Below are 57,378 nucleotides of genomic sequence, written 5' to 3'. Positions count from 1 at the left end.
TGATGACCATGGACCCACCATCCCAGTCCTGGGCTGTCAATTCTAAACTTACGTGAGAGAGAAATAAACCTCTATTTGCTTATGTCACCACGTTTGGGGGGTTTTGTTATAGGTATCAGAACATAAATCTAGTTTATTGTTTTTCTATTTCTTCTGGATTTTTAGGAATTCTTTATATGATCTGGGTACTGTTCAATATGGATTTTATTTGAGGGAAATACCTTTTTCCCATTTATGGGAGAAAGGTATTTCGCCCTTTCATTCTTTCTGATGTTTTTCATGTATATTAGAAATTATCTGTAATACAGTTAAATTTATTTACCTGGAAAAGGACTTTTCCTTGGCTTACTCATGGCACTAAGTTAAAAGATAGGTATTTCCAAGTTTACTGTACAAAAAACCAACATAGTTAAAAGTGGATCTCTGTCGTTCTGATTCCTTTCCTGCATTTGTCAGCATCGTTTTTCACATTAAAGATTAGGAGATGTATATTCAATGCATGGTTTGGTCTGCAGATACCCTCATATTGCTCTAAGGAAGGGATTGCTAATCTTTTTTACAGTAAAACGCCAGACAGTCAGTATTGTAGGACTTGGCGAGCCATATGCTCTCTGTCACACCACTGAACTTTGCCCTTGGAGCATGAAAGCAGTCATAAACAATATGTAAGGAATAGATATGGCTTTATTCTTGGCACAGAAATATGAATTTCATGTAATTTTGCATCACAGAAAAAAATCTTTTTTTCAGTCATTTAAAAGTCTAGGGACTTCCCTGGTGGCACAGTGGTTAAAAATCCGCCTGCCAATGCAGGGGACACAGGTTTGATCCCTGGTCAGGGAAGATCCTACATACCGGGTAGCAGTTAAGCCTGGGCTCCAAAACTACCGAGCGTGCGCTCTAGAGCGCATGTGTCACAACTCCTGAGCCCACGTGCCATAACTACTGAAGCCCATGCACCTAGAGCCCGTGCTCTGCAGCAAGAGAAGCCACAGCAGTGAGAAGCCCGCGTACTGCAACGAAGAGTAGCCCCCGTTCGCTGCAACTAGAGGAAAGCCCATGCACAGCAAAGAAGACCCAATGGCAGCCAAAAAAAGTCTAAAAAGCTGTACTTAGCTTATGGGCTGTATGGAAGCAGGTGGTGAGCCGGGTAGTAGTTTGTTGGCCCGTCTCCAAGGTGTTGTGGTGGAATCTGTAGGACAAACTGCACCTGCCGATAGCTGCTGCCCTACCGATCTATCACGAAAGCAGTTTCTGAGCTTATTCTATGCCTTAGAGAAGTGCATAATGATAAGAACCAGGAGGTGAAGAAAAAGGCAAGTGGCAAAGGTTGTGCAAAATGACATGTTTATGACAGGCTATCCCCTGTCTAAATGGGTGCATTGTGAGGTAAGGAGCTGGTGAACTGCCATTGTGTGGCAAGCATGCTTGCTCCGCAGGCCAGTGGAAGATACCACCTGGATCCCTGTCTTTGGGACAAAGGGTGTGTGTAAAAATATCCATTATTATTGGTATCAGATGCTCTGAGAAATAGGCATTTATTTGGCTTTCAACCATTCAGTCCCCTTGTTAGACGGTGTTTCTGAGTCCTGAGTGGTAGGTCCAATACCTTGGAATCTGAACCCTGAACCTTGATCCCTGAACCTGCAAGTGAGGGTTCTCTAGAGCTAATACACAGCCAGGGCCCCAGTCCTCGGGGTTGGAAGAAAGAACTGTGCCCGTGTGTTTATCAGGCAGGACCTCTCTTTGGGCCGACGGATGGAGACCTCATGCCGGTGACCCAAGACGTGCAAAAATCATGTTCTCACACAATACCTCGCTCCCCACCCCCCGGCTCTGCAGGCTGCGGCGTCCTGCAGTGTGGCTAAAGGCCAGGGCGTTCGCACACCGCATGAGTTAGAGCAACCCGCTTCGAACTGTCCAGCCGTCGAGACTTCCCTCTGGGGAGCGTCACCAGACGTCCCCCGAGAAGAATCGGGTCTTAGAAGCAGGTGCATCAGGCTCTTGGGGAAGTCTGGGCCCTTTTCGCGCCAATTAGAAAGTGACGATCGGCGGAGCCACCCCGGTGACCTGGTGGCCAGTGCGGGCCTGTCCCACCTGCCCCGACACCTCGCCCCTCCCCCTCGCCCCTCGCCCCTCCCCCTCTCCCGGAGCCCTCCCCGAGGCCCCGCCCCCCCGCGGTCGGCAGCTCTGGGGGCGGGGCCCCGGGACCAGGGGCGGCCCGGCCTGACCTCGACCTCCGCCGCGGGCCCGACCGGCGAGTCCCACCGGGCCGGCGCAGGCCCGGGCCCGCGAGCCCCTCCCTCCACCTGTCCCCGACCGGGCGCCCGCTTCGGGCTGCGCTCGCTCGCAGCGGCGGGGCCCGCAGGCGGCCATGGCGGCGGGCGCCTGGGCCAGGCCGGCGCCGCGCTGGCTGAAGGCGCTGGCCGAGCCGCTGAGCGCGGCGCAGCTGCGGCGGCTGGAGGAACACCGCTACAGCGCCGCGGGCGTCTCGTTGCTTGAGCCGCCGCTGCAGCTCTACTGGACCTGGCTGCTCCAGTGGATCCCGCTGTGGATGGCTCCCAACTCCATCACCCTCCTGGGCCTCGCCATCAACCTGCTTACCACGCTCCTGCTCATCTCTTACTGCCCCACGGTCACCGAGGAGGTAGGGCCAGCCGCCCGCCCGCGGACCCCCAACTGCTCTCCCCCGGAGCCCCGCGTCCCCGGCCCGAGCCGAGCTCGCCCCGCCCCCGGTGCGCCTCTGGAGTCGCCCGGAGAGCCCCCCGCGCGGCCGAACCTCTCGGGGCCGCGGAGGGGCTAACCCCGCCTCTGCCCCAGCGCCGCAGTCGCCCCGAGCGTTTCCCGGCCCGCCCGGAGGCTGTCACGCCGCTACCCTGTCCCATGTCCACCCCGAGCCTCCCCCGGACGGCGGAGGAGCTGTCAAGGTCACTGTCCAGTCCCGTGTCCACCCCCACTCTCCTTCGGGCGGCGGACGGGAGGTCTCGGCCACTGGGAGCGGGGGGCGCCTGCCTGCCTGGCCGCCGCCCCATCCCGCGCCAAGCTGGGGGGTGGACAAGCAGTCGGTTCCTTTGCGCACTGGGCACTGAACACCCACAGCTCCGTCCCGCCTGGCTCCGGGGATTGTGGTTGGGTTGGCCAAGCCCGAGATGCCCATTGAACACTTTTATACTCAGCCGTCCGTTTCTCAAAGGTTGGCGCTGGTGATCCTGTAATTACTGGTAGCACTGATCAGAGATAAGTTACTTTTAAGAGGTTACTTCCTCGTTGCTTCGTTGACTTTCTCGTGGAAAACAAAAGTATTAGCAAGGTATTAATCCTTATCTTCACGACCCAGGGATCGTAAAAGCCATCGGATTTTATTAGCAATAAATATTTGACCTATGTCCAAAATAAGACGAGTAAATAATGTGGGCTTTCTATACTTAGTAATCAGGAACATCCCTTGGGCTGAGTGTGATGGGGGACAGGAGGCAGAGGGAGCTACTCCCATATATAGCTTTTTAGAGTACATGGGATAAATATTACATTGCACGTTTTGTGACATTGCTTTCTTTTCCCTCAAATAGAGAACTCCGTTTATAATCATATTTTAGGATAGGTCCTGTGGAGAACTAATTCGAGATGAGGTTGGATAGCAGGAATACAGTGGAAATGTTTCATGCCCTCCATACATGGATCCATTTTTTAAAGTATTTGATGAAACCTACATTTTAAACGTATTGAATATCTTGCTGATTGATGGATATGTTATTATATATGGTTTTTCAGCAGACGTTCCCGTTGTTAATTCATTTACATATTGTTTTAAAAAAAGTAAGTTGCAGCCTGTTTGCAGAATTCCCCAGAGGCAGTGCGCCAGAATGAAAAGTGCACTGGGTTAGAAGTGAAGGCTTGGTTCTAATGTGGCTCTGCCACAGCATGGAGTGACATGAGTCTTGCTTTCCCTGTGTAAAATAGAAATAATACCTGCCAAACCAATTTCACAAGAATGCAGTGAGGACTAAATGATATATTACATGCAGATAAATGTAGAAAATTAGAATTTGTTCAGCATGTTAAAAATATTACTGGTATTAAAAATGTCCTGAAAACCTATAATAAAATTTAGTTTTTACTGGGCCTAGATTTGTCTAACAGCATTTGGATATTTCTGATATTTGCCAGTTAAATTGTGAACTTTTCAATGTTATTATTAACTTAAGAACCATTTGTTGAGCTCTTCCAAAAAGCAGGCCATACCAAGAAGTCCAAGAGAATCTGTTTAGGGATGTCGGGGTGAGGGTGGGGGGCTGATGGAAAAGGTAAAATTATGATTAAATTAATTTTTAGGCTATGCTTCATTTAAAAAAAAAAGGTGGCAGGTGGAAAGAATCTGAGGCACTTTTCAAAAAAAAAAAATACATCGCAATGATCCAAAAGTGGGAAGTAAGGGTTGAAATAAAATGAAACGGAGTTTCTGAAATGTAATTAGATCCTGCACTGCTTCCAGGTGGCTGAAGCAGTGAGGGGAAACACCATTACAGGATTCACATTGCCTGTCTGATAAAATCCCAGCAATAGCACAAAAGAAGCATAGCAGTTCAGGCTATTTTGCTTTCAGGCCGCAGAGCTAGTAAATGACAGGACCTGGTAGGGTTCAGACCCAAGTTGGTCTGACTACAAAGCCGGATTCTTTTTACCACATACCACCACCATCTCATCTGCAGTTCTTGCCTTTCTGTGTGATGTGTAGGAAAAATACCTTGGGTTCTATGTAATGCTTATTAGGTATGTAACGTACGTTCACATCCATTATTGCGTTTGTGTCTTATATCAACTCAAGGAGGCTGGCAAGTTTTTTCCCTTCCTAGAATGGCCATCCCACCATTTTAGTATTTCTTCTATCCATCCATCCTGAAGTAATAGTAGCATACATTTTTATTAAGAGGAGATTGAGGCCTGGAGGGTTAAGTGACTTTAACTTGGCCTGAAACTTGTTTTCTGATTCTTAGACTTAAGAATTCTTAGTGCTTTTTCAGACTTGACAAATTGCTTCCAGAAAAGGTCAGGGAAAACCCATATGGTTTTTGGACTCTGATGCTTGGATTTATCTACCCATTGAGGACGTAATGCTGACTACATATCTATATTAATAATAACATTTGATCTATTTTTTAACTGTGTTGATATTTCTAGGACATGACGGGATGAAGGGAAATTAATAGGAAAAAAGTTAAATGATTTATATTAAACTTCTACAGTGGCGTTCTGAACTGTATTTCACACCACCATTTCGTTAAGGAACTTTCCACTCCAGCCAAATTGAACTACTTCTTTTCTTTTCTTTTTTTTTATGACTGTGTTGGGTCTTCCTTGCTGCGTGCGGGCTTTCTCTAGTTGTGGTGAGCCGGGGCTACTCTTCGTTGCGATGCACCGGCTTCTCATTGCGGTGGCTTCTCTTGTTGCAGAGCACCGGCTCTAGGCGCGCAGGCTTCAGTAGTTGTGGCTCGCGGGCTCTAGAGCGCAGGCTCAGTACTTATGGTGCGCAGACTTAGTTGCTCCGCGGCATGTGGGATCTTCCCCGACCAGGGCTCGAACCCATGTCCCCTGCATTGGCAGGCGAATTCTTAACCACTGCGCTCATGGAAGCCCTGAACTACTTCTTATGGCAAAGATTTCTCTCCTTCTTTTCCCTCTCTTTTCTCCTTCCTCTTCCTTTTTCCTGTCCAACTTCATCTCTCAGTGTCCAGTCCTAATGCTACATCCTTAGGAAATTTTTTTTCTTCTTTGGAGTCAAATCAACCACTTAATCCTATAAACTCCCATAATAATGACAATGATTACTAACATTTACCAGGTTTTACTTATGTACCAGGCATTAACTTAAGCTGCTTTTGTCTATTATCTCATTTAATCTTCTCAACAACTTTAGGTATCGTTATTATCCCCATATCATAGATGAGGAAACTGAAGGGAAATAAATTAACCTCTTTAAGCTGATACCAGGATTCCAAGCCAGAAAGCTATACTTCCACCGCAGGTCTTTGTAGCTCTCTTGTGGAACGTCTCCATTTTGTTTTGGTTATGTGTGTGATGTGATTTTGGTTATGTATGTCCTTACTGAGCAAGACAGTCTACCATATTTTAAGTTCAGACAGCAATTGCCCATTTGCACGTTCTCCGCAGCATAGTGCCTTGCGTAAAGCAGGTGCTTGGTAAATATTTGCTAAATTATTGCCTGCATGCATGAAATAACAAATTGTAATCTTGGGAGATGATGTTTTCCCACCGTTATTCAGTTTTACCTGGTCTTAGATTAAATACTTAATCAATTTGGACCGGGGGAATTTTAACACAAGTAAGCAAAAGTTGGGGCAAACAGAAAACAAGAACTGAATTGCATGCCCCTCACCTTGATGAAGCAGTTCTGTCTGAATGCTGCTCTGTATATAGTCCTTGGCCCCCATTCCTTGGCTCCTTAATCCTAAACTAGAATCACAGACTCTGACTGCTTGAAGGACCTGAGAGCCTCTTTAATACAATTCCTACATTTGAAGAGGAGAAAACTTGGTGATTCGAATCTGGTTCTTCTGGCTTCAGCTTAGTAGCATTCTCTACCACAGAACACTCATATGCTTGTTTCTGGCTGGAATAAACTGTGGCTCCATTCCCTTTTCAGCTTATTTGAGTAAATATTTTTGCTCTGCCCTCTTTTTTTTCTTTTAACATCTTTATTACAGTATAATTGCTTTACATGGTTGTGTTAGTTTCTTCTGTATAACAAAGTGAATCAGCTGTACGTATACTTATATCCCCATATCCCCTCCCTCTTGTGTCTCCCTCCCACCCTCCCTATCCCACCCCTCTAGGTGGTCACAAAGCAATGGCCTGATCTCCCTGTGCTATGTGGCTGCTTCCCACTAGCTATCTGTTTTACATTTGGTAGTGTATATATGTCCATGCCACTCTCTCACTTCATCCCAGCTTACACTTGCCCCTCCCCATGTCCTTAAGTCCATTCTCTACGTCTGCATCTTTTTTTTTTTTTTTTTTTCCCCCTGTGGTACACGGGCCTCTCACTGTTGTGGCCTCTCCCGTTGCGGAGCACAGGCTCCGGATGCGCAGGCTCAGCAGCCATGGCTCACGGGCCCAGCCGCTCCGCGGCATGTGGGATCTTCCCGGACCGGGGCACAAACCCGTGTCCCCTGCATCAGCAGGAGGACTCTCAACCACTGCGCCACCAGGGAAGCCCCTCTACGTCTGCATCCTTATTCCTGTCCTGCCCCTAGGTTCTTCGGAAAGATTTTTTTTTTAAGATTCCATATATATGTGTTAGCATATGGTATTTGTTTTTCTCCTTCTGACTTACTTCACTCTGTATGACAGACTCTAGGTCCATCCACCTCACTACAAATAACTCAACTTCGTTTCTTTTTATGGCTGAATAATATTCCATTGTATATATGTGCCACATCTTCTTTATCCATTCATCTGTTGATGGACACTTAGGTTGCTTCCATGTCCTGGCTATTGTAAATAGAGCTGCATGAACATTGTGGTACATGACACTTTTTGAATTATGGTTTTCTCAGGGTACATGCCCAGTACTGGGATTGCTGGGTCATATAGTAGTTCTGTTTTTAGTTTTTTAAGGAACCTCCATACTGTTTTCCGTAGTGGCTGTATCAATTTACATTCCCACCAACAGTGCAAGAGGGTTCCCTTTTCTCTACACCCTCTCCAACATTTATTGTTTGTAGATTTTTTGATGATGGCCATTCTGACTGGTATGAAGTGATACCTCATTGTAGTTTTGATTTGCATCTCTGTAATGATTAGTGATGTTGAGCATCCTTTCATGTGTTTATTGGCAATCTGCATATCTTCCTTGGGGAAATGTCTGTTTAGGTCTTCTGCCCATTTTTGGATTGGGTTGTTTGTGTTTTTTGATATTGAGCTACGTGAGCTGCTTGTATATTTTGGAGATTAATCCTTTGTCAGTTGCTTCATTTGCAAATATTTTCTCCCATTCTGAGGATTGTGTTTTGGTCTTGTTTATGGTTTCCTTTGCTGTGCAAAAGCTTTTAAGTTTCATTAGGTCCCATTTGTTTATTTTTGTTTTTATTTCCATTTCTGTAGGAGGTGGGTCAAAAAAGATCTGGCTGTGATTTATGTCATAGAGTGTTCTGCTTATGTTTTCCTCTAAGAGTTTTATAGTGTCTGGCCTTACCTTTAGGTCTTTAATCCATTTTGAGTTTATTTTTGTGTATGGTGTTAGGGAGTGTTCTAATTTCATTCTTTTACATGTAGCTCTCCAGTTTTCCCAGTACCACTTATTGAAGAGGCTTCTTTTCTCCATTGTATATTCTTGCCTCCTTTATCAAAGAAAGCGTGACCATATGTGTGTGGGTTTATTTCCGGGCTTTCTATCCTGTTCCATTGATCTATATTTCTTTTTTTGTGCCAGTACCATACTGTCTGATTACTGTAGCTTTGTAGTATAGTCTGAACTCAGGGAGCCTGATTCCTCCAACTCCATTTTTCTTTCTCAAGATTGCTTTGGCTATTCAGGGTCTTTTGTGTTTCCATACAAATTGCGAAATTTTTTGTTCTAGTTGTGAAAAATGCCAGTGGTAGTTGAATTGACTCTGTAGATTGCTTTCAGTACTATAGTCATTTTCACAATGTTGATTCTTCCAATCCAAGAACATGGTATATCTCTCCATCTGTTTGTATCATCTTTAATTTCTTTCATCAGTGTCTTATAGTTTTCTGCATACAGGTCTTTTGTCTCCTTATGTAGGTTTATTCCTAGGTATTTTATTCTTTTTGTTGCAGTGGTAAATGGGAGTGTTTCCTTAATTTCTCTTTCAGATTTTTCATCGTTAGTGTATAGGAATGCAAGAGGTATCTGTGCATTAATTTTGTGTCCTGCTACTTTACCAAATTCATTGATTAGCTCTAGTAGTTTTCTGGTAGCATCTTTAGGATTCTCTGTGTATAGTATCATGTCATCCGCAAACAGTGACAGTTTTACTTCTTCTTTTCCAGTTTGGATTCCTTTTATTTCTTTTTCTTCTCTGATTGCTGTGGCTAAAACTTCCAAAACTATGTTGAATAATAGTGGTGAGATTGGGCAACCTTTTCTTGTTCCTGATCTTAGTGGAAATGGTTTCAGTTTTTCACCATTGAGAACGATGTTGGCTGTGGGTTTGTCGTATATGGCCTTTATTATGTTGAGGTAAGTTCCCTCTATGCCTACTTTCTGGAGAATTTTTATCATAAATGGGTGTTGAATTTTGTCTAAAGCTTTTTCTGCATCTATTGAGATTATCATCTGGTTTTTATCCTTCAGTTGGTTAATATGGTGTATCACATTGATTGATTTGCGTGTATTGAAGAATCCTTGCATTCCTGGGATAAACCCCACTTGATCATGGTGTATGATCCTTTGAATGTGCTGTTGGATTCCGTTTGCTAGTATTTTGTTGAGGATTTTTGCATCTATGTTCATCAGTGATATTGGCCTGTAGTTTTCTTTTTTTGTGACATCTTTGTCTGGTTTTGGTATCAGGGTGATGGTAGCCTCGTAGAATGAGTTTGGGAGTGTTTCTCCCTCTGCTATATTTTGGAAGAGTTTGAGAAGGACAGGTGTTAGCTCTTCTCTAAATGTTTGATAGAATTTGCCTGTGAAGCCATCTGGTCCTGGGCTTTTGTTTGTTGGAAGATTTTTAATCACAGTTTCAATTTCAGTGCTTGTGATTGGTCTGTTTATTTATTTATTTATTCATTTGCGGTACGCGGGCCTCTCACTGCTGCAGCCTCTCTCGTTGCGGAGCACAGGCTCCGGACGCGCAGGCTCAGTGGCCATGGCTCACGGGCCCAGCCGCTCTGCGGCATGTGGGATCCTCACGGACCGGGGCACGAACCCGCATCGCCTGCATCGGCAGGCGGACTCTCAACCACTGCACCACCAGGGAAGCCCTGGTCTGTTTATATTTTCTATTTCTTCTTGGTTCATTCTCGGAAGGTTGTGCTTTCCTAAGAATTGGTCCATTTCTTCCAGGTTGTCTATTTTATTGGCATATAGTTGCTTGTAGTCATCTCTCATGATCCTTTGTATTTCTGCAGTATCAATTGTTACTTCTTTTTCATTTCTAATTCTGTTGATTTGAGTCTTCTCCCTTTTTTTCTTGATGAGTCTGGCTAATGGTTTATCAATTTTGTTTATCTTCTCAAAGAACCAGCTTGTAGTTTTATTGATCTTTGCTATTGTTTCCTTCATTTCTTTTTCATTTATTTCTCCTCTGATCTTTATGATTTCTCTCCTTCTGCTAACTTGGGGTGTTTTTGTTCTTCTTTCTCTAATTGTTGCTCTGCCCTCTTGATCTATATATATTAATCCATGTCAGTGTCTGTTAAGAGAGTGTTTGTAGCAGATAGGTGCCCAGCCTAGGGTGGGTCAAAGGGCATTGAATAATTTCTTTCCTTCATGATGATAGAAAGTTGAATCGAAAAGCAAGTGTATCTATGGAAATCAGAATGACCTTAAGAAATGGTTTATTCCCTGTCTAAATAATTCAGATTTGGTTGGATTTTGGACTATAAAGTAAAGAGTTATTTGTTGGGGGACAAAAATAACAGGGTATTTAACTAGGTTATTGGGGGCAATAACCTAGTCAAATTCTTTTATTCTTTTATAGGTTTGGTTTCTTTGAAATCTAGAATATTTCCTCTTTTTTAAAAATCACCTATCTCTCTCTATTTTTTTTTAACCAGTTCAGTAACTTAACAAGCATCGCTTATTAAGGCAGGACTCTTGTAAGAGAGTGGCCTCTCTTACTAAAGCAAAATAACTTGCAGGAGGTGAACGTTCTAGAAGCAGGGCACAGAGTAGAGTGAGGCAAGCAGGCATGTGCACGACCCTGAGAGTAGTAAATGCCGCATTAAGTTCTGCAGCCACGGTGCCTTGCTTGCCTCACCCTAAATCCAGCCCTCTCTAGAAGGAGCTTCTGCAGGTAATATAGAAGTAGCTTTGCTTTGAGGATCGTCCCTTTGATTCCTGTGGCTTTCCTATACTTGAGTCCCAAGAAACAAGCTGTTTCTCCTTTAGAATTCTGGTTCAAGTGTGGATAAAACATGGCATTGTGGTGTATAGAAGGAGCTTTAAATCCCACTCCTGGTTGGTTTGACCTGGGCGAGGGTCCGACCACTTGGTTTCTGTGAAGTTAAAGAGCAGAACAGATGTGAAAGCACCCAGTACAGTTGATGATGATAGATCTGCCCAGGGGATTCTCTTCATTCCCCTCTCCCTGCCTGTTTCCCTTGGCCCAGTGAGAGGCTGGCATTTTCAACAAGGATTCTAATAAGTACTAAAAGAGGTTTTTAAAAAGAATACAACTATTCACAGGAAATTTACAAAGAAAGAAGAATGCCTTTCAAAGTAAAGATTTCTAATGTCCTGAGAAAGCCCCTCCGGCCCTGAGGTGCTGGTTGCCTGGTGTTCATGCCCCCCCCCCCCCCCCCCCCCCCGCCCCCAGCTTGTAACCCGCCTTATTTCCTGAAGGTGGGTGTGCTCCTCTCAAATGCTGGCCTGCACCCGAGCTGAAGCCAAAGCTCGTGGTGAGGCAGTAAGCGGCTAGGGTCTTCCTGCTGGGCAGGACTGAGAATGACCCTACCCTTTGTGACCACCAAGCCTTTGGAGCCTACCCAGCCTCGGTTCCAAGGGGAACCGTCCTTCTGTAAACAAGGAAGTGCCCCTGGCCACAGGTTCAGCTGTGTCACAGGCACATAATACGAGTTAGAGCCGTGTCAGATTAGCAGCCTATTAAAATTGAACGAGTTTAGCTTAAAAATCACTAGAATCACTCGACTGGGTACAAAGTCCACCTCTAACGCCATACCAGCGTTACATTTTTTCACATATGCCTGACCTGTCTTCTGATTTTCTTTCTTCCTACCTCTTATAAATGCAGTTTCTATTTTTTATGGCGAGAGAAGTCAATTGATGTTTGGATAATTGAAATCTCCCTGTTACAAGGTGACCCAGTCGTTACTGATTATGTAATACCTTTTGCATCTGTATCAACTTATATCCAAAGCTATTTAAAGCAAAGAGACACTTTTTAAGGATGAAAATTCATATAAATAGGCATTGTATAGTTTCAGTATTTCCTAAATTTTAATTGAGGAAGATTTTTGCTTTTGTGTATTACCTATGCTATTTTTTATTTACTGTTTTTCTTTACAGCAACTTTAAATCTACTCCTTTTTAAAGACTTACACTCGAAGCCTTAATATCTACAATCATAAATTTGATAGCTATGCTAGATAATTTTTAAATTAATATTTTCCAAAATACATTAAAGACATAAGTATTAAAATGAAAATTTATCTGTGAATCACCTAAAATTATCTTATATAGTATCAGAAATAATAACTAAAATATACTGAGCTCCTCCCATATGCCAGGCACTTTTCTAAGCCCTTGACATGTAATAATTCATTTAATTCTCACAGTGAGATAGGAACAGTGATTATTCCCATTTTTCATAAAGGGAAACTAAGGCACTGAGAGGTTAAGTGGCTCATCCAGCTAACTCAAGGATCAGGTGCAGAGTCTATACCCCTAACCACTTTGCAAGAAAAACCCAAGACATGTATTATTCCTTTTGGAAACCATTTTACCTGATAGGTTACCAGGTAACCTGTTAACCTGATCAGTTGATTTTAATCATCTAGTTATTTAGCTCTCATGGTATAAACAGATTTTAAAAACAGAGAACATACCTCCTGCTCTTGAGAGGATTCTAGTTCCATATTAAAGATGGGGCCTTAGAGACTACCTAGTCTAGCATCTTCATTTACAGAAAACCTAAGAATGTATTCCCCAAAATCCAGTATTCTAAGTTCTGAGCTGTAAGTAAAATTTGTCCAGTGAGCAGAAATGTCTTCACTGGGACTTCCCGGGTGGCACAGTGCTTAAGTACCCACCTGCCAATGCAGGAGACACAGGTTTGAACCCTGGTCCAGGAAGATCCCACATGCCATGGAGCAGCTAAGCCCGTGAGCCACAACTACTGAGGCTGCGCTCTAGAGCCCGCAAGCCACAACTACTGAAGCCTGGGTGCCTAGAGCCCGTGCTCCGCAACGAGAAGCCACCGTAGTGAGAAGCCCGCACACCGCAACAAAGAGTAGCCCCGCTCGCCGCAACTAGAGAAAGCCCACGCACAGCAACGAAGACCCAACACAGCCAAAAGAATATAGATAAATTCATTAATAATAAAAAAAAGAAATGTGTTCATTGATCACATTCTAAATCTTTTCGTCCTTTTCCTGATGTGTGTGCTCATTCAAACACGTATAAAAAGGGGTATAATACCCAGGATAAATAATTGATCTATATATGAGTGTTCTCTCTGATCCAGAGTTACTTTGAACAAGAATAATTGCCATACGGTCTGGTTCAAATCTCTGGTTTCTCTAATCCTTTATTTCAAGTAACTGGAAAAAGTAAAATATCCCAAATACTTAGTTGTATGCAGTTCTTTTTCAGTGATGTAACTGAAAAGCAATTTAAATGTATTAGTGTTTTTTTTTTAATGACTAGGGCTTATGATTGATTCTTAGTAATTATTTTGTTTTCTAGAATAAACTTATATAATAATCTTTCACACAGTCATGTAAGATTCATCATTAGTGAGTTATTACTTAAATTGTGATATAGCCACATAATTGAGTACCATGCAGTCATGTAAAAGAATGATGTAGATCTTTATGCTTGACCTGGAAAGGTTTCTGTGATGTAGTATAAAATTCCGATCTTAAAGGATACAGTAGATATTATAAAAATTATATAATTAAGAACTTTAAATATTAAGAATCTAATATGATCTGGAGAAGTTCCACTTTTTATATAGTCTCCTTCTGCAGAAGTATTCTGATATATTGCTTAAGACTTTGTAATCCACACCTGATTTTCCCATGCTTACATTTAAAATTTTTTAAAATAAGTTAACATGAAAACTAGAATTGAGTTGGGGTGGCCCTGTAGATCCTGCTTCCACCCAGAGTGTCTGCTGTAGTGACACCCACATTAAGTAGACTCCTGGAAGGAAGGGGCATGCTGCTCCCGGTAAGTGGATCTCCCAGCTGGGGCCTGTTTTGCAGAGATAACAGGTGAGAAAAGAAGTTGAAAATTTGCAGACTGTTTCATAGCTCCCAGGTGGGAATGGAGGTGATGACAACAGAGTAAAGAGAAGATAGGTCCAGCTCCTGTGGCCTTGGGAAGACTGGAAAGGTAGCGAACGAGCAGCTGGCGGACTGGTATGCCTTTCTGGGCTTAAGAGGAAAGAAGTCTCTCTCAGCTGCAGCGCTTTCCCACCTGTCTGGTTCACTGCACCTGGAATTGTATTGTGGGGGCAGGAAAGTGCTTCTCAGCAGGTTTGAAAGAATAGGTAAGAATCCAGGTGGGAAGCTGCATCCAGCCTGTGTAGCCTGCAGCACGACCGATCTGATAGATCTACCATAGGGCCAGTCAGAAAACCTGGGTTTGCTGCCTAGACCCAGTCTAGCTGCTCTTCTCAATGGAACTTTATCACCCCTCCCTAAATTTCTCTTTTATCTGTAATGCAAAGAACATGATAATGCCTTGTCCGCCTGGTCTCTGTGGATTGCTGTATCAAATACAATAATGCATTTTTAAAATATATTATTTATTTATTTATTTTTGGCTGCGTTGTGTCTTCGTTGCTGTGCGCAGGCTTTCTCTAGTTGTGATGAGCGGGGCTACTCTTCTTTGGGGTGCGTGGGCCTCTCATTGCGGTGGCTTCTCTTGTTGCGGAGCACGAGCTCTAGGTGCATGGGCTTCAGTAGTTGTGGTGCATGGGCTCAGTAGTTGTGGTTCGTGGGCTCTAGAGCGCAAGCTCAGTAGCTGTGGCACGCGGGCTTAGTGGCTCTGCAGCATGTGGGATCTTCCCGGACCAGGGCTCGAACCCGTGTCCCCTGCATTGGCAGGCAGATGCTTAACTACTGTGCCACCAGGGAAGCCTTTCATAAGTCTTTTAAAGCAATTAATAGTGTAGTCATTAATACTGGGCATGTAATATTAACAAATGATGAAATGTTTATTGAAGTTCAAAGTAAACTTCTACTTAGATTGAAGAATGAGGTAGCACGTTGATTGGTATTTGCAGAATTACCACATAGACCATACATACATTGATATTTTAAAAACTATATTTGCCACTAAAAATATGCAAAACACAATTTAATGACAATAGCTAACTTTTTTTTTTTTGGCCACTGTGTGCAGCTTACAGGATCTCAGTTCCCCAACTAGGGATTGAACCCGGGCCACAGCAGTGCAAGCCCAAAATCCTAACCACTAGGCCACCAGGGAACTCCCTACAACAGCTAACCTCATTGAGCACTTACTGTGTGCCAGGCTCTGTGTAAAGAGCCATCTAAGAATACTTTTCATCAGATACAACTGCAAGTATTATTCACATCTTACAAATGAGATAACCAAAGTTTAGAGAGTTTACATGACTTTCCCAGGGTCACTTGGCTATTAAATAACAGAGCCAAGAACGCAAACACAGATCTAACTTTAAAACCCTAGTCAACAATTTTGCTGTACTTCCTCTCTGAGACATAGAATTCTGGGTTGACCATTGCTATCATCACACAGGTCCCTGAGGAAGTGGAGTACATTTATAAAGTGCTGAAAGAAAAGAATGGTCATTTTTAAATCTTTATTCTTTCTCTTGTTTAAATTGCATCATTTCTATTGATCTACCTTCAAGTTTACTCTTTCCTCTGCCATTATTATCTATGCTTCTGTATGTAATGTGTCTTTTTCCTCTGGCTTCTTTAATAATTTTCTCTTTATCACAGGTCTTCAGTGATTTGATTATGATGTGCCTTGGTGGGTTTTTTAAAAAAAAAAAACAAAAACTTATTCTGCTTGGGGTTTGTTGAGCTTCTTGGATATGTAAGTTTATAGATTTTTATCAAATTTGGAAATTTCCAGCCATCATTTTTTCTTTTATGTTTCATGTCCAACCCTCTTTCTTCTCTCCTTCTGAGATTTCAATTACATATATGTTAGACTACTGTAGTCTCACAGGTCACTGATGCCCAGTTCAATTATTTTTAGTCTTTTTATTTCTGTGCATGATTTTGGGTAGTTTCTGTCGGTACTCTGCAAGTTCACTGATCTTTTCTTCTGCACTGTCTAATACGCTGTTAATCTCATCTAGTATATTTTACATTGAAATATTGTACTCTCCATTTCTAGAGGTTACACTGTAGTCTTTCATGTTTTCCTCCACCTTCTTGAACACATGAGGCATATTTATAAGAACTTTTAATGTCCTCATCTGCAGATTTCATTATCTCTGTCATTCCTGGGTCTGGTTCTATCGATTGATTTTACTCCTAGTTGTGGAGCATATTTCCCTGCTTCTTTGAATGACTAGTAATTTTTATTGGATGCCAAACATTGTGAATTTTACATTTTGGGGTACTAGGTTTGGTGGGGTATTCCTTTAAGATGTTGTACTTTGTGTTGGCTTTAGTTAAGTTACCTGGAATCAGTCAGATCCTTTTGAGGCTAGAGTTTACATCTGTTAGGGCCTTTGGTCTAGGGCTAATTAATGCCCACTGCTAAGGCAATACACTTCTGAGAACTCTACCCATGGTCTTACATGCTGTGCCTGGTGGGAACATAAACCATTCCCAGCTTTGTGTGGGCTTCAAGAATTGTTTGTCCAGTGGTTCTTTCCCTGGCCTTGGTTAGTAGTTTTGTCTCATTAGGCACAGGTCACTTCTCAGCCAAAGACTCTAGATCTCCACAGTTTGTGCCTCTCTCCTCTCCAGTGCTCTGCCACACAGATTCTAGCTGCCTTGACCTTCCTGACCTCTGCTGCGTTTCTTCTCAGCACAGCAGGATTGCTGGCCTCTGTTCCGGTTCCCCACTCCTGTACTGTGGCCTGGAGACTGCCTATAGGCACTAAGCTGGAGCAGTCACAGGGCTCAGGTCATTTGTTTCCCTTCTGTCAGGGATCACAGTGCTGCACTGCCTGCAGTGTCTGAAAATGGTTGTTTTATTTATTTTATTGCTTTTCTAGTTATACAAGATGGGAGAGTAAATCCAGCCCCTGATACTCCATCATGAAAGGAAGCTGGGGTCTGTGGTTTGTCTTTAAGATCTTCTTTCATAGCAGAGACTTAACTGAATAATTTCAAATCCGTGCCATATATGAATAGTGTTATATTAAAAGAGCTGTGGACTAAGAATCAAAATCAGGGTCCTAATCCTTGCTTGGTCATTTAACTTTCGGCCTCTCACAGTACGGACTTTTGTGACACGCTACCCAGATGACCTAGAGCAATTCACTTCTCAATTTAATTCTCATCTGTAGAAGGAAGGTTATAAATGTTCCTTGTTACACACTGAGGTGATATAAAGTGCGAACATAAGAAAATGTGTCACTTGGCTTGGGTTGAGCTATTTTCAAACAGAAGCTAGCTTATTGTCACTCACCAGTCTTCACTGTTTACATTTCTTTTTAGGCGCCGTACTGGACATACCTTTTATGTGCATTAGGGCTCTTTATCTACCAGTCACTGGATGCTATTGATGGGAAACAAGCCAGAAGAACAAATTCTTGTTCTCCTTTAGGGGAACTTTTTGACCATGGTTGTGACTCTCTTTCCACAGGTAAGGTTTTAGTGGAGGTATTTTTCCTATAGTTGTTTTTTTTTTTGTTTGTTTGTCTTTTAGTGATGGCTTAAAAACTGAGCTGTTTGGTTTGTTTTGGTTTACAGTTGGAAGCAGTTTTGCACAGTGTATTTTGAAAGTCTGTTCAGGAATTTATTTTGTTTAGTGTGCCTTATTTTCATGCCAAGATTATGCACCTTAAAATTCTGTATTTCTAAACAGTCAATGGCAATTATTTAATTAATTATTTTAAATTGTTAATGGTTCTTGTTTCTTTCAGTTTTTATGGCAGTTGGAGCTTCAATTGCTGTTCGCTTAGGAACGTATCCTGACTGGTTGTTTTTCTGCTCTTTTGTTGGGATGTTCATGTTTTATTGTGCTCACTGGCAGACTTATGTTTCAGGCGTGTTGAGGTTTGGAAAGTAAGTATGTATTTTAAGTTGTACATTTAAAAATATAATCAAATTCATTTTCACTATCTGTCATACTTCATTTATCCATAGTAAGGGGGACAAAGTGTCAATCAGGAATTCAAGTTACCTTTTAACGTATTGAAGCATCCATAAATGCTACACCTTAATTTTAATCTTTCAGGTATTCTTCATGTTATAGTTACATATTTGATGATAATTGTATTTTTTTCCCTCTTCTCCAACTTACTAACCCAAGTTTACATTAGACAGGAGAAAGAGAAAAATAAGGGACCTGAATAATATAGAAAAAGGATATGCAGTACTTTAAAAAGTAGCATTTACAGCAAAGGAAAGAATAAACAAGACAAAAAGACAACCCTCAGAACGGAAGAAAATATTTGCAAATGAAGCAACTGACAAAGGATTAATCTCCAAAATATACAAGCAGCTTATGCAGCTCAATATCAGAAAAACAAACAACCCAATCCAAAAATGGGCAGAAGACCTAAATAGACATTTTTCCAAAGAAGACATACAGATGGCGAAGAAGCACATGAAAGGATGCTCAACATCACTAATCCTTAGAGAAATGCAAATCAACACTACAATGAGATATCATCTCACACCGGTCAGAATGGCCATCATCCAAAAATCTAAAAACAATAAATTCTGGAGAGGGTGTGGAGAAAAGGGAACCCTCTTGCACTATTGGTGGAAATGTAAATTGATACAACCACTGTGGAGAACAGTATGGAGGTTCCTTAAAAAACTATGAATAGAACTACCATATGACCCAGCAATCCCACTACTGGGCATATGCCCTGAGAAAACCATAATTCAAAGAGTCATGTACCACAATGTTCATTGCAGCTCTATTTACAATAGTCTGGAGATGGAAGCAACCTAAGTGTCCATTGACAGATGAATGGATAAAGAAGATGTGGCACATATATACAATGGAATATTACTCAGCCATATAAAGATACGAAATTGAGTTATTTGTAGTGAGGTGGATGGACCTAGAATCTGCTGTACAGAGTGAAGTAAGTCAGAAAGAGAAAAACAAATACCATATGCTAACACATATATATGGAATCTAAAAAAAGAAAAAATGGTACTGGCGAACCTAGGGCCAGGACAGGAATAAAGACACAGATATAGGGAATGGACTTAAGGACACAGGGAGGGGGAAGGGTAAGCGGGGATGAAGTGAGAGAGCGGCATTGACATATATACACTACCAAATGTAAAACAGATAGCTAGTGGGAAGCAGTTGCATAGCACAGGGAGATCAGCTCTGTGCTTTGTGACCACCTAGAGGGGTGGGATAGGGAGGGTGGGAGGGAGACGCAAGAGGGAGGGGATATGGGGATATAAGTATACGTACAACTGATTCACTTTGTTATACAGCAAAAACTAACACAACATTGTAAAGCAATTATACTCCAATAAAGATGTTAAAAAGTAAAAAAAAGCATTTGGCTTATGTGATAAAATAATGAGACATGGAATCTAAAGGTCCTTTTTGGTCAAATTTTTGTGTGTCCAGAAAGGGTAACCCCTTTACAGCAGTCACCAACAACAGTAATCATGAGACTCTCAGCTGTGGTAGACAGTTGATGAGATGATGTAATAACATTGTAACATTTGCCCCGATGCCTCATTCTTAGACACCAGGAAATAGTGCACAAGGCAGGAACTCTGTTCTCTATCCCTCTTTCCATCAGCTCCCTTTCTGCCTGGTCCTTTAATAGCTGTCTGCCATTGGCTCATTCTCTGCTTTGGCTTCCCCGTCTACTGATTCTTTTTAGCCACACTTTATTGCTGCATGGGAAAAACAGTAGCTCTGAAAAAAATCTCTGATAATGATAAATGAAAGAAGCTCAAAACTACGGATCGTTATCAGAGTGAAGGCCTTTGGCAATTTTCCACATTGACTCTAAATTAGGGAATAGTCACAGCTATCACCTCTTGAGCACTTGCATGGCTCTGGCATTGTACTCAGTGCTTTACATGCCTTATCTCATTTATTCCTCACATTAATCCTGTAAGGGTTTTACCGCCACTGTACCAATGAGGCAGAGAGGTTCTGTAACTTCCTTATACTGCTAAAAAGTGTAGAGCCAGGGTTAAAACTCAAGTCTCCAAACCCCACACTCTTAACGACTGCTGCTCAGTACTGTGGGATTATCAATGTATTAGGTACTGTGGAAGGATATAAAATGCATTTTTAAAAAATCCGTTTTAGGAACTATATAGTATACTGTGTTAAAGGGATAGGATAATACTTCTGTGACACTGTTAATACAGTCCATAACCATGTGAAAAATGACCTGCTTTAGGTTTCCATAGCACTGAAGAAATCCTAAGTAAGGAGAAGCTGGCTGTAGGCTGAATTCGTTTAGGAAAGCTTTTATGGAAAATGTTGAGTCTTCAGCTGATTCTTTACCTACTGGTCAAGAACCCAAGGATCAAATTCCCAGGCTAGGGAATTCCCTGGCGGTCCAGTGGTTAGAACTTGGCGCTTTCACTACTGGGGCCTGTGTTCAATCCCTGGTCAGAGACCTAAGATCCTGCAAGCCGAGCAGCCAAAAAACAAAAAAGCCAGGCTAAAAATTCAAGGCAAGAATGTAAAATTAAGAATCTGTACCTATGTATAGATTAAAATAGGCTAAAACAGAAACATAGCTTTGCAAAGTCTAATGCATTTTAGTTAATATGGTGAACTTGCTATGGTAAACTGGAGTCATATAACAATGCAATGTTCTGGTTAATTGTTATTTAATGACAAATGCAATGTTCTGGTTAATTGTTGTTGTTATTTAATGACTTAGACTTTACCTTTCTGGCTTATAACTTCATTAAAAATCTTTCTGAAATGAATCAGTTCACATTCCTGGCCCAGTTGTATATTTTATACTCATTTGCTATCGACTGAGAGCCTAATGTGTGCCTAGAACTGCACATACAAAGATGAGTCACTTGCCGATGGAATATGCCAGACAGATTGGGGTAAAAGCATTCTAGGCAGGAGCATGAGGAAAGGAAGTACTCAGAACATTAGGGGAATGGCTGTTATGGTTGAGCACCATGCATGTCAGGGACTGGAGGAGATCCTGCAGTGCCTAGGGGTCAACCATGTAAAATACTTACTCTGTATGGCACAGATCCTAATCTGTGTATTTTTTCACTTTACCAAAGTAAAGATGCCATTGAGCATTGAGTAGGATACATTGGTTCCAGCTTAACACTATAAGAAGGATCTGTATGTAGGACATCAACCAAGCCTCTGGAAATGCTTACAAACTCAGTCAGTATCAATTGTTGACTAGGACGTATTTCCTGAAAATCTGTCAATTTTTGAGAGGTTTAATTTTTATGGTGTTTATGTTATTAGAATACAGATAAATGATACAGATATATGAAACCAGGCTAAACAATCTCAGAATCTACTGTGGAAATTTGTTTTATGAATGTATTCTTGGTTTAAGCCTACTTAACGTGGTTTCCCTTGTTCTGAAAGACTGAAGAAAGATATGCCAAATGAGAGCTTAATTGGACTAAAAAACTTACTACATTTTGCTGTTTAATTTTTTTCCAATTTTCAAAGACCGTTAAGTTATTTATTACTATTGCTCCTGTTTTAAGTTTACTAGTGAAAAGCATAGGCTCTAGAATCAGATTGGGTAGAATCAAATTCTGTCTCCAAGACACCAGTTGTTTGACCGCAAATAAATTATTTAACCTCATTTTCTTCATTTGTAAAATGAGAATAATCATAATTGTGTTAAAAGGTTATTGTAAAGATTAAATAATAATGTATATAAAGGACTTAGTACAGAATCTGGAGGACAGAAGTACTCAGTAATAAGGTTAGCATTATCATGACATATCCTTTAATTCAATTTCTTTTGTATGTTTACTTTGAGTGACATTAAAAAGTAACTCTTACTAAAAGAAAATCAGATGTCATGTATTAATCAGTAAGTTACTGATAAGGAACTAATTTCATAAGGAAATAAGCATACAGAAGAAACTGAGTTAAAATAAATTTGAGGATGGAAGGTCAATATAATTTGAGTGATTTTAGTGAACACTGATATAATATTTTTACAATGAATTTTAATAAATATTTTTGCAGTATTCATACAAATATTTATTAAGCATCTGGTATATGCCAGGCCTTGTTCTAGGGTAACATGAGTAAACAAAATATGAGTAAACAAAACAGACAAAAATCTCTGCCCCCCTTGGAGTTTATGTTCTAATATGGGAGACAGACAATAAAGCAAGCTAAACAAGTAAATACTGCACATAACACATTAGCTAGTGAGTGGTAAGTGCTCTGTGTCATGAACTGTAAAGAGTCTGGGATTTTACCCTTACAAGCTTCTGAGCGAGCCGGTTAATGTTTCATGAATGCTGAGAGAAGACACAAAACTCCTGGGTCAGAGGCAGAGGACAACTTTATAACTCAGGGCAAAAGCAGCAGCCTAAGGTTCAGGTTCATGCCGGGTTCCCTTGCTCCACTCCCGAGCCCCATGGGGTCATGCGGTGTGACTGGATGAATGCCTGCACATGTGGTGGGTGGCATTATGGGAGAGGAACACTGAGGGATCTGTTGCTTTTATAGTAAGTGGAAGCAAGCCTGCTCTTTGCGGGGAGATGTAACCTCATCCTTCAAGGTTGCTCACTGCATACACAGCCCTGAGAAATGGCCCGGGTAAAGCGTGCTCAGGATCTTGGATTCCTTGCACACCCCACAGGAACGTGCAGGGATGCTCAGGGTTCATGGCAGAGTGCCTCTCCTAATTGTATGAAGAAAATTTAAACAGAGAAGGAAGAGAGTTACTAAATACTATTCTGTTTTTCTTATGAACATTAAAATACTGTTTTATACTGTTTCATAGAACAGAAAAAGAAATACTATTCTATTTTACTTGCAGATATTTTGTTATATGTTTTATCTCCTGAAAATATGTAGATTTTATTACAAATATGAATTTGTTATCTTGAATAAGATAATTTAAACGACAAAACATTAATAACTATCTCAAACTATAATTTTCAACTTTTAATTAAGGATTTTTTAAAGTTAATCAGTGATATATTAGTTTTTTCCTTAGTATAGTTAGTGAAATAATTTACAGGATAACAGTTAAAATCTGTCCCTATATTAATGCTTGCCATGTGAGATAAGGCATATCTTATTTATAGCATATTTGCTCCCATGTATCAAGGGTCTGCTTCCATGCAATTCAATACAGCAAACAATCCTTAAAGTTTAATTAAAAAATCTAAACCAAGTCCAATGTTGACTTGTATTATGTGGTACTTTGTTATTTACATGTGAATATTTAGACTCGGTGTTAATTTTCTCTTCTTTCAAAATCCTTAGAATTTCCATATGGTATTATGTCCATTTTTCCACATATTTGTGGTAAAGAACTAATTTCTACCCTGCCCGCCCCCCAAATCCATCATGGAGAGATAACATGCAATTAAAAAATTAAAAAACAGACTTACAAAATGCAGTCCCCAATATTTCATTCAATTCAAGAGATACAAAATTACTCTATCAAACTATGATGAAAGTTTCTAAATGCTTACTCTCAATTTCTATACTTATTGCGGACTGTAACAAACCCTAGACCACACTTTGAAGAGCACTGTTGTAGATTGTTCTCTATAATAGTTTGAGAATGTACCTGCACCATATCCCCAGTATCCATCTTTCTTGGATTTTTTATGTCTTTGGATTTACTTTTTAAAATCTTGGACCCCCTAATGAGTTCTCTACGTTTGTAAATTGTTATACAGATTATTCTTTTATTTGTCTAATACATCTTTCAAGCTTCAACTGGCTCTTCATATTTCAGATATTTAAGGATTTTGTTAGTGATTCCACCCTTTTTACCATATCCTTTCAGCTTTCTTTTTTCCAGACTCAAGAATTGTCATTTAACATACATGCATGAACACCAACATTCTTCATTGTAAAGAAAAAAATTACTGAGAAAAAATAAACAATAAAAAATTTCCCCAAAAAATTGTCATTTATTTAGTTTATCCTTAAAAGGCAGAGAGGAAGAATGAAGCTTTCAGTTTAATTTAAAATCTGTGGTGTGAATGATGCGTATGTGAAACCAAGGTTCCTAGCTCAATCCCTGTATGTGTCATTTAGTTCAGAGAAAGTTTGTTCTATAATTTCTGTCAGCTTTTCTAGTTGCTTCTGGTCACTAATCATATCCTGGAAAAATTATGGATCAACTTAATGTAATTCTGCCACTGTTACTGGAAAAAGAGTGCACAATTCTAATAATAAATCATAGGTGTAGTAGCAAGAATGTTGGCTCTGGAGTCTTTTTCCTGTAGTAATATCCCCTGTTTCAATACAGGCATGAAAAAATCATTTCAATTTCCCCTTCCCAAAAAACAGGCACAATTTATAGTTCATAAGACTCATAACTGATCTTAATAAATGTTATTACTTTTCCTCCTTTTTCTCCACAAAATGCCGTACATTGTATTATTACATTTACCTTTTTCAACTAACTTGACTATTTCTCCATGCAGCCTGGAGGCCTTGGTTTGCCCAGCACTGATCTTACAAATACTGGATGTTATTATTTTCCTTTTATTTATGCGTTAATGTTCCATTCACCTTCTCCTTCTAAATGCCCCCAAAAATAACTCAGTTGAGAAGTCTTTTCTTCTATATCTGGATCTGTTCCTTACATTTCTTATATTTGCAGAACAATAAGTATTCCTCTAGCATCTAAAAACTCCAGGGCATCCAAATGGAGATGCAAAGTAGGTAGACATAAAAATTTGGAGCTTGGAAAAAAAAGATGTGGATTAGGAGAAATGGATTTAGAGGTCATTAGCATATAGATGGTAGTCTTAGGTATACATGTAATACTCAGAGAATCTAAAAAGAGAAAAGAGGAATTCTGGAAACAGTAGCATTTAAGATGTGGAGGAAGGAGCCTGGGAAGAGCTTCCAGCAAGCTAGGAGAATCACGAGAGAACATGGCAATAAAAACATAGCAAAGCATTTCAAGAAAAAGGGAGTGATCAGCATTTTAAATATTGAGAGGAGTTATGCAAGATAGTAACTGAAATGTATCCCTTGCATTCAACAAATTGAAAGTCACTGTTTACCTTAAACAGTTTTAATAGAATGGGGCCAAAAACTGGACTATAATGGATTAAGCAGCAAATATGAAGAGAGGAGGAAATTACAAATGTGGACTACTTCTCAGCCTGTTTTTGGAGCAAAGGAGAGAGGAGTTGATAGCTGCAGGGGATGCAGATTAGAGACTGATGTTGGTTTAGTGGGTTTTTGAAAGAAGTTTGTTTATATATAGGGGGAAAATGTCTGTGGAAACCAAAAAACTATAATAACTATTAGTAACATAATGAGAAAAACTGTTGTAATTTTCCCTACTTTTTAAATGAAATTGACTTGAGAGTGTTTAAGAATTTGCCTTAAATCATCTGGTTGTTTTTATATTATCATAATTTTTCCTGATTATAAGAGTAATACATGATTGTTATTAAAAAATTCAAACTTTGCAGAAGTATGTAAAGTAGAAGATAAAAGCCTTCTGTAATCTCAGTGATAACTGTTATTAGCAATTTTATATATGATATACAAGTTTTTTACCTATATGTAAGTGCATTGTTCTGTAGGCTTTTTCACTTAATTGATAATTCAGTGATGAAACTAAAGGTAAAAATAAACCAAGCCTATAGAGATTTTTACATCTTTTGATTTTAATATAAGGTTAATTAAGCTTCATATTTAGGAATTTGATTTACAAACATCTGTTCTTTATCTTTCCTCTTTAGAGTGGATGTAACTGAAATTCAGGTAGCTTTAGTGATCATCTTTGTGTTGTCTACATTTGGAGGAGCAACAATGTGGGACTATACGGTAAATCTGAGGATTTAAATTTATATTTAAGTACTTTAAAAATATTTAGGAAAAATATTGCATTGTTAATTTTCTTCAGAAATCCTTGGAGTTGTATTTAATAGTCATTCCATTTCTTAACCTTTTTTCTTCATTTTATAATTTTACTATTCTATATACCTTATTACAGCATGAATATACTACCCTATGCATGAATGTACTACCACATAAAAGAAAACGACCCCATTTCCCTAATATAAAATTAAACAGACTAGGTGAACTACCTTTTCAGGCCAAAACTTATCTCATAAAATAGATACATAAAACGTAAATTCAGTAAAATATTTTATGTTTGAAACTTGTCCCTCAATATTAGGAAAGAAAAGTTGCTAATTTGCATTTTTTATAACCTACTATAGTGAAGTTTCCCACGCTAAGGAGTGTTTTTATTTTCTGCGTGGTTGGAGACCTCAGTATTTTGATAAAAGCTGATTCTCAGAGGCCACTGTTATAAATTCATGCTTTGTATAGGCAGAAAATTTATGAAGAAACTATTCTGTCTCTACAACCTAAGTTTACAGTATTGGCTGACTAAAACTTCATGCCCAGAGAGTTAAGAAGAGTAATAAGGATAATATCAATAGTCAACAACTAATACTTACTCAACATTTACTGTGTTCCTAAATATTTTACTATCACTGTTTTCATCTGACCCTCAGAACAACCCTGTGAAATAGATACTGTCATTTTTGTGTTTTATAAATAAGTCTTAGAATGATTAAGTAATTTGTCCAATGACACATAACTAGTAAGTAAGTACTGGAGCTGATTCCAGACTCTGTTTTTAATCACTAAGCTATATAACCCTGGTAAAAATAGTAAGAGATACAAAACTAAACATACTCTTACCATAGGATTCAGCAACTATGCTTCTTGGTATTTACCCAAATAAGTTAAAAATTATGTCTCTGCAGGGAATTCCCTGGCAGTCCAGCGGTTAGGACTCTGTGCTTTCACTGCCGTGGGCCCAGGTTCAATCCCTGGTCAGGGAACTAAAATCCCACAAGCTGCATGGCACAGCCAAAAAAAAAATTATGTCTTTGCAAAAACCTGAATACAGGTATTTATAGCAGCTTTATTCATAATTGCCAGAACTTGGAAGCAAGTCCTTCAGTAGATGTCCTCCAGTGGGTGAATGGATAAACTATGGTACATCCAGGCAATGGAATTGTATTCAGTGTTAAAAAGAAAGAGCTGTCAAGCCATGAAAAGACACGGAGGAAACGTAAATGCATGTTATTTAGTGAAAGAAGCCACTCTGCAAAGGCTCCATTTTGTATGATTCCAATCATACGATATTCTGGAAAAGGCAAAATGATGGAGACCGTGAAAAGACCTGCTATTGCCAGAAGTTATGGGTTTAAGGAGGGATAAATGGACAAAGTCCAGGGGATTTTTAGGGCAGTGAAACTATTCTGTGTGATGCTATAATGGTGGATACCTGTCCACCTGTCATTATGCATTTGTCATTTATGCATTATGCATTGTCATAGAATGTACAACACCAAGAGTGAACCCTAATATATACTATGGACGTTAGGTGATAATGACGTGTCAGTGTAGGTTCATGGATTGTAACACATGGATTGTATCACTCTGGTTGGTGGAGGATGTTGATAAGTGGGGAAGCATGTGTGTATGAGTGCAGGGAGTATATGGGAACTCTGTGTACTTCCCGTACAGTTTTGCTGTGAACCTAAAATTGCTTTAAAAATTAAGTCTGTTTTTCAAAAATTGTAAGAGATTTCCCTGTGGCATTTAGTTTCAGAATTGCCAATCACAGTTCATATCACTAGGCTCAGAAATAGACTTTGAGCATATTTTTAAGTAGAGGAACATTCCCTGAGATATTCATATTCCTTCTTATCATGTAAGAATAAATAATAGAATCAAGGATACATAGGCCTCTAAAATATGCTAGAGGGATGTGATGTGTCTTTCATGGTACCTGTTCAGCCAGTACCCATTAGAAGGGAATGTGGACTTAGAGGCAGTTAGGCAACTCTGGTCATTGTCAGATGTGGTGTTTTAAATTTGGAATTCTGATTTGGTTATACTGGGGAAGAATTTAATCTTAAAATCATTTCATTCAGTGTTTTGCCAATACCATAGGAAGAAAGCATACCTACTTATTCTCATCAATAAGAATACTTAATTTAGATATAGATCTTCTAATTTTAATTGCTGATCTGTAGTTTCCACAAATTTTGGTGCAGTATTTCAAAGTATATTTTCAATACACAATAGCCTACAGCTTTTGGCAATTCATTGTTACTGTCTTTTAAATCCTTTGCTGCCTTTGGAAGTTTTCTTGAACAGCAATTGACCAACAGGTAAATATATATTGCTAGAGATTTAATCCTGGATATTAACTACACAAAACTTTTGCATGCATACACGTTTGTCACATTCATGATGCAGACCATGGTGTCTGACTGTCCTGTGATGCTGCCTTTTAAACGTACTAAAGTCAAGTGAACTATCCTTTTTCATGTTTCTTTAAGTCAGATGAAGGCTTGTGAGATGAAATACTTCATCCCACTTATTTAAATAGACTTAGCTGGATTTTTCACTTTAAGAGATAAAACCATTAAAAGAAAAGTTACCACTTCAGGTTACATTCCAGAAGTTAAGGTTTGATTATAAGAAAAAGAATAGCTTATTGTACAGGGCTGTATCATAATGTTTCTTTACTTTTTAATAGGAAAAGAAATTCTATTTTCTTAATGATGTGTTTCTTTCCTCTACCCCTAAAGATACCTGTTCTAGAAATAAAATTGAAGATCTTACCAGTTCTTGGAGTAGTAGGTGGAGCAATATTTTCCTGTTCAAATTATTTCCATGTTATCCTCCATGGTGGTGTTGGCAAGAATGGATCCACTATAGCAGTAAGACATTAATTTCATCATCATTCAGTATTAATTTTATGATCAATTTTCTTTTCACCCAGCTACAGAGATACTAAAAATATGACAAAGTTCAAGAATAGGGAAGGAAACTAAATATCTTAAAAGTCTTTTTAGGCACATAACACAAAAGCATTTTTAAAACAGTTTAGACTGATGTTAAAGAATTTTTCCTCTTTCTACAGCCTTTCTCAGAGTAGACTTTTGTGACATTCGATTTAATCATCTGCTGTTTCATTACTGTACATAATCAAGAGTTGCCATTTGTCTTCTTGCTCGTTGTGCCTGGCCCTGATATAGGAGAGGAGGAGGAGTAGGGAATGAGTTCCTGGTTGAATATCAGGAAAGCTGCCAAAGGTCATGGTTTCACATATGGGGCAATTTATTAGTCATGATGTAAATTTTATTGAAATTTCACTGAAATGTATTTTTAAAACTATCCTAATATTTTAAAAGGTAAAAATTTTAACCTCAGTTCTGGAGTCGGTACAACTTGTATTTGTGTTCTTTACACTTTGCTCATCTATAATTCTTTTGTATTTATTCATATTTGTTTTTTAAAACTTCTTCAATACTTTTACACAGGAAAGAGGCAGAAAGGAATTCTGCCCGGTTTTTAACAAATATAACATAATATCCATGTGTTTAAAAAAACATATTGTCATCTTCAAGGTAGTTGATCACAAGAAGATAAGTACTTATTCCAGTGATGCCATCTTTTGTCAAAACATTCTTGGAATGCCTTTAAGCTATAGTTCATTCTCTCTATAATTTCTTCAGTGCTGTAGTTCAAAATTTCTATCTTTTAAGGGTGGGTTTGATTTTGAGAAAAATCAAAGTCATGTGAAGCTAGGTCTAATAAATAAGAGGAGTAAAAACATGAAATATAGCATTTTTAGTTTTAAAAAAGACTCATTCTCTTAAATGACTTATAAATTGGCTCTTAAGGCTATTTCAAAGGAATCCACATAATTCATAAATTATCAATCTTTATGAATATATGTTATATACATAATTCAAAGGCAAAGTATAAAACTCACTTAGATACATAAGTTCTGATATATTTGGAAATTTTAATTTGTTGTGTTTTGAGGTGTCTTGTCAGTTAACCTCAGAATTGCTTTAGAAATGTTAAAGTATTCTGCATAAGATGCTTAAGAATACTTTTTGCTTGACCATGGTCGATAAAATAGAATACTTGCAGGAACAGGAGCTCCACTAGGGATGATGAGATCTAGTGATGATCAGTGTCCACTTTAGAATATTTTACTAAGACATAATTCATTAAATGTCTGAAGGAAGACAAGAAATCAAACACTATGTCTGTGTTTGAAATCAACCAAGGAGTGGTTGATTTCAAACTCGTAACTGGTGGTTTTCCAACTTCTTTAGCAGCAGATTTCCTTGAATAAAATTTACAGAATCAAAGTACGGGTAAAAGCACTGTTTTAATAATCTAAATATTTATAACATAACTATATAGTATAGTGTTTTATTAAGATACGATTTTGTAATATTTATAATATTATTCATGTAATTTTATAGTAAGTTCTAATTTATAACATATAGACTTAATAAACAAGAATAAGCCTGCTTTAATGGATACATTTAAATTGGTGGTTATATATTTAGTAAGCCTTAAAATCAAATTTATTTCAATATTTTGTTTAGGATAAGCAGTGCTGAGAGCATCCTGATTTGCATAGATAAAAATGTAATGGGTCGGGTTGTACAATGTTACGTAAGAGGGCATTTGTAGTCTAAATGCAAAAGGCAGGGGCAGGGGTGGGATACTGGTATAGAGAGAGACCAGGGCAGATTTAAACTCCTCCTAATCAGTGATTAAGATTGTGAAAAAGTGGCAGGTTAAGCTTTATTTCAATATCTGCACAAAAATATGTTAACTTGGCAATTGGAGTGTTGATGGCCTTCAGCATGGTAAAATTTGGTATGGAATAAATCATGTTATTTTTTTAGTGGTTATTAGTTTAAAATGTGTGTTCATATAAAATTGGAACCAAACATCTAAGCACTGTATTACCTCTGTGTAACCCTAGGTTTCTGTGGAAGTTTGAAAAGCATGGCTAAGGTCTGTATACTCCTTTAGGCCATACATTATCATACTCTTCTCTAGGTCTCTAGTTCCTAACACAAAATAGATGCTTAGAAAATATTTGCATTGTAATAAATGCATTTTTAAAATTTGGTGCTGATTTTCTGCTTTATCCATTAGGGTACCAGTGTCTTGTCACCTGGACTCCACATAGGAATAATTATTTTACTGGCAATAATGATCTATAAAAAGTCAGCAACTAATTTGTTTGAAAAGCATCCTTGTCTTTATACCCTAATGTTTGGATGTGTCTTTGCTAAAATCTCACAGAAATTGGTGGTAAGAAATTCTTTTAATTTATGATTCATGGTATAAATACGTACTTGTTCCTCAAACACAAAGCTGGAAACTATTTCATACAATGGGTAGGTTTTTTATGGTGTTATCATCACAATAAATAGTTAGCTCTTTGTGCTCCAAGTAATACTGTAAATGAATGTTAGATTCAGAGACAGACTCCTTAGTATAGTAAGTTCTTTTAATTATTTGTTTAGCAATGATTATCAATTATAACTTTCTGATATCAAGGAATTTAAATATTAGAAACTTTAATAAGCTACCCAGTCATGAATTTGAGAAATTTTAGATTCAGTATTCCCATATCAAATGTGAGATTAAATAAATGGTCTCTTTATCCTTATTTGTCTTAATAGTAAATTAAAGTTCTAGGTAATTCTATCCTGAAACTAAAAGCTGAAACATTTAAAATTTAATGGTGAAATTATTTTGTTTACTTTTTTATAGATAGCTCACATGACCAAAAGTGAACTGTATCTTCAAGACACTGTCTTTCTTGGCCCAGGTCTTTTATTTTTAGACCAGTACTTTAATAATTTTGTAGACGAATATGTTGTTCTATGGATAGCAATGGTAAGTGCTTTTTTGGTAAGATTTTTATTTATTTTTAACAAATATCAGATAATACTATGCTTAAATGAGTCATTTCAGTGAGATATCAGGTAGCCTTACTTTCTAATCTATACAGTAACTGTTTCTGAACATTTAAAATTACTTCTTTAAAGCTTGCTTTATATTGTGTTTGAAAACGGCCCACATATCTGGAGATCAGGGTTCCAACAACCTAAATCCTTAAAAACACAACTGTGTACCTTAAAAGAATAGTACCAAAAAAACAGTACTAAGATGTCAAAAATCACTTCAACTCTCTGGCAAAGGACTACAGACATGTATTAGTGTCTGACTTACTTAATCCAGCTTGTTAGAATTATTATGAGCTTATAGCAGATAACAGGTAAATTAAATGTAGTTGGTGTTAGCAGAGGTGGGCACTATTGTATCAAGAACTGTCAGCTAATACTGAGGAAACAAAACAAAACAGAACAGACAGTACTACCCAGTACAAGGTTCTGGGACCATTTTATGCTAGAAGTAAGCAATGCTACGTATCTGTATGGCCCTTGAGGATAGTGCAAAATTTATATTAATAATGATGCCTCTTATCAAGCAAATTAAATTCTCATTAATTGCATCCTGCTTAGAAAGTGATTTGGATAATACATATATTAATTTCTGTTCAAAATGATTATAAAATAGAATTATGGTGCATAAGAGAGAAGCTTTAGCCATCTGAGGAAAAGAAAATCATTGTTGGTAACATTTTAATCACACAAGTGGATAAAGGAGGCATTACTAAATTTTTTATTTTACTAAGACATTATCTTTATGGTTGGTCTTCAATTAATGGTAGTTCTGGACAATCTTGCTACCTCCAGACCTCACTGGACTTCACCAAATTGTTAGTGATATACAAAAACTAATATTAAAGTGAGCTAAAAGAAACACTGAACCTTTTGATAATTTAAATGATCTCACACTATTTGTTAGATAGAGGTATTAAAACAAAGCCTGTCTGTTCTGTGCATGGACCCCTGGGGTACATCTGATCATCCTTTATACTAGGTTCTATATAGTATTATACTTTTTTTTAGAGTAAGTTAATAACTTAATATCCATTCAGAAGTCTTCCATTCTTCTAATAGTGGTGAGATGTAAATCTTAGTCCTTGAAAGTTTCTCAGGCAATATTCTAAAAAATATCTGAAAATCAGAATAATTTCTTTTAATTTGGTATCCACTATAAATATTATTAGGGCTCCAAAACAATCTAAATGTAAGAAATAGGTGGTGATTTTTCAAAATATCTGAAAATTCAATGTAGGGTTTCTTTTAGCGAACGTTAAAAATTTGAGCACCTCATTTGTAATGAGTGAGTTGGCCTGGTTTTACATTAGTGGTGGAGATTATGGTGAGAAAGTCAAATTCAATTTTTCTTTAAAACACTTTGTGGACCACAATTAAAAACAAACAAAAAGCCACTATGTATACCAAAATAAGCGTCTTGTGCCCTTTGGCATCCTTAGGGAAAAGGTTCTTGCTTCAGAGAGAAAAGAGTCAGACAGAGTTTTTCAAGTAAATGATAAGGAGATTTTTTTCCCCCCATTGATGAGAATTCCCTCTCCACCCGCAGAGCTGTGAGGCTCCTTTTTCTAAAAGGAAGCATTTCCCCCCAGCCTCTGGGAAAGTTCTTAAATAGTGTGCCTCCCTGCTTAATTTTGTAAAGAACACAATTTTGTATATGCCTTCCCTCAACTATGATGTCTCTTCCAGGCCTTTACTTTCTTACAGCTACTCTCAAAGGAATAAGAAAAGTATATGGTGAAGTGATTTCATTGTAATGACTGATAGATAGCCCCTTCTAGTAGAAAATTTGAGGCTTTGTTGCACAGTAGAAAATTGAAAGGATATGGAGTCAGAAGACTTGAGTTCTGTTGTTTTCCAGCTTTTGTAATTTATACCTTTTACCACTCTGAGCCTCAGTTTCTGTAACTGTGAAATACCCTGCATATTCTAGAGGACTACAGTGAGGTCCAAATATGAACTATAAAATGTAATATTTTTGGTTAAGGTTTGAAGAATTTTTGGTTAAGGTTTGAGTTTAGGGGGTGAGGGGACAGAAAAATAGCTGCTGCTTTAGAAAAGATAGACCATAATCCATTTTATATTTTCTTTTTTGCTTCTAAAGGTCATTTCTTCATTTGATATGATGAGGTACTTTAGTGCTTTGTGCCTGCAAATTTCAAGACACCTTCATCTAAGTATCTTCAAGACTTCATGTCATCAAGCACCTGAACAGGTTCACGAGCATATTGACTAATAGCCCAAGGAAAAGAGGAGAAGCAGTTAGGGGAACCTAGGAGTGAAGGGAATCCCCTTTTTCAGGAGGCTAGTATACTATCAAATAAGGTTATATTTTAATATAAACATTAAGTCCTGTAGATTCCATTATGTCTGTTTCAGTGGCAAAGCCCTCGTTGTGTAGCAACATTTTTTATCAAGGTATTATCAGAGTAATACAATCTGTAAATTAATTAGAAACAAAACCAAAGAAAGAAATTTCAATTTTCTGAGTATAAAAAAGTGAACCACTATAGTTCTAAAGAGCAATCTCTTTGTCTCAGAAATCCTTATCAGACAATTGGGGTTTTCTCTGCCAAAGGATTACATAAAAATTCAGGACTTAAAGGATTTTAGCCATCTTGAGGGTGATGCTTACTTCACTAAAAATTGACAAGTGCGTTCATAATATTACATAAGTGCATGAATTGTAATAGTGTAATTATTGAGTCAAATGATGTTATAGGTATTTTTTATTAGCCATTTTCAAAAACGGTACATTAATTACTATTGTATAAAACAAAATACTTGCTTTAGTATACCAACTTCTGTAATTTGTAGTCAGTAAGAGGAATTTATCTTACCAGTTCAGAAAAACAAATGAATCTTTACAGTGAGGGCAACTTGTTCCTTGATATTCTGAGTTTAAACTTCACTGTCACAAAAAAAGGAGACATTAAACATTTCCCTTTGTGAAAAACAAAACAATAGCTAAAGCACAATTGACATGTAAGAAAATTAGTAATTTATGAAAACATAGCAAAATTATCTTCCCTTTAGAATATCAGCTAAAGCTACTTCAAGTACACTTTTACTCATTTGAGGTAAAATGGGGATAAAATAAGTATCTGTTATTCAACAACTAACTACATTATGTACTGATTCTCATCTTTCCACTCTCACTTAAAAGTGTTTACCTTGCTCATTATGAATAGAACTATCACATGGGTCTTTGGTGATCCAAATCCTCGGACTCCCATCTTACCTGTTTGTAATTTTATCCAACAGTTCTGTAGACCATAAGCCATATGGTGAAATATTTTTTTTAAAAAAAGGAGTAATGAACATGTACTATATCTTAATATGCAAGAAAAAGGCATATTGAAAAAGAGTGAAAGTTGATATTCCTTAAAAGGAAAAAATAGGGACTTCCCTGGTGGTCTAGTGGCTACAACTACATGCTCCCAATGTGGGGGGCCCGAGTTCGATCCCTGGTCAGGGAACTAGATCCCACATACCACAACTGAGACCTGGTGCAGACAAATATTTTTTTTAAAATAGGAAAAAATATATACTTATGTGAATTAAGTACACAGAAAATACTCTGGAGGACTTATTTTGCCTCTGAAACAACTGGTAAATTCAATAAGGACCTTCTTAATTTGAATAGTACTTAAAACTTAAATTTTATAATACTTAAAATTTACATTCCAGCATGTACTTTGGCTTAAAAGGCTTTACAAAATGCAAAAATTTAGGAAGTAAACTGTCCCCTTAATGTCAGATATTTGTTAATGGTGGAGGACTAATTTCTTCCTACATAAGTTAGCACAGTTAGAAAAAGAGAATCAGTATGGATTCATTTTTAAAAACTTGGAAAACCTAAAACTAAGATAAGTGTGGGTTATGCAGCAAAAATTAGAATTTAAAATATGGAAAAACAGGACAAAGTCACTCCTTTCTCCGTCTATTGGGCATATTTTCTGTTTTTGAATGATTCAGTGAAAGTAGTTTCAGCAAAAAATAGTAAGTTTAACTCAAATATTTCAAACAAATGCTGAAACAATTTAATATTTATTAAATCAAGAGTTTCATATGTTTTTCTATGTTAAAAAATGCACATTTTAAAATACAGGATATAGGAATTAACTGTTCAAATTTGGAAATGAATGTAAAAACATCCATATATTTACTGAATATTAAAACTGAAAAATAAGACATTCTGTGTAATTTATAGTTAAAGACAGATGTGAAATACTTAAACCATAAGTAATTAGGTATGTTAATGATATGCTCTTAATCATTACTAAGGGCATGTGTCATTTAATTGTGGACTGAGCCAAATTAAATGGCATTTTGATGTTGTGGAAATGACATTCACAAATCCATGTCTTAAAATGGATTATTTATATATCTTGTTCGGTTGTGTTGATGGTTTTTAGCAGTTTAATTTATTCCAGAACGGAAACTTAAGTTGCGTTTAATAAATTTTGTAAGTCAATAGAATGTATTTTCTTTTGAAATCTTATTTTCATTAGAATTGGTAGTGTAACTTAATGAATATGCATGAAAGGGTGTACATATAAAACAGATTTTGTGGGTTTTTTTCCTTAAGAACAAAATTAATTAACCATCTATACCTGTGCTTTCTACCTTTTGGAAGTGATACAAATACACTGAAGCCAAAACTTGAAATTAAATCATATTTATTGCTAAGAGTTAATTGACAAATGTTAGAAAAAATCACTATTAGTATTAAAGAGCTGAAAGCACAGTGGTACATATAATTTAGGAATTGCTGCTACTCACATAACTTCATTATTTTATTTGGAGGTGAAGAAGAAGGGTCTTGCACTTAAGCTAATGATTAATATGATGTAATATTTTAAACCAGAATTTTCAACCACTCTAAAAACTTACATGCCTCTTAGCTAATGTTATAATTGTATCATATTACTTAGGTTCAAGTTATTCCTTCAAAGAGTCATCAGAATAACATGGACTGAAGAGACTTTCGAACATTTGCCATCTCTTGCTGCTGCTGTCAAATGAAAGGAGATATTAAACATTTGTTTAATTTTTAGATAAGTGTTATATATATTTCAGCAAATAAAATATTTCAATGCTTACAATAATCCTTATTTTTTCAATTTTAAATATAATAACTTACCGTTTCAATCATAATTTTTTTTTGCAACATAGCCATTTCTTTTCTAAGTTCATTTTGTGCACCAGTAAGTAGATAATCGTGATTCTTCTCCAAGTCCTCCATACTCTAAAACACAAAAGGCTAGTTCAGTTACAAACCACCACTTTTCATCTCAGGTTCAAAACTTATACAATTAATTTTCAAAAGCAGGAACTTTTTAATATTCAACAATGCACATTATTTATCTCAAATAAAAATATTCTAATACATGAAAACCAAAATATCCACTGAAGGAATAGAAAATGTCAGACATAAATCAAATATTATTAAAGGAGGTACAATAGTAGTGTACCTTCTCACTGGAAGAAACAAACAAAAATAACACAAAATTTTATAAAAGGAATAGAAGCAAAACTTCCTGTAGCTATATAGTAGAAAATGGGGACTTAATTCCAATTTAGTTGGCAAAAGAATAAGACTGAAAGGAAGGTTAGGAAAAGGGGTTAAAAGTGTTCTAGGGCAAGAGCATAAACAAAAGCATGAAAGTGCAAAGTGAGTGAGTTCAGAGAAAGCCATTATGTGGAGGGGGTGGAAGTAATGGATGAATGTAGTAATTGGAGCATTAAAAAAAGAATCATATTTTTGGGGGGTGAATCTTGAATACCTAAGAATTTAGAATGAGAAGCTACTGACAGTTTTTCAGGAGGGAAAAGGTAATGTTGTAGAAAGAAAATATGGCAGACCCACGAAGGATGGGTTGGAAAACAGAAATCAGTTAAGAGTTTTCATAGTATAAGCAAAGAATAATGAGGTTCTGAACTAGGGCAGTAGCAGTGAATGTGAAGAATAAGAGAGATGGAGGAGTCAAATATAGTACTAAAGTTCTACACCAAGTGGTAATACTTAGTGATAGCATTTAGTACTTAAATTAAATCGAAAACAATGCATTCAAAATGGAAAACTGTTAAGAATTTAAAATGTATAAGCAAAATGTTCTTCCCTTAAACTGAGAAAAAATTTATCTTCTACTTCCACAAATGAATTATATTTTATAAGAATGTATTATGTTACCAAATACAACAAACCTTTATGAACTGCTCATATAATTGTTTAATTGTTTTCAGTCTCTGGTTCTGAACAATTCTAGACTGTTGAAAAACTTTCTGTTGCTGTCGAAACATATTCTACAAATGTAAAAGAAAAAATTATGAAATAACAATTTGGGTAAAATTTAGCAAAAATTAATTCTACATTACACTTAAAAGGAATAGTTTTTAACTCAATATTTTTAAGATTTTAGCATTTACTATGACTGAGTTTAGATAATTTGTGTTCACCTCTTATATACAATAATATAATAACCCTACCGGTCATTGAGTAGGAAATCTCAACAGTACTCAAAACATATTTTAATTCTTGGTGCTTTCAATGTCAACACAGATGATCCTTACAATATTGCTGGTCTTTCAGTTTCTTGGCCTGTTTTCCACCAATGATTTTTGTTCTTCACCCTACTTTAGCCATCCACTTACATAAGCATACCCTAGATTTTGTCATTACCAAAAACTATAACCTCTGCATAGTATTAATAATAGCAAACTTGATATTAACAATATGTTACGGAGCAAAGACCAACAGCTTTTATGAGTATGGTATGTGCCTGTACTTCTGCATTCAGCAGAACCAAACTCATAGCCAGCAATGGGCAATGGAACCTGGCTAAGGTCCATGGATGTACTGCAAGGCCGGCCTCTCCCTTCCTACTTGACACTTGGTAATAGTAGATTAATTATAAAGCTATAAAGCTAAGCATAATACTAACAGTTAGTTTTTCTTCTTGTTCATCAGCTTTCTGCACATCTATATCCCACTGCTGGAACAAAGTCAGAAACTGCTGAGAATATTCTTGGTTAAGCTTCTGCCTGTAAAACATAATGAATATTGTCATATTTCACATCAATATGGAAAGACTTTCAAGACAAAACTGATTTGACTAATTATACTATAATAAAAAAGAAAATAATATCAGATTTTCAGATGTGAAGCCAAGAAGTAAAGTTATGATTTATGATGATTCAGAAGTATTTATTTTCCTAACCAACTAACAGAAAAACCCTCTCATGTACTTTAAGCTCTTGAAAACTAAGGGAGTTTTATTGTACATATACATTTTCCAGAAAAGTCCATTTTATCTCCAAGCAATTTATTTTTCATTTTCTCCTACTGAATATAGGTTGTGATATGATAAATAGATTCACTGAAGTTATTATATTTATCATATAAGATTTCCAAATAGAAATATTTCACTTAATTTTTCCTCATTTTGGTACAATGATTTTGTACAAAAGAATAGTTAATTCAGCTAAAATATACAAATTATTTATAATACATAAGGTTCATCTTTTTCTACACTGTTAAACAGTTAACTATCATAAGACTAATGGTTTATATGACATTTACTTTTTATTCAGCTAGTGTATTTTTAGAATGAATATAAATTACCTTTATTGTTTAAAAAAACCCTCAAACATTATTTAAAAGGGGAAAAAGGACATCTTTATTGATTTCTAGGAAATATATCTCAAGTCTGTGAAGGAATGAAGTTATAGGACTAAAGGACTTAGGAGAAAATCAAGCCAAATATACTTTTTTACTAGAGATCCCAATAAGTAGAAGATGATAGTACTTCTCATTTTGCACCGATGAATACTAAGAAATGATGCAAATGTTGTGGCAGTGAAAAAAACAACATCCTTACCTTTGCTCTTGTTGGGTTTTCCAAACGTTTTCAATTTTCTGGTTACTGGTTTTGAGAGAAGCCTTGGTATACATTTCTAGTCTTTTTCTCTTGGCAAGAAGAGCCTTGTTAATATCAGCTATATTGAAAATAAATACTCATTAAATTTAATGTGGAAGAAAGTTACTTTGTTCCCACGTATTCAAATAAACATGGATAAAGCTGGTTCAAGAGTTTTGAAAAGATCTTTAAAAATACACAAAATATCAAAAAGCAAGATTATTTCCTTGCTTTTTTTCTGAGAAAACTTTTAGTTATTGGTATCCCAATTCTGATTTTCCTAACTAGAGATAATTTTTTAATTTAGAGGTGATTAAAAAGAGCTAATAATTGAAAGAAAGGGTCTGAAAGACAGACTTTAATTTCTTCATAAGAAAACACTAATAAAGGCTAAATTTAGAACTCATTATATGAAACACAAAACTATTTTAAAAGAGTCTAAAAAGAATAAAAAGTTAAAGAAAATACTTTTTTAAAATATAGTCAGTTGATACTTTAAAAAATATTTTTACTAAAAGAGACAAAGACCAACCAAGCATAGGAAAATCTTATTTTAAGTAAATATCTAAATAAATTCATTCAAGAATCCTTTTAGGGCTTCCCTGGTGGCGCAGTGGTTGGGAGTCCGCCTGCCGGTGCAGGGGACACGGGTTCGAGCCCTGGTCTGGGGGGATCCCACATGCCGTGGAGCACCTGGGCCAGTGCACCACAACTCCTGAGCCTGCTCTCTGGAGCCCGCGAGCCACAGCTGCTAAGCCCATGCGCCTGGAGCCCGTGCTCCGCGGCGGGAGAGGCCACCGCAATGAGAAGCCCGCGTGCTGCAAGGAGGACCCAACACAGCCAAAAAGAAAAGAGAAAGAAAAAAGAACCCTTTTAAATACATTTTTATGGGACATTTTACCAATAATATAAGTACTGCGTTTCATAAACTTTTTAATACTTCAGGTAATCCTTTGCTAGGCACGTGCATATGGATCTACCATCAATAGTTACTTTTCAGTAATCATGATGAGGTGACCTACACTATTACATAAATGTTTTGTATTTCCAATATCCATCTATAATAATAAATTTATAAGACAGATTATAAAACAAGCATTTTGTTACTACCAAATAGGGCAAAGCTTTCAAAAAAGACTTGATTATATGAATAACACTAGAGAGGAGCCAAATATTGACTCTTTTGTAAGAATACTATCCCCTAACACAGTTAATGTAACTGATATTTGACATACAATTTAAAGTTTATGAACTTTTTATCTGATCTCTTGCTTACTAGCAAGGTGGTCTTTAATTCTCAACTACATAGTTTAATAATGTAAAAATAAAGTTATTTTAAAGGCTTTAATTTACACTGCCCTTCCTAAAGAACACAGGAATGCCATAGAAAATAACTAAATTGAGAAAATGAAAAACTGACATATACAGATATGTGCGTGTGTTTGTATCACTTAGTCCGTGAAAGTCCAAACAGAGGGATAGACACTTTTCCCATCCATTTTTGCTCTAAAATTTCATAGTCCATTAAACTCACACACCTATAAAGTAACAGGACCATTCTTAGCTCACTATCGTTAGCACCATCTCTTTTCACGTCAACAACTGGAAATAGTAAGGAAATCTATGAAGCCGAACCACATATACTTCTGCAAAATCTTACATATGAGAACAAAGCATTAAATAACAGTCTTATATTCCACTGATTATTACTTACTATTATACAAATTATATGGTTTAAAACAATTTTGAATACAAATATCTCCTAAAACATACCTCCAAATCTTTCCAGCATATTCTGTACTTCACCCCTGTGAAAAAAAATACATCAAAAAACTTTTAATTAAGGATCCATAAAATATCATTCTTGTTTTGGAAGAAATATCACCTGCCCAGTATTTTACATGCAATACTCATTGGACAACCAAATAGACTTTTCTTAAAGTCTAAGAGGTGAAAACTGTTTAAGCATATTACCCCACGTCTTCAACTTTTCCTGCAGAAGTCCTTTTCTTCCCATGTTTATCAAGTACTGGAGTCTTCCCTGAATTGACAATAAAAAAAGAAAAAGTTGAAATTAAGTATGCTATTTTGGTAATTTTTAAATGGAGTAATATCTTAATTTCGAGGTTTTTTGAGGCTTTGTGCCAAGACAAGTTTTTAAAACAGACATATAAATGCACTACTTTCTCTGCAGGTTAGATGGAATTAAATCAGGATCCAAGACCATTTTATGGGAACAATTTTGCAAGTCTTCCTGTGTTAACGTCATAATAATCTATGTACTGTTTATCAGACATCAGGCGAAAGATGCTATAGGAGCTTCACTAAGTCCAAAGAAGAAACATGAAGTACATGAAAATAAATGCGGGACATGGTCACTGCCCAACATTAGCTACACGGTACCTTCGATGACATCCTCTGAACCAATCAGATGTTTTTTATCTGCTTTCTCAAAGTCACAGGCTCTTATAACCTGATCCTCCATGAATGTCCTCCCAGATTTCCCGGTATGTTTTCTTCCAGAGGGCACCATTTTTCGATGTTTTCTGATTAAAAAAAAAAAAAAAAAAAATCAAACCTGCTGAATCCAAAGACACCATTTAAATAAACTGGCAAATTTCAAAATGAGAGATATCAAATAAAGATGATTTTAGTTGAATACCACTTTAGGAGTCTCTTCATTTATTCTGTTGGACCAAAAGTTAACAGAAGAAGATAATGACTGCGCCGCCCCTGAGGCCGGCGGTGGTTCGCCTCTGAGGACTGGGAGGGCGGCGGAATCCTAGCCCGGCCAGGTTCTGGCTAAATCGGGGCAAATCTAGATCCAGCTGATTTCAGTCACAATGTGAAAATCGTAATTACTGACAGGATGGATCACGAGCCCGCCCCAAAGAAGTTGCCAGCAACAGAAATACAACATAAAACGTTCTGCGTCCTGGGCCGCAGAAAATAACGTCCCGTAAGATTTCCACGACCCAGGCCTCGAGGACCAGTGAAGGGGAGACCTGGCTTCATCTAAATGGTTTCTGCGGGGTGTGGGCCCGCTGACGAGGGCCCACCCACCTCGCCTGCTGTCAACCTGTCCACCCGCCCAGCGTCGCGTCCAGTCCCGAGGCAGCGCAGCTAGCGCCTTTCCACCCACTCACGGCCCTGCCCGCAGGGAGCTGTACTGCCTTCAAATTCCTGTCAGGGGCCCCAGGGAGACCCAGCGGGTAAGATTTACCTCACAGGTCAAGAATAACCCCTGGCTCACATTCCCGCGCGGGACAAACGCTCCCCTCCTCACACCTGGAAAACACCCCAATGGCCGACGACCACAGTTATACGCCTCAGTACAGGAGTCCCCGCCGCTCCCGCCTCGCCTGCCGCAACCCCTCAGTCTTCACCTCTTCACAGCCTCGAAGCTATTCCGAAGCAGGTCAGAATTCTCGCGGAAGAAAAGCCAGCCTCGCCTCGTCCGGGAGCGTCTCTGATTGGCTGGCAGGAGGGCACATGCGTGCAGCGACCCTGGGGGCTCCGCTCCCTCGGATGCCACGCCCAACGAGAGTGCTGACCCAGAGCACCTTGCGGGCGGCATCTATGGCTAGTACACCGGAAACGAGGCGGTTTCCAGTTTCTTTTTGTAATTTAAGTTTAAAATTTTCACAATATTTTAATAATAATGTTGCAAAAGAATATAAAGAACACACAACTTAATTTGTGAAGTACAGTTTTACCAGAGCCTATTGCATCTCCTCAGGGAGTCCTTTCCCTCCCATCCCCTCATTCTCTACTCAGAGATTTTTTTAAAAAATTATCTTGAATTTTGTGTTAATCATTGGATCCTCCCATTTTCTAAGTTTTGTTACCGCATGTATGTGCCCTGAAACAACTCTGCTTAGTTCTGTTTGTGTTTGGGTAGTATAGAAAGTTGTACCATATTCTATGTACTATTCTGTCATTCGCTTTTTAAACTTAACATTATGTCACTAAGAGAATCTAGATTACATGTAGCCATAGTTCTTTCATTTTCAATGCTGCAAAATATCCCATTGTGCCTCTATTCCACCATTTATTCATTTATTTTCTTGTCTGTGGACATGTGGGTTATTTTCAGATTACAGCCTGTATAAACAATGATCCTATGAATAGTCTAATCTCCTGCATATATGCTAAAGTTTTTACAGAGTATCTGGGTGTGAAGTTTCTCAGTCATAGGCTAGATGATGTAAAAGCCAAATTGGTTTCAAATTTATACTCCCACCAACAGTGAGTTCCCATTGTTCAATGCACTCATCATCACTTGGTATAGTCAGATTTCTTAATTTTGCCATTCTAGTGGGTGTAAAATGATATTTCTTTAGGGTCTGCTTTTGTATTTCTCCAATCACTCATAAGATTAAGCTCTTGTTATGTTTATTGGCCATTTGCATTTCCTTTTCCTTAAAATATCTATTTGGGTTTCTGGCTCATTTTTCAATTGGGTTGTAGCTCTTTATATATGGGAGTGGTGTTAATATTTATGACTGCTTTCTGTATCTTTTTAAATGAATTTATTTTTATCCTGAAGTCATAAAAATACAGAAGTTTTAAGGTTTTATTTTTAAGCCTTTGTTCATCTAGAATTTATTTTTGTGCCTGGTGACCGGTAGGGTCCAATTACTCCCCCCCCCCCACCGCCCCTCACTGTGGAAACCAGTTTATTGAATAGTGCATGCTTTCCCTTTAACAGCTACGTCATCTGTCATGTTTCTGTATGTTCTTGAGTCTGCTTCCCTAGCCTGTTCCACTGGTCAGTTTGCCTATTCCTGTGCCAAAGTCAGTTTTCATCATTCCAGCTTTATTAAAGGTTTGGCATCTAAGAGGGCAAGTCACACCTTATTTTTTCTTCAGGAGTATCCTGTGTATTCTTGAACTTTTGCTTTTCTAGTGAACTTTAGAATCACTTTTCCAAGTTCCAGGAAAAAAAACAAAACAACCTACTGGATTTTAATTGGAATGGCAATAAATCTATACATCAATTTGGAGAGAACTAAGTCTTCCGATTCTTGAACGTAGCATATTTTCCATTTATTTAGAACTTCTTTAATATAATTCAATAAAGTTAATTTTTTTCTCTGTGTAGAGTTTGCACTTTTATTAGATTTATTTATAAGTAACTTATATTTTGTCTCTATTTTTTTCAAATTGTTATATAATTTTGTTCTAATTGATATATAAATATCCAATTGATTTCTGATATGGGTCTTATTTCTTTTTAAATCCACATTTTAAAAGTTTATTTATCTGCTTATACACAACATTGTTCCAGAAAGGGTTTAAGGTGGCTTAAAAGACTCCATAAAATACACCAAGGAATTAGTAATAGAAGAATCAGGAATGAGATGTATGCAAAATGCTTATATAATCCTACTCATTTACTCTGGGTGGACCACAAATTTGGCTCTAAGTTTTCAGCAGGCAGTCAGAAAAGGAAACTTAGTTACATCATTTACAGTGTTCATAAAGCAAAACCAAACCAGTTGCCCAAGCGAAGCACTGTTATTCCTAATATTAAGACCAGAAAGAAATTTCTCTTGAGAGGCTTCATAAAGAGGTCAGTGTATGATGTAATTAATAATCAGTGTTCTCAGTAGCAACCTAATGGGAGACACAAAGATGAATTTCACAGGGCTCTTTCTTCAATACAGGCAGATGGCATCACATCAACTTGAAAATCAGGAAAAGCAATTTTATCATGAGTTTGGGGGTTGATGGGGGGAACACAATATGATATGGTCAAGGTACTCAGCTCTTTGCTCTGCTCAACAAAACCAAAGATACATTTTGGAACAACAGAGTTGAATCCAGTACCCAGAATGTCTCCGGAGAAGTCCTGAAACCCTTAAAATTCTATGCAACATTGTCTGAATAGGTGCTTTTAGTCTTCTTGCCAGAGAAAACAGTTTATCAGATACACTGCACTCAGCGTACCCAGGTGATACACATAAATTAGGAACCATTTCTTTAGAAAATCTAGAGAATTAGACTACAAATCATTCATGCTATTCAGATACTTATGTTTTCTTCTTATAGCCTAGCTTATTTTTCCTATGCAAAAAGAACTTTTTTATTTCCATGTGGTGCCACGGCTTGGGTGAAGGTTTCAGGGTGGTTAAAAAAGGTTGCCTCCTGGCTGGAGGAAGGGGCTCGGGCAGAGATCTCGAGGCGGGGGAAGGCAGGGGGGTCTCGCAGAGGCCGCCGGGCTCTGGAGGTTCCTAGTTGCGCTGACAGGAGAGCCTTTCGAAGAGATACTCGCCCAGTTCGGCCTGGGGGCCCGGCCAGACTGCGCAGGTCTGTCAGGTGCACGCCCATCTTCTTGAGGAGCTTCTTGATGAGCTCCTCCTGCAGGAAGTGGCTCTCTAGGAGCTCGCAGAGCTGGGCGCCTGCGCTCGCAGAACCCAGGGCCTGCAGATCCAAGAGCGCCCGGTCCAGGCTCCTCTCCAGGGCCGTGGCGGCCTCCGTGGCGCCCACGCTGGCGCCCCACTCCTCCGGGGACAGCGCTGGGCGCCCTTGCGCTTCTCCATAGACAGCTCCCGGAAGAAGCGGCCCACGCCCCACGCCTTCGAAGTAGAGGCTCAGAGAGAGGTAAGTGGACGAGGCCCGAGGTGCAGGTTGATCAGGCGGCTGACGGCGGCCTCCACCTCGGTGGAAGGACTCTGCTGGATGGGGGGTCACGGTGAGTCAGCAGTGAGGAGGACTTCCCCGTAAAGTGTGTTGTGAGGATGGACCCGGAAGCAGGGACCTGGGTCTTCTTCTCTCCAGCAACTTGCTAAACACTTTTATTACTTCCAATAATTTGTAGACTCTGGAATCTTATAATAATATCATCTGTAAATAATGACATTCTCGTGTCTTTGTAGTTCGTAGGCTTTTTTTCATTTTCTGCCTGCACTGATTAGGATTTTTAGTACGAAGATGAATAAAAGCATGGATACTAGACATTTTTCCTAATTTTAAGGGCATGTTTCTAAAGTTTCTATTAACAGTGATGATATTGAAACCGTGGGTTAAATCCGTTTCACCTGCCGTCACTAATCAAGGTCGTTTTAAGATTTGCCTGACCTCCAAGCTGCCCTTAGCCTAGACAATAAGGTGTTTGCCCAAGTTGTTTTCCAGGAGCTTGGAGTCAGCTGCTATAGTTTGAGCTGAGCTGGGTAAGTCTGGATAGGACCACCCACCCTTCAGCTGGGCATTCCAGAGTGTCTGCTTGGTGATCTTTTGACATCAAAGGGCTAAAAACTCTACCCTCAGAACATGCAGAGGCCTGGAGCCTAGTTAAACCTGCTCAGGATGTCAGTTACCACACCTTTTTCCAATCACCTTTCCCCACTCTCCCCATACCTTGGACCGCCCTGCTTCTTTATTCTTTATCCCATAAATACCCTGAGCCCCTTGCCTTGGGAGGCAGAGCTCAGATTGGTTCTCCTGTCTCCTCTCTTGGCTGTCTTCTGAATAAATACCCTCTTTGCTGTAAACCTCGGCATCTCAGTGTTTCATCTTGCTGGGCGTCAGGCGAGACAAACCTGGTTCGGTAACATATACCATGTGTGTGATTTTGGTAGTTGCCCTTTTTGAAAGCTTAGCTTCTATTTTTAGTTTTCTAAGAGTTTTTTGTTTGCTTATTTGTTTTATTTTTTTTAATCATGAATAAGTGTTGCATTTTATTAAATTCTTTTCTGTATCTATTGAAACGATCTTTTAAATTTGTTAATGTAGTGAAAAAAATGTATATCATCTCCTAATGTTAAACCAAATCTACATTCCTGTGACAAACTCAAGTTGATCACGATGTACTAACTTTTTAAGCACATTGCTGTGTTTGGGTTGTCCAGCTTTTTGTGTCCATTTTCATGACTGAGATTGGCTTGTAATTTTCCCTTAGCCTACTGTCCTTATCTGGTTTGTAATCAAGGCTATGCACAGGGCTTGCTCCCTCTTCAAGTCTTTGCTCAAATGTCACTGTTCATCTCAATGAGGCCTTCTGTGCCTCCATTTTTAGATATTGTAATTGTAAACTCAGCACCTTTATTTCTCTTCTTTCCCTAGTCTCCTTCCCCAGCTACCTTTTTCCTACCACTTACTGCTTTCTGTTGTATGTAATTTGATCATTTACTTAACCCCAAATGTTTGAAATTCTTTTGTGAAACTATCTGAACCTAGTGACGTCATTGAAGTAGATCCTTGAAAGTTTTCTTTTTTATCTTTATTTTTTTAACATCTTTATTGGAGTATAATTGCTTTACAATGGTGTGTTAGTTTCTGCTTTATAACAAAGTCAATCAGCTATACATATACATATATCCCCATATCTCCTCCCTCTTGCATCTCCCTCCCACCCTCCCTGTCCAACCCCTCTACGTGGTCACAAAGCACTGAGCTGATCTCCCTGTGCTATGTGGCTGCTTCCCACTAGCTATCTGTTTTACATTTGGTAGTGTATATATGTCCCTGCCACTCTCTCACTTCATCCCATTTTACCCTTTCCCCTCCCCTTGTCTTCAAGTCCATTCTCTATGTTTGTGTCTTTATTCCGGTCCTGCCCCTAGGTTCTTCAGAACCTTTTTTTTTTCAGATTCCATATATATGTGTTAGCATAACACAATAACTCAGTTTCGTTTCTTTTTACGGCTGAGTAATATTCTATTGTATATATGTACCACATCTTCTTTATCCATTCATCTGTTGATGGACATGTAGGTTGCTTCCATGTCCTGGCTATTGTAAATAGTGCTGCAGTACATGACTCTTTTTGAATTATGGTTTTCTTAGGGTATATGCCCAGTAGTGGGATTGCTGGGTCGTATAGTAGTTCTTTTTATTTTTATTTTTTTTGTGGTATGCGGGCCTCTCACTGTTGTGGTGTTGTGGCCTCTCCCATTGCGGAGCACAGGCTCTGGACGCGCAGGCCCAGCGGCCATGACTCATGGGCCCAGCCGCTCCGCGGCATGTGGGATCCTCCCGGACCGGGGCACGAACCCACATCCCCTGCATCGGCAGGCAGACTCTCAACCACTGCGCCACCAGGGAAGCCCGGTATAATAGTTCTCTTGATAGTGTTCTTGATTTTTAACTTTCTTCTGAAGAAATTGGTCTTTTTAAGCATTTGTCTCTATTGGGGTCAACTATATAGTAAACTGTTTTTTCTAAGGAATTCTCTATTTCATTTAGTTTTATAAACTTACCTGCATAGAGATGTATACAGTAGTCTCCTTTGATTTTTTAAATTCTTCTGCATTAATAGGTATTTCCCCTATGCCTGTCTCTTCTTTCCTTCCTTCCTTCGGAGTTAGATTGATTCTCTCCCTTCGCCCCCCAATTTCTAAGCATTTTGTAGACAGGGTTTCTAGTTCAAGAGCACCTTCTTCTGTCAGTATAATGAAGTGCAGGTTTTTTTTAAGCAGTAATGGAGTTGGGGTGAGGAGGATAAGTTGATGTGTCTTGTTTCACTTTTGTTTTTGCAGGATTTTTAATTTTTCTTCTCTTGTCTTTCTTTCTCATAGCTCCAAGAGGCACCACTTCTTTTTTTTCCTAATATTTATATTATTTATTTATATTTATGTGCTTATTTTGGTTACTGCAGGTCTTAGTTGCAGCATGAAGGATCTTCCTTGCAGCATGCGGGCTTCTTAGTTGCGGCATGAGGGCTTCTTAGTTGCAGCATGCAAACTCTTAGTTGCGGCATGCATGTGGGATCTAGTTCTCCAACCAGGGATCGAACCCCGGCCCCCTGCATTGGGAGCACGGAGCCTTACCCACTGGACCACCAGGAAAGTCCCAGGCACCACCTCTTATCTGATCCTTCTCCAGAAGCAATGTTTCTTTAAGGCTGCCACCACTATTGGTCCTGCTTTCTTTCAAAACCCAACCAGTACTAGCAAGTCCCTGGCCTGTCTTCCTTGTTTTAATTCTTAGTAGTATTACATTTTGTCGTTCTAGGAGTTATTTTATCTTTACTTCATCTAGGTCTTCTGCTCCCCAGCACTCTTTTGCATATAGTCTCTTAAGCTTCCCCTCCTACGGGCTCATACTGTTCCCACAGGCTGACAGCAAGAGCTCTGTTAGAATTTGTTGTCTATTTCTCTACTAGGAGAAGTTCATTGTATTCTCTGTCTCCTGATAACGTGGAAGGCGTGGGTTATGTGTGAAGCCTTACTTCTCTATTTCATTAATTTCTGCTCTTACCTTTATTACCTCCCTACTTTCTTTTATTGTTCTTTTTCTAACTTTTTATGTTAGACCATTAGGTTGTTCATTTCCAGCCTCTCTCCTTTTCCAAGATGCTCATTTAAAATGATAAATTTCCCTCTATGTATCATTTAGCTGAACCCCACAAGTTGTGATAGGCAATATTTTCATTCCCATCCAGTTCTAAGTATTTTTAAGTTTCCACTATAAGTTCTTCCTTGATCCATGAGTTGCTTAATATGTGTTTTTAGGCTTTCAAACAAATTTGGTTCTTAAAATTTATTGTTGGGCTATTCTAACTGGATACCCCTATAATCTGAATCATACCTATGATTTGAAATGTGTTAACTAACACAAGGTCCATCTTAAAAAAAGATTTTATCCACGCTTGATAAGAATGGGTATGCTCTAATTTGGAGGTGCTGGGTTCTAGAAATATCCAAGATATATCGAACTTTTTAATTGTGTCATTCAAATCTTTTATGTCTTTGCTGATATCTTTGTCTCCTTGGTCTAGGAATAATTGAGGAATGACTGGATATGTGTTAAAATATACTCTGATAGTGGATTTATAAATTTTTTAAAAAATTTATTTATTTTTGGCTGCATTGGGTCTTCATTGCTGCATGCGGGCTTTTCTCTAGTTTTGGAGAGCAGGAGCTACTCTTGCTTGCAGTGCGCGGGCTTCTTATTGCGGCGGCTTACCTTAGTTGTGGAGCATGGGCTCTAGGCGCACGGGCTTCAGTAGTTGTGGCACGCGGGCTCAGTAGTTGTGGAGCATGGGCTCTAGGCACGCAGTCTCAGTAGTTGTGTCACACGGGCTTAGTTGCTCCACGGCATGTGGAATCTTCCCTGACTAAGGCTCGAACCCGTGTCCCCTGCACTGGCAGGCGGATTCTCAACCACTGCACCACCAGGGAAGTGCAGAGTTATAAATTTTTCCTTATAGTTCTATCAACTTCATTTTTGTATTTTGAACCTATTTAATTAGGTGAATACAAGTTTAGAATGCATACATCTGTCAGTTGAACCTTTTTCTAAAAAACATCTTTATTGGAGCTTAATTGCTTTACAATGGTGTGTTAGATTCTGCTGTATAACAAAGTGAATCAGCTATATGTATACATATATCCCCATATCCCTCCCTCTTGTGTCTCCCTCCCACCCTCCCTATCCCACCCTTCTAGGTGGTCACAAAGCACCCAGCTGATCTCCCTGTGCTATGCAGCTGCTTTCCACTAACTATCTGTTTCATATTTGGTAGTGTATATATGCCCATGCTACTCTCTCACTTCGTTCCAGCTTACCCTTCTCCCTCCCCGTGTCCTGAAATAGATTCTCTACATCTGCATCTTTATTCCTGACCTACCCCTAGATTCATTAGAACCATTTTTTTTTTAGATTCCATATATGTGTTAGCATACAGTATTTGTTTTCCTGTTTCTGACTTACTTCACTCTGTATGACAGACTCTAGGCCCATCCACCTCACTACAAATAGTTCAGTTTTGTTTCTTTTTATGGCTGAGTAATATTCCACTGTATATATGTGCCACATCTTCTTTATCCATTCATCCGTCTATGGACACTTAGGTTTTTCCATGTCCTGGATAGTTGTGCTACAGTGAACATTGTGGTACCTGACTCTTTTTGAATTATGGTTTTCTCAGGCTATATGCCCAGCAGTGCGATTGCTGGGTCATATGGTAGTTCTATTTTTAGTTTTTTAAGGAACCTCCATACTGTTCTCCATAGTGGCTGTATCAGTTTACATTCCCACCAGCAGTGCCAGAGGGTTCCCTTTTCTCCACACCCTCTCGAGCATTTACTGTTTGTAGATTTTTTGATGATGGCCATTCTGACTGGTGGAGGTGATACCTCATGGTAGTTTTGCTTTGCATTTCTTTAATGATTAGTGATGTTGCGCATCCTTTCATGTGTTTGTTGGCCATCTGTATGTCTCCTTTGGAGAAATGTCCATTTCGGTCTTCCACCCATTTTTGGATAGGGTTGTTTGTATTTTTGATATTGAGCTGCATGAGCTGCTTGTAAATTTTGGAGATTAATCCTTTGTCAGTTGCTTCATTTGCAAATATTTTCTCCCATTCTGAGGGTTGTGTTTTGGTCTTGTTTATGGTTTCCTTTCCTGTGCAAAAGCTTTTAAGTTTCATTAGGTCCCATTTGTTTAATTTGTTTTTATTTCCACTTCTCTAGGAGGTGGGTCAAAAAGGATCTGGCTGTGATTTATGTCGTAGAGTGTTCTGCTTATGTTTTCCTCTAAGAGTTTTATAGTGTCTGGCCTTACCTTTAGGTCTTTAATCCATTTTGAGTTTATTTTTGTGTATGGTGTGAGGGAGTATTCCAATTTCATTCTTTTGCATGTAGCTGTCCAGTATTTTAAGCACCACTTATTGAAGAGGGTGTCTTTTCTCCATTGTATATTCTTGCTTCCTTTATCAAAAATAAGGTGACCATAAGTGCATGGGTTTAACTCTGGGCTCTCTATCCTGTTCCATTGATCTATATTTCTTTTTTTGTGCCAGTACCATACTGTCTTGATTACTGTAGCTTTGTAGTATAGTCGGAAGTCAGGGAGCCTGATTCCTCTAACTGCATTTTTCTTTCTCAAGATTGCTTTGGCTATTTGAGGTCTTTTGTGTTTCCATACAAATTGTGAAGTTTTTTGTTCTAGTTCTGTGAAAAATGCCAGTAGTTTGATAAGGATTGCATTGAATCTGTAGATTGCTTTGGGTAGTAAAGTCATTTTCACATTGTTGATTCTTCCAATCCAAGAACATGGTTTATCTCTCCATCTATTTGTATCATCTTTAATTTCTTTCATCAGTGTCTTATAGTTTTCTGCATACAGGTCTTTTGTCTCCTTACGTAGGTTTATTCCTATTTTATTCTTTTTGTTGCACTGGTAAATGGGAGTGTTTCCTTAATTTCTCTTTCAGATTTTTCATCATTAGTGTATAGGAATGCAAGAGATTTCTGTGCATTAATTTTGTATCCTGCTACTTTACCAAATTCATTGATTAGCTCTAGTTGTTTTCTGGTAGCATTTTTAGGATTCTCTATTTATAGTATCATGTCATCCACAAACAGTGGCAGCTTTACTTCTTCTTTTCCGATTTGGATTCCTTTTATTTCTTTTTCTTCTCTGATTGCTGTGGCTAAAACTTTCAAAACAATGTTGAATAATAGTGGTGAGAGTGGGCAACATTGTCTTGTTCCTGATCTTTGTGGAAATGGTTTCAGTTTTTCACCATTGAGGACAATGTTGGCTGTGGGTTTGTCATATATGGCCTTTATTATGTTGAGATAAGTTCCCTCTATGCCTATTTTCTGGAGGGTTTTTATCATAAACGGGTGTTGAATTTTGTCAAAAGCTTTTTCTACATCTATTGAGATGATCATATGGTTTTTATCCTTCAATTTGTTAATATGGTGTATCACATTGATTGATTTGCGTATATTGAAGAATCCTTGCATTCCTGGGATAAACCCCACTTGATCATGGTGTATGATCCTTTTAATGTGCTGTTGGATCCTGTTTGCTAGTATTTTGTTGAGGATTTTTGCATCTATGTTCATCAGTGATTTTGGCCTGTAATCTTCTTTCTTTGTGACAACCTTGTCTGGTTTGGGAATCAAGGTGATGGTGGCCTCGTAGAATTAATTTGGGAGTGTTCCTCCCTCTGCTGTATTTTGGAAGAGTTTGAAAAGGATAGGTGTTAGCTCGTCTCTACATGTTTGATAGAATTCTCCTGTGAAGCCATGTGGTGCTGGACTTTAGTTTGTTGGAAGATTTTTAATCACAGTTTCAATTTCAGTGCTTGTGATTGGTCTGTTTATATTTTCTATTTCTTCCTGGTTCAGTCTTTGGAAGGTTGTGCTTTTCTAGTATTTGTCCATTTCTTCCAGGTTGTCCATTTTATTGGCACATAATTGATTGTAGTAATCTCTCATGATCCTTTGTATTTCTGCAATGTCAGTTGTTACTTCTCCTTTTTCATTTCTTATTCTGTTGATTTGAGTCTTCTCCCTTTTTTTCTTGATGAGTCTGGGTAATGGCTTATCAATTTTGCTTATCTTCTCAAAGAAACAGCTTTTAGTTCTTTTGATCTTTGCTATTATTTCCTTCATTTCTTTTTCGTCTATTTCTGATCTGATCTTTATTATTTCTTTCCTTCTGCTAACTTTGGGGTTTTTTGTTGTTCTTCTTCTTCTTTCTCTAATTGCTTTAGGTTTAATGTTAGGTTGTTTATTTGAGATTTTTCTTGTTTCCTGAGGTAGGATTGTATTGCTGTAAACATCCCTCTTAGAACTTCTTTTGCTGCATCCCATAGGTGTTGGGTCGTCGTGTTTTCATTGTAATTTGTTTCTAGGCATTTTTTGATTTCTTCTTTGATTTCTTCAGTGATCTCTTGGTTATTTAGTAGCATATTGTTTGGCCTCCCTGTGTTTGTATTTTTTACAGTTTTTTTCCTGTAATTGATAGCTAGTCTCATAGCATTGTGGTTGGAAAAGATGCTTGAGATGATTTCAGTTTTCTTAAATTTACCAAGGCTTGATTTGTGACCCAAGATATGAACTATCCTGGGGAATGTTCCATGAGCACTTGAGAGGAAGTGTATTCTGCTGTTTGGGGATGGAATGTCCTATAAATATCAATTAAATCTATCTGGTCTGTTCTGTCATTTAAAGCTTGTGTTTCCTTATTTATTTTCATTTTGGATGATCTGTCCATTGGTGAAAGTTGGGGGTTACAGTCCCCTGCTATGATTGTGTTACTGTTGATTTCCCCCTTTATGGCTGTTAGCATTTGCCTTATGTATTGAGGTGCTCCTATGTTGGGTGCATATATATTTCTAATTGTTATATCTTCTTCTTGGATTGATCCCTTGATCATTATGTAGTGTCCTTCCTTATCTCTTTTAACATTCTTTATTTTAAAATCTATTTTATCTGGTATGAGTACTGCTACTCCAGTTTTCTTTTGATTTCCATTTGCATGGAATATCTTTTTCCATCCCCTCACTTGCAGTCTGTATGTGTCCCTAGGTCTGAAGTGGGTCTCTTGTAGACTGCATATATACGGGTCTTGTTTTTATATCCATTCAGCCAGTCTGTGTCTTTTGGTTGGAGCATCTAATCCATTTACATTTAAGGTAATTATCAATATGTATGTCCCTTTACCATTTTCATAATTGTTTTGGGTTTGTTATTGTAGGTCTTTTTCTTCTCTTGTGTTTCCTGCCTAGAAAAGTTCCTTTAGCATTTGTTGTAAAGCTGGTTTGGTGTTGCTGAACTCTCTTAACTTTTGTTTGTCTGTAAAGGTTTTAATTTCTCTGTCGAATCTGAATGAGATCCTTGCTGGGTAGAGTAATCTTGGTTATAGGTTTTTCCTTTCATCACTTTAAGTTTGTCCTGCCACTCCCTTCTGGCTTGCAGAGTTTCTGCTGAAAGATCAGCTGTTAACCTTATGAGGATTCCCTTGTATGTTATTTGTTGCCTTTCCCTTGATGCTTTTAATATTTTTTCTTCGTATTTAATTTTTGATAGTTTGATTAATATGTGTCTTGGCATGTTTCTCCTTGGATTTATCCTGTATGGTACTCTCTACACTTCCTGAACTTCATTGACTATTTCCTTTCCCATTTTAGGGAAGTTTTCAACTATAATATCTTCAAATATTTTCTTTGGCCCTTTCTTTTTTTCTTCTTCTTTTGGGACCCCTATGATTCGAATGTTGGTGCATTTAATGTTGTCCCAGAGGTCTCTGAGGCTGTCCTCAATTCTTTTCATTCTTTTTCTTTATTCTGCTCTGCAGTAGTTATTTCCACTATTTTATCTTCCAGGTCACTTATCTGTTTTTCTGCCATAGTTATTCTGCTATTGGTTCCTTCTAGAGAATTTTAAATTTCATTTATTGTGTTGTTCATCATTGTTTCTTTGCTCTTTCGTTCTTCTAAGCCCTTGTTAAATGTTTCTTGTATTTTCTCCATTCTATTTCCAAGATTTTGGATCATCTTTACTATAATTACTCTGAATTCTTTTTCAGGTAGACTGCCTATTTCCTCTACATTTGTTTGGTCTGGTGGTGTTTTTTTACCTTGCTCCTTTATCTGCTGCATATTTCTCTGTCTTCTCATTTTGCTTAACTTACTGTGTTTGGGGTCTCCTTTTTGCAGGCTGCACGTTCGTAGTTCCCGTTGTTTTTGGTGTCTGCCCCCAGTGGGTGAGGTTGGTTCAGTGACTTGTGTAGGTTCCCTGGTGGAGGGGACTGGTGCCTGTGTTCTGGTAGGTGGGACTGGGTCTTGTCCTTATGATGGGCAGGGCTGCATCCAGCAGTGTGTTTTGGGGTGTCTGTGAACTTAGTATGATTTTAGGCAGCCTCTCTGCTAGTGGGTGGAGTGGTGTTCCCGTCTTGTTAGTTGTTTGGCATGGGGCGTCCAGCACTGGAGCTTGCTGGCCATTGGGTGGAGCTGGGTCTTAGTGTCGAGACAGCAATTTCTGGGAGAGCTCTTGATGATTGATATTACGTGGGGCTAGGAGGTCTCTGGTGGACCAGTGTCCTGAACTCGGCTCTCCCACCTCAGAGGCTCAGGCCTGACACCCAGCTGGAGGACCAAGACTCTGTCAGCCACATGGCCAGGTATGTGGGGAGTTTCTTGCCTTTTGGAAGACTGTGTTCTTCTGCCATCGTTCAGTAGGTGTTCTGTAGGAGTTGTTCCACACGTAGATGTATTTTTGATGTATTTGTGGGGAGGAAGGTGATCTTTACATCTTACTCCTCCACCATCTTGAAGGTTCCCCTGCAATAGGAGACTCCACTGAAGACACCAACCTCTGCAAGAACAAGAGGTGTAGAGGCATTTTTTTTAGAGGGTTTGCAGCTTGCTTCTTTTTTTCTTTTCCTTTGTACTTTGTCTAGTTTCACATGTTCACAGGGTGCTTCATGTAGAGGCCTCGCACCCGGCACTTCAGATCAGAGTGCCTAGTGAGAAATGGCTGCGCTGACACCTTAGCTGCATGGGCTGGTCCCTGTCAGTTGAACCTTTAATCATTATGTAGTGATCCTAATAATGCTTTTTGTATTAAAATTCTATTTTGTGTGATATTAATAAAACTTCTCTATGTTTTTTTTGTTTTGTTTAATATTTACCTAGGACATCTTTTCCCATCCATTT

At 38.3% G+C, this 57,378-nt stretch overlaps 2 protein-coding genes and 1 pseudogene across 3 annotated transcripts; 1 reads left to right on the top strand and 2 right to left on the bottom strand.

The window, feature by feature from the left end:
• Nucleotides 1–2,241: 2,241 nt before the first annotated feature.
• Nucleotides 2,242–37,160, top strand: CHPT1 (choline phosphotransferase 1). 2 transcript variants are annotated; one of them, XM_065886601.1, is made up of 9 exons: nt 2,242–2,647; nt 17,560–17,707; nt 17,988–18,129; nt 25,975–26,059; nt 28,855–28,986; nt 31,238–31,396; nt 31,862–31,987; nt 34,160–34,270; nt 36,993–37,160. In XM_065886601.1, exons 1-9 carry the CDS (start codon nt 2,375–2,377, stop codon nt 37,035–37,037), a joined length of 1,221 nt encoding a protein of 406 aa, XP_065742673.1. In that variant the 5' UTR covers nt 2,242–2,374; the 3' UTR covers nt 37,038–37,160. The 2 variants fall into 2 exon arrangements, 1 of the variants encoding a protein (XP_065742673.1); XR_010656344.1 differs by lacking the exon at nt 31,862–31,987 and having other exon boundaries at nt 2,367–2,647; nt 34,160–34,359.
• On the bottom strand, nt 37,019–42,510 carry SYCP3 (synaptonemal complex protein 3). Its single transcript, XM_065886602.1, has 8 exons — nt 42,381–42,510; nt 41,952–42,018; nt 41,751–41,785; nt 39,939–40,056; nt 39,003–39,102; nt 38,266–38,364; nt 37,202–37,306; nt 37,019–37,072 (listed from the first exon to the last, which is right to left on the bottom strand). The coding sequence occupies exons 1-8, from the start codon at nt 42,508–42,510 to the stop codon at nt 37,019–37,021; spliced, it is 708 nt and encodes a 235-aa protein (XP_065742674.1).
• Nucleotides 42,511–46,213: 3,703 nt separating this feature from the next.
• LOC136131334 (ferritin light chain pseudogene) lies at nt 46,214–49,186 on the bottom strand (annotated as a pseudogene).
• Nucleotides 49,187–57,378: the final 8,192 nt, after the last annotated feature.

This window comes from Phocoena phocoena, chromosome 11 (assembly GCF_963924675.1).
Source record: "Phocoena phocoena chromosome 11, mPhoPho1.1, whole genome shotgun sequence".
In the NCBI taxonomy this organism is placed as follows: Eukaryota; Metazoa; Chordata; class Mammalia; order Artiodactyla; family Phocoenidae; genus Phocoena; species Phocoena phocoena.
Note: the sequence above shows the minus strand (reverse complement) of the source record. Positions and strands in the feature narration are given on the sequence as shown.

Coding starts and splice junctions, on each gene's coding strand:
- CHPT1 (XM_065886601.1), top strand. CDS start 2,375: ATGGCGGCGGGCGCCTGGGCCAGGCCGGCGCCGCGCTGGCTGAAGGCG. Junction 26,060..28,854: donor CAACAATGTGGGACTATACG/GTAAATCTGAGG, acceptor CTACCCCTAAAG/ATACCTGTTCTAGAAATAAA. Junction 31,988..34,159: donor TTGTTCTATGGATAGCAATG/GTAAGTGCTTTT, acceptor TTGCTTCTAAAG/GTCATTTCTTCATTTGATAT.
- SYCP3 (XM_065886602.1), bottom strand. CDS start 42,510: ATGGTGCCCTCTGGAAGAAAACATACCGGGAAATCTGGGAGGACATTC. Junction 39,103..39,938: donor AAAACCCAACAAGAGCAAAG/GTAAGGATGTTG, acceptor TATGTTTTACAG/GCAGAAGCTTAACCAAGAAT. Junction 38,365..39,002: donor AACAAGAAGAAAAACTAACT/GTTAGTATTATG, acceptor TTACATTTGTAG/AATATGTTTCGACAGCAACA.